The sequence below is a fragment of the Rhinoderma darwinii genome, chromosome 6, assembly GCF_050947455.1.
Source record: "Rhinoderma darwinii isolate aRhiDar2 chromosome 6, aRhiDar2.hap1, whole genome shotgun sequence".
NCBI classification, from domain to species: domain Eukaryota; kingdom Metazoa; phylum Chordata; class Amphibia; order Anura; family Rhinodermatidae; genus Rhinoderma; species Rhinoderma darwinii.
This window is the reverse complement of record NC_134692.1, coordinates 119575800-119647888: the sequence shown is the minus strand read 5'-3', so window position 1 is coordinate 119647888 and position 72089 is coordinate 119575800. Positions and strand designations below refer to the sequence as shown.

Here is a 72089-nt window from a genome sequence, read left to right as displayed (position 1 = left end):
GCTTGGTTAGAAACACTGAATATCTATAGAGCAGGTCAACAAAACTTAATGAAAAGATGTAGAGAGGCCTGAATTTTGTCAGAGTGCCCTGTCATCGGAACGGACTCCTTCAATAACTTTACATTATCCTAGCAGGTGTAGCCTTGTTACAAAGAGAGGTTACCCTTTATTTTAAAGTATCATAATGTTAATGTGGGTTAAGGGGTTGATCACTTTGGACAATCCCTACTTGTAAGAAGGGTCCCTTGACAATAAGCTAAATACAAAGAGTCCCCCTGCTGGGACCGCCAGGTATCAGTTGTAATCGGTGGGCAAACCTGGCAGTAAGTATTCAATATCCTTGCAGCGCCACCACAGGGAAAATTAAGCATTACACAGTGCCCACTCAAATCAATAGGTTGTCTGTGTAATGCAGGGCAGGAGGGGTCCTCAAAAGAGAGAGAGAGAGACACTCTTTGTATCCACTCAACCCTCTGGCAAAAAGCTAAGGAGCCCGAATTGTGGAGCCCCCATCTATTAAGTCATAATTCCTTAATAGGGTATATAACAATGGGTTTTCTAAGTTGGACAACACCTTTACGGAAGAAAAAGGGGATATGTCTATAAAGGTCCAACTATTATACCATCTATTATGTTGATCCAGAGTAAGGGATCATATAGACGGCATGTCCAGTGCCGCAGTCATATATTAAGAGGTATACTGATGTACGGCATATGGAATTATATAGGAATGCCATATTCAAGATCTATTTGATAAAATCTCAAAGACGGTCGAGTGTATAAAATGTCCATTCACTGATATTGCACACCTGTACCTATGGTCAAATACCGCAGTGGCAAAATGGTAAAGAAAATTCCCTGTTTACACTTTAAAGGGTTTTTCTGCAACTTTTAGACATTTATAGTATATGCTGTGGATATGCCATAAATGTCTGATCGATTTGGATCCCAGCTCTAGGGCCCGCACCTATATCGATAATGGGGGTCACCCGACTCCCTAACCGACTGGTCTTGCAGGCACTGGCGGCAAAAACCAGGAGGAGTCTAGTGAAGAAAGGCTCACACGTGCGTGTGGCTCTCTCCATTCTGTTCCATGGGAGTAACGGAAACAGCCAAGCAAGCTCTTTTTGACTGTCTCCGTAACAACCATACAACAGAACGGAGAGTGCCGCACACATTCGTGACCCTCTCTCTTTTAGCCTCCGCATGAATTCTGCTGCCAGTGGTTCCCGCACCATGCGGGGTGGGGTCGGGAGTCCCCCGTTCTCGATATAGGTGCGGGTACTGTCGATTTCTTTACTAATATATTGCTATACATCTAGTCACTTACCGATTTTTAATGATGTCATATTTAAGAGTTCCATAGAAATTTTGTGTTGGGGTAGCAAAACAGTTCTTTAACACTAAGTGGAAATTAGAGGTATCTCCTTCAGTGATGTTTACACCAACGTATAGCTTGTCCTTAGTTGAGAGTATATCTCCTTCCTGGCGGGGAATTATATAAGCCGGGTCCTTATAGACTGCCATTTTTACTTTAAATAGACCTCTTCCTGCAATGTTGATTTCTATTATACTATAAGGAAGAACAGTCAGTTTAATTTGTTTCTTAAAGCACAAATATAACAGTATAGAGACCAAATTATTTAAAAGGAATGTATCATAAAAAAAATAAAATTATTTCAATCAGTTTTTTTATTATAAACATATGTGAATTTATTTTTAAACACACAGTAGGCTAACATTTCTTGTTTACTGCAGCTCATTTTTCAGCTTTGCTTTGTAGACATTGGCGGAAAGTAATCTCAATATAGTTAAATGGTGGGGATTTAATGAAAGATGACAACTCTATTGTACTAGAGGCCTGAATGAAGGGGGCTTTACACAGGCCAATTATCGGGCAGACAACCATTCATATAATGCTCGTTCCCATAGGAAACACTCGATCATCTGCTGGTTGTATCATTTTAAAAACCTGAAATATTATTGTTGTTGGCAGCACATCTCCTTGTGTAAACAGAGAGATGCACTGACGAAATGATGATAATGTATAGGGACGAGCGATCGGAGTAACGACGCTCGTCCACATACATTGCTCCTTGACAGGAGAAAACAAGTGCCGATCAACGAGCAGACTTGTTGATCGGCGCTCGTTGCACTAGCCGAAGTTGGCCGGGGTAATAGGGCCTTAAGGCTTCCAGACTATACAGATAAGGATCTGTATGCACCTCCCCTGTCACTCTCTGGTATTTGGAGGATGGGCTATTCTCCATCGCTTCTTAGAGACTGTATTAGTCAATTGACACTTTTCTGACTATTAACTCCAACTCATTGTAGCTGCCATAAAGTACACTCAACTTGCTGCATGTCTATACAGAAAATCCAAGAAGAAAGTGTGTGCCTTCAACATACCTGGCCACGCAAAGGGAAGTTTAAAAAAATCAAACAATAATAAATATTTACAAATGTAAAAAAATAATGAACTTGTTATTTCTCTGATCATTGTGGACCTAGTGATTATTGCCCAAAGTACTTATTTGGATAGTTGGTGGACCTTGCTGTTATTGTATTGCGCTATCTGGCCAGCTTATTCTTTATCATTGTTTCTTTTTATCGCAATTTTTATCCCTTATTTTGTCCACCCTTATTGAGCGAGGAAACGGCATTATAGGGAAATTGTGTAGGTATACCAGGATTAGAGGACGGGGTCTCCTCCTTTCGGGACAGGTGCTCTGTGTAAGTTTAGGATACACAGGGATAGGTAAGAGACTATTTAGTCAATAATGTCCTGAATTTGCCTGTCCTCTTATCAGAAAATATCCCTGAAGTTCTACTCAATAATCACCATATTGATTGTTCGTGTGGAGCTAGGTTGATGATTTTGTTAATATATAGTTGTTTTTTTTAGCGCATATTGATTAAAAGTAAAATTTTAGCGACTTTTCTGTGTTATGTGACTTTCTTATTTATCAAAATATCTAATGATCAGTAATGCTCTTATTTAATTATTAGCACTAATACTTATAATAATAATTACTATTAAAACATTATTAATGTTAAATATTCATCATAAAAAAATAATAGCAAACATCTTTGGGGCATTCTATTGTCTTGAGAGATGTGGACAAATATGTAACACAAGAAATGCTCTTATTACAAACAAAAATTTATAATTATAATATCGCCATAAAGGCTATGTAAACCTTTGAATGGCATTTTTTTTTTTATATAAAAAGGTCAGTCAGTATGATTGGTGCAACTTTATAATTACATTTTATTAAAAATTATTTTTACTATTTTAGATACAGCTGCTTTGTATTCTATATACATAGCAGCTGTATCATTCGCTATGACCTGAATCTGTCAGTCCCACCTGAATCCGTCAGTCCCATGGAACTGACGGGTTCAGTGTCAGCGGGTCCTGCGTGTCTCTGACATGCGGGATCCACCTGTAATCTATCACATCTAAGTTATGAACTTAGATATGATAGATTACAGGTGGATCCTGCTTGTCAGAGACACGCAGCACCTGCTTTAACTGAATCCGTTAGTACCGCGGATCTGGACGGGAGGAGGATTTAGCCAACGATACAGCTGCTCTGTATACAGGATACAGAGCAGCTGTATCTCAAAAAATAAATTGTTCTTCTATAGCATTAAATGTGAAAAGAAATGAAATAGAACCTCATGATTGGATTTAAAACCGTCCCCAGAGAAACATCCATATCCAGAGGGTAGATACAAGAAAAATTCACTCTATATTCTTCTCTATAAATTATTGCCAATGGATCTGGCTTCAAGAAAATATTATTTTTGTATACTGCATGCGTGTCATTTACCTGTAAGAGAATAATAGTTTGAACAATGTAACATACCGCAATATTACATTTAAACATAGTGAAAGTGTTTTAGAATATTCATTATAATATTTCCTGTAACATATATGGAATAATCTACTCTCTTTTGTAAATTATAGGAATATTATAAATTTACTATGACATGTGTTATAACATAATGTAAAATAATGTCTTAGGCTCTGTTCGCGTCTGCATTTTGCTTTTCTGTCAGCGAGTCCGCCCGCCTTTCCGTCACTTCCGTCAGCACTATTCTGGCAGTTAGAATGAAACTCTGATTGGCCCTATTACAAGTCAATGGGGTCCATCAAGCACTGTTTGAATCCGCTATGTGACGGATCCAGCACAGCAATTTGGCTTTACGTACATGTGAACAGAGATTAAGCACATCATATCATTCAGCTAACAGCCCCAATTGTCCCAATATTACGCTAGTGTATAAATATATAAATGTAACTTAATAATATATAATGCATGAACACTATAAGTGGATAATAGTAATGCATGTAATATACTATGTCATTTGTATATACATGAATCTTACAGAGGCTCTGTCACCAGTTTATAAGTGCCCTATCTCCTATCTAATCTGATAGACGCTGTAAATGTAGATAACAACAGTACTCGCTGCACAGCGTGATATCGCGAGATCACGCTGTGCCGTCATTTACTCCCACAGTAACTTCACCGGAGTGTCGGGAGAATGACCAGATGTCGGCTCCAGCCAGGCAGTTGGGCATTTAGAACAAATTAGCATAAAACTAACAATCGTCATAACTCGGTCAAAAATATAGGGCACTTATAAACTGGTGACAGAGCCTCTTTGACAGAAGGACTCCTTCGTTTGCACACTCTAGTGTAGTAACAACTAAGAAAGATGCCAAAAAAGAAAGTAAAACAGTGATATTTGAAAAACTATGGGGGTTCACCTAGCTGTAAGTCTTTTGGAAGTGTTACTAGCCCCCTCGACACGTGTATCTCAATGGTATTCCTCAGAAGGTACGTGGGGGCCCTGTAGACTTTGCATTGGGGCCTCACACCTCATGCACGAGTCCCGTCAGTGATCCGAGGAATGTTAGGACATGTTCTATCTTTCCTCGAATTGGAGACTCTGACCATTTTTCACAGACCCGATTCACCCCTTAAAGTGAATGGGTCCGTGAAGACTATCGGGTGCAACTCGGATGCCGTCAAAAATTGCACAAGTGACACAATGATCATGTGCATGAGGCATTAAATTTAAAGTTACTCCTCTGATGATCAGTGGAAGTCTGACTGGTGAATGCGCTGAGCTGGAGTAATCCACATTTGTATGGATACCGCTGTGCCTGGATAAATAATAGACAATCTAGCCCTTTTTTTCTGCTGATTGGTAGGGGTCTTAGGGGTCATAACCCCACTGATTTTATGTTGTTGGCCTATGCTGGATAAGTCATCTCTTAAAAGCACAATAAATCCCTCCAACCCCTTGGCGACAGGCACTGTATATTTACAACGCTGGCGCTATGTTGTTTTTGCCATGTGCGGAATGGGGATGTTGCGGGCACAGAAGCTTACAAATTATATTACAGCTGACACTCTTCTGCAATGACCAGGATTGGAGATAAATCCCAACTCGTTTAACCCCTCAGATGCAATGGTCAATAGCGACGACGGCATCTAAGTGGTAAGACAGAGGGTGGTTGCGGGGTGACGATGGTTTCCATGGCAGCCAGGGAACTAAATAAGGCCCCCAGGTCTGCCATCTGTGTTTGCCTATTAGGGCTTAATAGGATATATGTAATTTTTATACTGACAGGCATAATACACTACAATACCGACGTTTTATTCCTATTATGAGTCTTGACCGACACTCTGTTTCAATGACTCCAATTCCGGCCATTTGACCTTTCAGATACCATGGTGAGTAGCAGCTATGACATCTAAGGGGTTTGACAGAGGGAGAAGACTCCATCAGCACCCCAACGGGATCGCAGGGTTACGATGGGTTTCCATAGCAGCCGGGTGTCTACAGGGGCAGGGCCTAATAGGATGCTTGTCAGTTTTAGGCTGGGTTCACACACACTATTTACGGACGTAATTCGGGCGTTTTAGCCCCGAATTACATCCGAAAATGCGGCTCAAATGCGGCTCAAAAGCGGCTCAAAAGCAAACATCTGCCCATTCATTTGACTTAAAAATATAATAGCTATGGCTCTCAGAATGTAAAGACATAAAGACAAACTTTTTTAATAAAAGTCAGGGTTTTATTGTGGAAAAAAGTAAAAAATAAAATAAAACCTATAAACTTGATATCACCGTAATTTGAAATCGTAAAGATATTATGTCATTTATAGCGCACGGTGACCACCATAAATACAAAACTTAAACAACTATGGCGGAATTGCTAATTTTTTTCATTCCTCCCCAAAAATGAATAAAAGTTTTTAAATACATTATACCATTAAAAAATAACAATTTATCCTGCAAAACACCTTCCCTCATATGACTACATTGATAGACAAATTTTAAAGTAATGGCAGTGACTGAAAAACTAAAAAATTGTTGTGCCCTAAAGTCCTAAAATTGCTGCGACTGTAAGTGGTTTAATCTAATATCTATTGCCAACTTTTAAGAAAAAATATCTACTGTAAATAGGTTTATTTCTGTGAAACCTTTAATAAAAGAAAAATATCTGTTGGCTTCTGAATGGAAGGAAGATAAAACATATTAGGGCAGATTTCTACTGTGTCTGGGTCTGGAAAGTATCAAACAATGCTACAAATTTTGGCGCAAATTGGTGCAGCCTGGTGCAATTTTGATGTTTGCATTTCACTAGACACTTTTTAAAAGTGTTCCAGGAAAGTGTCATGGCTTGCCAGAAAGCACCAAAAATGCTCCAAAAAACTGTCACAAAATGTTGCCGCAAAATAAGCTGAATCAAAAGTATGAAACAAGTCATGCAAGATGGGCCAATATTATCATACAGCATGCGCCGATCTGATAAATTCAGCGGATTTTGTGCCTGCCTGGTCTAAGGGCATGTTCAGACGTGGCAGAATTTTTCCGCTAAAAATGATGCTCTAGATTCGTTGCGAATTTGCAGCAACATTTTCAAACTTGACAGATAATTCAGACATTGCGGATATCACTGCGGACTTGCCACAGATTTCAGGCTTTGCATTGCAAATGGCTGGCGGCCATGCATGCTGCGGAATGAAAATTCTGCACCGCAGCCTAAATTCCGCACTGCTATTTTCCGCAACGTCTGAACTAAGTTACCTAAAAAGGCATAGAAAACAATGGAAAAAAGGCTGCGGCTGCAGATTTCCACTGCGGACTGTCCGCAGTGGAATTCAGCAACAATTCCGCCACGTCTGAACATGCCCTAACTTTATGCTGTCTAACTATTAGGGTATGTTCACAGACAAAATAAAAAACGTCTCAAAATACGGAGCTGTTTTCAAGGGAAAACAGTTCCTGATTTTCGGAAGTTTTTTAATCATACTCGCATTTTTCGCTGTGTTTTTTACGGCCGTTCTTGGAGCTGTTTTTCTATAGAGTCAATGAAAAACAGCTCCAAAAACGGCTCAAGAAGTTTTTCCCATTTAAAGCAATGGCCAGATGTTTGGAGGCGTTCTGCTTCCAATTTTTCAGCCGGCCCGAAAAACGGCCGAAAATAGTCCGTGTGAACATACCCTTAGACACCGTTAGTAAATGTGGGCCATTGGGCTAACATAATACCAGTATTTTGCATCTTCCTTATCATTTTCTGTTTGACATATCAACTACGCCTTGAGATTGGAGGGGCAGCCTTTTCAAATGTCTCTACAATGAAAATCACAATTCTATAGTATATCACGTCATGCATTCTGATCCAAAGTGTTTATAAAGTAATACTTACAATGACAATGGTCCCGCACTCTCCTACTTTAGTAGGACTCTGTATGTATATAGTTTCATTTTTTGCAAAACCCTTACACGTAGGGTCAATGAGATGGATATTTGCGAGATCCACTTTAATTTTAGTTAGGTCCTTTTTTAGGAATGTAATCGTCATATTGATGGAGCCGCATGAAAGCACAGGGCAAATCTCCATTGGTAGCACTGTATATTGGACTACACTGCCTTATAAAAAGAAAAGAAAAAATATTAGATTACGAATTGTAACAAACTATAAGTATACGATACACCAGTGTTTTTCAAATTGCGAGGAGGACCCTACGTTTTTGATGAAACCTACAGAAGCTGGAAGGGCGGTTTTGACAGGAGCAGTGATACGCTTCTTAGACTTTCCCCTGCTGTAGCAATCTCTGAATTACCAATATAAGGGACCCACTTTTTGCTTGTTTTAGTGTAAAACTGTGGTCAGGAGTCAAATGGAAGAGTTGAGCAATATTTTTACAATTTTCATTGACCTAGGCCATTGGTGACCAAGAGTCACCATGTTCTGGCTGGTGGTGCCCTAATAGAAAAAGCTTAAGTCATGTTCTAGACATATTCTTTTGTTTTGTTTTTTATTTTTTATTTTCTTTTAAAAAGGGCATGGATGCCAGCAGAGGGCAGGATAGTGAATCTATCTGGGAGTGGAGCAATGTTTCATTCAAAAATCCTTCTTGAAAGTATAAAAATTCCAAGAAAGTCTATCTGCTAAATAGATACAGTATATATATATATATATATATATATATATATATATATATATATATATATAGATAGATAGATAGATAGATATATATATCTATATATATACATATATATATATATAGATATATATATCTATATATATACATATATATATATATAGATATATATATCTATATATATATACATATATATATATATCTATATATATATATATATACATCTATATCTATCTATCTATCTATCTATCTATCTCTCTCTCTCTATCTATCTATCTATCTATCTCTCTCTCTCTATCTATCTATCTATCTATCTATCTATTGATATATCTATATATATATATATATATATATATATATATATATATATATATTTAAAAATAAAAACTGAATTTGACATTCGTTATTTTATGTATTAGAAAGGCATTTCAGTGAATAAACTTTTCTATATCAAGTATTTCTATTAGACTTATCACTCTGTCTCTTTGGATGCCCCAAAAAAATTTTTTGTTGAAAAAATTTGAAGAGGATTTCTGCGGTAGATACAAGCGCAACTTTACTAATTTTCTCCCTGAAGATGTAAATGTGGACTTATAATGAATTGACCCATATTTATTGAAATGAAGATATTTTATTTTAAAACTTTCAAAAATATTTATATTTTTTTAATTAAGCCTTAATTATCGGAAAAAAAAGACCCAAATAAAAAGAAATAAACAATCAAGAGTTTTTCTAAAGCAAAAAAAAACAAACATCTTATTGTCACCAAAAACTAGTTTCAACTTTTTATGAAATATTGGAATATTTTGCTTCTCAAACAGAGAAAAGAAAATGAAAAATAAATATAGACTTTCGCTTTAGCAAAAAATAAAACAAAAATGTTCCTACGTATTATACTACGATAGTACTGCACATCAGTTACCTCATTATCGATTTCTGTGTTATTTTACTCAATATTGTACAAAATTATTAATTAACATACCTTCTTCAGCAGCCACGAGAGCAAGCTGGAATCCAAAGAATAGTAGAAAGGTAACTTGCGAAAGAGACATTTTTGTTTCCATCGTAGAACTTTTTGAAAAAAATGGCTGCATGTTCAACTTGTGAGTGATCTGCTCTGTAGTCAAGTTAAAAAGTTTACTGTACAAATCTGCACAAAGGTTTTTATAGTGACACTAAAATGATAAAACCAATGTCTTACAAGGTCTTAACCATTCAAGGTGGCTGTGAGTTCTAAGGATTGTCTCTTCTATGGCACATTGCCTCCAATATATAGAGGTGGTTCTTTCCTTATTATCCTGTTAACCTGGATACCATATTATGAGCATCAATAAATGCATCAAGGCCAAAATATGTACTTAACAAAAACATGTATAATTGGATTGGATAGCAAACAATATATACTGGAAATAGCAATATCTGAAGGACAAACAACACACCCTTTTCTTAACCGTTTAACGCCCGGCGTATAGTCTTTTTACGTCAGCCGTTCGGGGTAGTTCTGAAGTGACGTCTTTTCATGTCGGCACTTCAGAAGAAGTATTCCTGCATCTGGAGCGGTGCTCCTGAAGCCGAGGCTGTTGCTAACAGCATCGGGCTTCAGGACATGGATCGAAGACCACTAGCAGTGGTCTCCAATCATGTTTAAGCCCTCTGATGCAGCGGTCAATAGCGATCATCGCATCTGAGTGGTTTTAGATGGAGGAGGCTCTCTCCCTCACCCCACCAGCAGCTCGTGATGTGATCGCGGGGTGCTGATGGTTTCTATGGCAGCCGGGGGCCTAACAAAGGCCCTAAAGTCTGCCTTTAGTAAATGCCTGTTAGGCCATGCGAGAGGCATGGTCTAACAGTTGCCTGTCAGTTTTAGGGTATGTTCACACGCTTAGCAAAAAATGGCTGAAAATACGGAGCTGTTTTCAAGGGAAAACAGCCTCTGAATTTCAGCCATTTTTTAAGCTAGTAGCGTTTTTTGCGGCATTTTTTACGGCCGTTTTTGGAGCTGTTTCTCTTTTGTTAATGACAAACGGCTCCAAAAACATCTCAAGAAATGACATGCACTTCTTTTTACGGAGCGTCTTTTTACATGTTGTTATTTGAAAATGAGGTGTAAAATACTGCCCCATCGGAACAGAACTGCTTCCGATTTTTCAGCTGTTTTTCGGGATGTTTACGGCCCGAAAAATGTCTGAAAATAGCCTGTGTGAACTAACACTTACACTTACAGGCATAATACATTGTAATACAGTGGTATTGCTGTGTATTATAAAAGCGAACAAAAGATCGCACAGTAAAGTGGCCTAGTGAGACAAAAAAAGTGAATATTTTTTAATAAAGTTTGTAATAAATAAATAAATGTCCCAAATAAAAAAAAAAATAAAAACCCACTTTTTCCCCTTACAAAATACTTTATTATGAAAAAAGTTACACATATTTAGTATCGCCGCATCCGTAACGACCCCAACTATAAAATGATTGCATTATTTAACCCGCACAGTGAATGCCGTAAAAGATAAAATAAAATACAATGACAGAATTGCTGTTTTCTGTTCATCCTGCCTTCAAAAAAATTTGATAAAAAGTGATCAAACAGTTGCATGTACTCCAAAATGGTACCAATAAAAACTACTAGTCGTTCTGCAAAAAAAAGCTCTCCTACAGCAAAAAAAAGAGTTATGGCTGTTAAAATATGGCGACACAAAAACAATTAATTTAGAAAAAAAACTGTTTTCACTGTGTAGTAGTAAAACAAAAAAAACTAGATCAATTTGGTATTGCCGTAATCATACCGACCTGTTGAATAATTTTTTTATGTTATTTATACCACAGAGTAAAAGACACAAAAAAGAGTGGCGAAATTTCAGTTTAATTCCTATTACCCCACCAAAAAAGTTTATAAAACTTAATTAATAAAATATAAGTACCCCAAAATGGTGCTATTAAAAAATACAACTTGTTCCACAAATACAAGTGCTCTTAGAGCTATGTAGACGGAAAAATAAAAAATAGCTCTTTGAATGCGACGATGGAAAAACTTACAAAATTGCTTGGTCATTAAGGTCTAAAATACCTTCAGTATTAAGGGGTTAAATATAGAACAGATTAAGGGCTTATTCAGACGAACGTGATTTTACCGTGCGTCGCACGGACCTATGTTAGTCTATGGGGCCGTTCAGACTGTCAGTGATTTTCACGCAGCCTATGGCCGCTGCGTAAAACTCACGACATGTCCTATATTTGGCCATTTTTCGTGCATCACGCACCCATTGAAGTCAATGGGAGCGTGAAAATCACAGGCAGCACACGGAAGCACTTCCGTGTGACGCGCGTGATTCGCGCAACAGCAGTAAAAACTAGGAATGAAAACAGAAAAGCACCACGTGCTTTTCTGTTTAGAAACATACAGAATGTCATAATGATGACGGCTGTGCGAAAATCACGCAGCCGCGCATCATACAGGGCTGACACACGGAGCTGTTATGGACAGTTTTGCGCGGGCAAAACGTCACACGCTCGTGTGAATCTGGCCTAAAGTGGAGCTTTTTTCTATTGTGAAATGGCCAAAGGAATAACTTGTTCCATAGCAGTGAATATCTGACAGAAACATTTATAAATGATTGGAATAGTATTTCATGTATAAATATAAATATTGAGACCTTTTTTTTTCTTTTTTAACAAAAAAGCCTTGTGTTAAATTTTCCATAGTCCTAATTCATTGAAGCGTACCTTAACCTTGTGAGGAAGGGGAACTGACAACCACTTTGAGCACATTTCTGGCTGATAAAAAAAAAGTTGGCCCATTTGAACCTTGTAGACCGTTCTCTAGATAGAAAGTAAGGGCCAACCTATTCTTCGGAACTAAAAATTATTCCAAAGTCTCTTATCAGTCTTCATCAGTTCAGTAATGTTGTTTTTTTTAGAATCCCTAAAAATCAGTTTTTTTAATCATTTAGGAAAATAGGTGACTCCATTCTAAATGAGCTCTACAGTGTGACAATCCCGCTAAACTACTCATAGTTCAGCTTCCTTGACCCCTATGGGCATGTTCAAACGTGGCAGAATTGCTGTGGAATTCCACTGCGGACTGTATGTCCATTGGTTTCCACACCTTTTTAGGTATCTTCGTGCAGACGTTGCGGACAACTCCGCTGCGGACCATAGGCTGTGGTGCGGAATTTGGTGTCCGCAGTATACACTGGCTGTTGCGGACTTGATGCGTACTTGTGGCGGAATTTCTCCATTGACTTCAATGGAGTTGCAAAATGACGCAGTGAAATCCGCAGATCTTATGTGTGTTGCGTTGCGGATTGCTTTCACGAACAGGATATTTCATCATTCTGGCTGGACCTATGTGTTTCGAGGTCTATAGCCAGACTGAGATGGAATGTTTTAAAAGCCTGCAGGATGTACTCTTCACCTGAATCCGCAACGACTAATCCGCAGCACTTCACTTTTTAGGCAAAGGCGCAACGGAATCTGCAACGCAGATTATGTGCGCCATTGATGCGGACAGTGTCTGCAGAATTCTGCCATGTCTGAACATGCCCTATTAGTTACATCAGGCCAGTGGTAGAAAACTAGGGCTAGACTTGGTTCAAACTTGCAGAACATTTTAATTCTGCAACTGATCTAAACTGATTAAAAAACTGAAGACAGATTCTTTTACTCCTATAGGACTTAAAATGACGGAAAAGTACATTAGTCGTGATCAGTTTTTTACAGTATCCGTCATGATCTGTTGGATATGTCCTTAAGGTCAATGAGAGATGGATTAAAGAAAACTGATGCAAAAACCGGTCTGGTGGATAAATGCCAGAAAATTGGTGACACCACAGTTTAAGATTTTTGAAAAACTTCCCCCCTTCCAAAAAAAAAAATTTATTGTGGTCATTTAACCTGTTCCGGCACATCACCAGTGGGATCCCATTAGATTTTTCTGGAGAACGGGGGCCATTTGCAAAAAGGGGCAGCCATATGGTCGTGCATCCCTCAATGCTAGTGCACTCTGTCCGACCTTCACGCTCATTGCTTCAGGGCTGGTACATGACATCACAACTAGTTCTGTAAGTTGAATAGTAGAGTTTCAGTGTAGTCATCAAAAATTGGATTTCGTGTAGGGCGGCAACATACTTTTGCTTTCCTGGAACGCAGCATCCCGTCTATTAGCCAATTATAGACTTCTATTAGACAAAACCTTGCAGAAACCTTGTCAGGTCAGAAGGGAGAACTGCCATGAGCTTCACGCAGCTTTGACCTCTAAAGTTGTTTTACACCTTTGCCGTCTCTTTCTTTTTAAATAAAATCTTTCCCAAGATAATTATGATTTACGTGTGCAAGTCTAACATTCATATGTGGCTGCTGTATTCTCTGTCTAAATATTTTCATGCTTGGCTGACTCAAATTATTTTAGGCTTGTCACACTAAACCCAATAGACCCTTAAAGGCTACGTACACTTTTTTTTTTATTATTAACTAATTGTATTTTGAGTTTTTAAACAACTTTCCAATTCACTTTTATTAAAAATAGTTATGAACTTAGATGTGATTGATATTAGGTGGATCCTTTGTGTCAGAGACGCTCTCAGCCGAGACTCAGTTAAGCAGAATTAAAGGAATTGGCTGGGTTAGGATGATACAGCGTCTATGTATACAGGATGCATAGCTGTATCTCAAAAACTAAAGAAATAAAATAATAGTGAATTGGAAAGTTGCTTAAACACAAAGATTACATTATTTGAATAATAAAAAAATTGTTCACAAAGGTGTACATAGCCTTTAATGAGGTTCTGTTGGACTATTTGTGTTGATTGCAGTTTGTCGTGAGCTCCAACAGCTTGAATTGGGAAGTTCATATATATAAAAAATATTAACATTAATGCCTGGCAGATAGAATAAGACTATTATCCCATATCATTTCAACACATAAAAACTATAATCTCATATTTATTTTAAAATATACATTAGAAAATTTTACTTATTGCTATCAGGAATTAAAGCAGATTTATCACATCTCCTATGATGACATATTTGAGGGCAGCATATATTTGGGAGGAGATGACAGATAGATAGATAGATAGATAGATAGATAGATAGATAGATAGATAGATAGATAGATAGATAGCATCAGAGCGGGGGCTCAACCGGATTCTCTGGTAATCTGGTGGGCCAGTCTGACCTTGTCTCTATATATCATAAAAAGCTCATTAAAAAATTGTTATTGAAGCAAAATCAAAGTGCCCAGGAATGTACAGAAGCCATTCCACACCATGAACAGTCAGGGTCGGACTGGCCTACTAGGGTACCAGAAGATCCCGCTGGGTGCCCAGGCTCTGACACAATAATGGGCCCCAATGATCCAGCAGAATAAAACCCCATATGCAGGTGACTTTGGAGCCAATCACTTTCCCCTAGGGTCTATTTTCTTACGGGATGACTCAATAATAACCCGTTAGACCTTATTGATGACATGTCCTGTGTGTGCAATGATAACAACAAAAATTACACTACAATTTAAAGTGGACATGTTCTGTATAGATATCGGGTGGATCCCAACAATCATCTCCTCTGGTGGGTCCAATGAACCCGAATCCGATATGGTGTACAGTACTTGACTTTGACCCAGATAAGGTGACTTTTATTGAATATTTAAAATAAGTAAGAGGACAAGAAAAGTTCAAATCCCACGACATTGCTGTATACGTGACTACATGGTATGACAGACATCATGCCTATGGGTCAGAATAAAAGTAACCAAAACTAAAGTAGTTCAATTTGAATTACAGGAATCAGACGGTACTTTCCCTTTTGCTAAAAATAGAAGAACTTCTGTAGTTGTAGCCATAAACATTTTTACTTCCTCATTATCTTTGTTTGTAGTTAGGCCCTTTCAACGCTTATAAAACTCTAAATAAAATACAGCAGCCCAAGGGGAATATACTTACATATATTTGAGTATATATATTGATTTCCACCATGGCTGCTGCAGTCTTCCTAGACAGTGGTGGTTGGACAGAGGATCTGTGACTAATAGCAAAGGAACAGCACAAACCCCTTATTACGTATATGGACTAAACTGCTGCTCATTAGTCAACAGGGAGTTAAAAAACACATGGAAAATGACTGAACCTTGAAATAGTGGGAGAAAATGAGAGATGAAAAAAAAACACAGAAAAACAATCTAAACACAAATAAACTGCTTTACTCTGTTGAATCTTGCTTGCCATGGGGAGCCGGTGGCTCAGAGCAGGGTCAGACTGGCCCACCAGAGAACTAGAGGATCCTCAGGTGGGCCTAGGCTCTAACACAATAATGGACCTTAAAGGTCCAGCAGAAGACAATCCCATTTGGAGCCAATCACTTTCCACTAGGATCTATTTTTTATGAGATGATTCCCAAATTACCTATTAGAACTTATTGATGATATATCCTGTGTGTACAATGATAACAACAAGGATTATGATGAAATTAAAAGTGGACATGTTCTATATAGATGGAGGGTGGGCTCTCAGAATCATCTCCTCTAGTGGGCCCAAGTTATAGATAATATTTCATATTCATATCTATCTATCTATCTATCTATCTACAAACTCATACACAGGAAGATGTTGATTACTCATCATCAGTGGCGTAACTACCGCCGTAGCAGCCGTAGCGGCTGCTACGGTGCCCGCGGCATGTGGAGGCCCGTGTCGCCCGCCGGCACGGGCCCCCACCATGGTCGGAGGCACAGCTAGCAGCCGCTACGGCTGCTACAGTGCGACGCCACTAAACACTACGGCAGAGCAGGGAGGTATTTCCCCGCTCTGCCATTAAACAAAAGACATGTATCCCCTATCCACAGAATAGGGGATACATGTGTGATCGCTGGCAGCGATAGGGAGAATGGGGGACTGAAAGTCCCCTGAAGTTCTCCATCACAAACCACGGACTTCCGGGGTCTGTGTCGGCAGCTCCGTAGAAATGAATGGAGCACCGGTCGTGCTTGTGCGCATGCGTGACCAGTGCTCCTTTTCATTTTTATTGAGCTGCGCAGACGCCGGAAGTCAGAAGTTAGTCATGGAGAACTTCAGGGGACTTTCGGTCCCCTGTTCTCCCTATCGTTGCCAGCGATCACACATGTATCCCCTACCCCAGACCATCACATTACCTCCACCATGCTTGACAGATGGCATCAGGCACTCTTCCAGCATCTTTTCAGTTGTTCTGCATCTCACAAATGTTCTTCTGTGTGATCCAAACGCCTCAAACTTCGATTCGTCTGTCCATAACACTTTTTTCCAATCTTCCTCTGTCCAATGTCTGTGTGCTTTTGCCCATATTAATATTTTCCTTTTATTAGCCAGTCTCAGATATGGCTTTTTCTTTGCCACTCTGCCCTGAAGGCCAGCATCCCGGAGTCGCCTCTTCACTGTAGACGTTGACACTGGCGTTTTGCGGGTACTATTTAATGAAGCTGCCAGTTGAGGACCTGTGAGGCGTCTATTTCTCAGACTCTAATGTACTTGTCTTGTTGCTCAGTTGTGCATTGGGGCCTCCCACTTCTCTTTCTACTCTGGTTAGAGCCTGCTTGTGCTGTCCTCTGAAGGGAGTAGTACACACCGTTGTAGGAAATCTTCAGTTTCTTGGCAATTTCTCGCATGGAATAGCCTTAATTTCTAAGAACAAGAATAGACTGTCGAGTTTCACATGATAGCTCTCTTTTTCTAGCCATTTTGAGAGTTTAACCGAACCCACAAATGTAATGCTCCAGATTCTCAACTAGCTCAAAGGAAGGTCAGTTTTATAGCTCCTCTAAACAGCACAACTGTTTACAGCGGTGCTAACATAATTGCACAAGGGTTTTCAAGTGTTTTCTAATCATCCATTAGCCTTCTAACACAGTTAGCAAACACAATGTACCATTAGAACACTGGAGTGATGGTTGCTGGAAATGGGCCTCTATATACCTATGTAGATATTGCATTAAAAACCAGACGTTTGCACCTAGAATAGTCATTTACCACATTAACAATGTATATAGTGTATTTCTGATTAATTTAATGTTATCTTCATTGAAAAAACTGTGCTTTTCTTTCAAAAATAAGGAAATTTCTAAGTGACCCTAAACTTTTGAACGGTAGTGTATATGTAATTTTGCTAATTGCCCCCTCCTCCCAAATATATGCTGCCCTCAAATATGGCATCATAGGATATGTGATAAATCTGCTTTAATTACTTATAGCAATAAGTACAATTTTATAATGTATATTTTAAAGTAAATATGAGATTATAGTTTTTATGTGTTGAAATGATATGGGATAATAGTCTTATTCTATCTGCCAGGCACTAATGTTAATATTTTTGTTATATATGAACTTCCCAATTCAAGCTGTTGGAGCTCACGACAAACTGCAATCAACACAGATAGTCCAACGGAACCTCATTAACCACTTAATACCAAAGGTATTTTAAACCTTAATGACCAAGCAATTTTTAAAGTTTTTCCATCGTCGTATTCAAAGAGCTATTTTTTCATTGACATTGCTGTATAAGGACTTGTTTTTGCGGGACAAGTTGTATTTTTTTAATAGCACAATTTCGGGGTACATATAATTTATTGATTAACTTTTATTATTTTTTTTAGTGGGGAATCCTGAAATTTCGCCACCCTTTTCTGTGTTTCAAATTTACGCCATAAATAACATAATAATTGTATTCATGGGTCATTACGACTGCGGTGATACCAAATGTATCTATTTTTTTATGTTTCACTACTTTTACACAGTAAAAACACTTTTTTTTCTAAATTATTTGTTTTTGTGCCGCCATGTTTTAAGAGCCATAACTTTCTTATTTTTCTGCTGCCATAGCTGGATAAGAGCTTTTTTTGGCGTAACGACTTGTCGTTTTCATTAGAACAATTTTGGAGTACATGCGACTTTTTGATCATTTTTTATCAAATTTTTTTTAGGGCAGGATGAACGGAAAACAGCATTTTGTCCCATAGGACTTAAGTTTTTTTAATAATTTTAGATCAGTTGCAGAATAAAAATGTTTCACATATTTTAACCCAGTCTAGCCCTAGTTTTCTAGCAGTGGCCTGATGTAATACTTATTTTTCTGCATTTTCCTCAAAATATAAATTAATATAAATTAGATACGGAAATGGTACCCAAATAACATACAACTGGTCGTGCGAAAAACGTCTCATAGAACTGCATCAATCTAAAAAAAAAAAAGTTGTGACAGTAAGGGTATGTGCACACACACTAATTACGTCCGTAATTGACGGACGTATTTCGGCCGCAAGTACCGGACCGAACTCAGTGCAGGGAGCCGGGCTCCTAGCATCATACTTATGTACGACGCTAGGAGTCCCTGCCTCGCTGCCGGACAACTGTCCCGTACTGTAATCATGTTTTCAGTACAGGACAGTAGTTCCACCGAGAGGCAGGGACTCCTAGCGTCGTACATAAGTATGACGCTAGGAGCCCGGCTCCCTACACTGTGTTCGGTCCGGTACTTGTGGCCGAAATACGTCCGTCAATTACGGACGTAATTAGTGTGTGTGCACATACCCTAATGCCGAGAGGCAAAAACAAAAGAGTTATTTTAATCTTTGAAGATCTATTTGTATTGTTGAATTTCTCATCAATTAAAAATGTTAAAATTTGAACAAACATCTTAAAATATTGTCACATGTTTATTAGTATCGAGTAAAGTGCTAAATGTAACGATTTGTGAGTGCAAACCACAATGTAGTGTATGATTTATCTCTAATATAGTAAAATATTATAGACTGTTATTTTCCCAATGAATATTCATAAAAATTGCACTTTACTGATCTAATCCTTAAGATCTAACTATGTCATTAGAAATCTATGTAAAAATACACAAACAAATTAGGAGTAAATGGAGAAAAACTAAAGTAGAAAACAATGAAAATAAATAACTTTAGCGCTAAAATGATATGCATTAGGCTCGATTCACACACAGCATTTTGTTGCGTTTTGGTTTATTTTGGTGGCGTTTTTAATGTCGTTTTTTGCTGCATTGTTTAGTGAGGTCAGATGTTACATTAAAGTGAAATATCAAATGCCCTACACACAACTGCATTTTGTTTTGTGGCTTTTTTTTTTTAAACAATTTTGTGGTCAGGGGTATTTTTTCCCATACGCAGCATTCTCTGGGTGTGGCGCTATTTTCACTTGGCTTCTATATAGGACTTCAAAAACGCCAGAAACAAAGCATGTACAAAATGACACCACAGGGAAAAACACCACAAGTAAAGGCACTAAAAACATCCTAAAAACGCATGGTTCACCTTAATAACGCCAGCGTTTTTAGAAGCATTTTATACAGTTTAAAATGGTAGAAAAATTCTATGTGTGAAGGAGGCCTTACAATGCTGCAGGCTTTATGCAGGGATCTTCCAGCGCAAGACACAGAATTTTTGATGGGCACTGCAGCGGTTAGTGAGAGAGCCCCTGACGGGTTAGCTTCTTTGATTTCTCCCGGTCCAGCCTCAGTACCCCTGAGGATATATTAAGATGGTAGTGGATCAGGGGCTATTTGCCAATGAGGAGTAACCATCTCCCCTTTTCACTCCCCTCCAAATAAAAGGCCCACCTTTTTCCGGGGGCTTTCTCTTACCCCTGTTTCAGTTGTCTGTTTCCTTTATTTTACATGGGACCATGATCGGTTGGGCACAGGCTTAGGGTCCTCTTGCACGGCCCGAAATGGGGCCTTGTAAACGAGCGCCTATCAACAGGACAGCTTGTTGATCGGTGCTCATTTGCTCCTTCCACAAGGAGCTATGTATGGGGACTAGATCTCGTTACTACCATTGCTTTTCCATATACATTTCCATTATATCAGCAGCACAACTCCCTGCTGCATAAACTGTACGATCAGCCAATGAACAAGTGTTTTCTCATTCATTGGCTGATCGTTGCCCTGTTTACCCAGATCAATAATTGGGAACGAGCTTTTACTTAAAAGCTTACTGTACATGCACAGTTGTTATTAAATAATATTATATACTATTTTTCAGCTATGCTAAACTCTTGGGCCTCCAATTTGGGCAGTAAGTGCGGTGTGAACATGGTGATGACCGCCATACATGTCATGTCCCCACCCAGCAATATGAATGTGACTATATGTGAACATGACTGTATACGGGGAATTCATGTATGTAGGAAGTAATATGTGGAGGACCACCTATCACACAATGCTGTGAGCAACAGATCACATTGGTGTACACCACCCATAAAGCTATGTGTATGAGGAAGGGGAAAGAGGGAAAGAGTTATGTGATCTATTTTAACTTTTATTGTTATGCATAAAATAAAATGCATAACAATAAAAGTTAAATATTATTAGATCACATAACTCTTTCCCTCTTTCCCCTTCCTCATAAACATGTATGTAGGAAGCATTCAGTCTACGCAGAACTGGGCAAAGATGGAAAGCAAATCAATTTCCTTTCAATTAAATGTATTTTAATGGCATAACTATATTCTCACAATAACACTTACTAACAATAAAACATAAACTATAAACTATGTACTGATACATATTGCCCCCATGTTTAACTATCCGTATTCTGTAACACCAGGACCGCCCTTCCCTAATGTTTTGCCTAAACCGAATTTACAGCACCGTAGACCATAAGCGTATCTATAGGGGATGCCAGAGGCGTCGCTAGAAGCGGGCCTCTGGAGCCAAGCCCCGGGCGACTGCCGCTACAGGGGTCGCAGTGGTCGCAATTGCTATGAAAATTTACTACAGTAACTGGGGCCTATGTCATAAAATTCACCGGCCCCTGTTACTATAGTAATAGCACTATACTTACCCTCCTTCCCGAGCACAGCAGAAATCCTGACGTCTTCTCGCATCATGACGTCACAGCACTGTGCACCGCGCATGATGTCACGAAGCTGGATGGTGTCGGGATATCCACTGCACCCAGCGCCGAAGTGGAGGATAAGTGTTACAGTGTGACATTACTGCTGGGGTCCTGTATCTAAGCCTGCCTTGTGGTAGGCTTAGATACAGGGTATGACAGACAGTATCACACATGGACTCTATAGTAACTGGGGCTATATTAACCCTATAACCCTATAGTATGGACCCTATAGTAACTAAATATTATGAAAGCTACTTCTATCTTCTCTTCAGAGTCCCCGGCAGTCAATGACTGATCGCCCGGGCAGCAAGCTAAAACCCATGCTGTAGATTTACTATGGTGTGGGTTTTAATGACCTTGACCGCCAGCCGTATAAAGGCCGTATGAGGTGAGGTTAGTATGCTTTTCTTTATTTTTTGGGAAGGGGGAATTGTCCCCCAGTAATAAACCTAGCTTTTTTTGGGGGGATTGATCTATCAAAAAGTAACAAGAATGACCAACAATATTGTAAAGCATCCTATCAGTTGTATAAACGAGTGTGTATGTATATATAGAGGAGTGGGCAAAGAGGAGTGGGCCAAAATACCATCTAACATATGTGCAAACCTCATCATCAACTACAAAAAACGTCCGACTGCTGTGCTTACAACAAGGGTTTTGCCACCAAGTATTAAGTCTTGTTTGCCAAACGGGATCAAATACTTATTTCTCTGTGCACAATGCAAATAAATAAATATAATTTTGACAATGTGATTTTCAGTTTTTTTTTAAATATAATCTATCTCTCACTGGTAAAATTAACCTAGCCTAAAAATTATAGACTGTCCATGTCTTTGACAGTGGGCAAATGTACAAAATCAGCAAGGGATCAAGTACTTATTTCCTTCACTGTGTATATATATATATATATATTTTATATATTGTATACTGTATATATTGTATACTGTATATATTCGTCAAAATACGTACAGCCAGGGTGCAAGGTCTCGTTTGGACATATGACCAATGTCCCAAATACCAAGTAAATCCTTTCAAAATACGAGACAGCACACCTTGATAGTGAAAAAAGTGTTTTTTTCTCATGCTTGAGAAAGGCCCCATGGAGTAGGGCTGAAACGTCGCATGTGGTGAATAAATCCACTTTTTTCACTATCAAGTTGTGCTGTCTCGTATTTTGAAAGGATTTACTATATATATGTATATGTATGTATATATATATATATATATATATATATATATATATATATACATATATATATCGTGGCTACATATGACAATGACTTCTGTGAAATCACGCCTAAGCTGACGACAACTAAATCCATCGTTCTGCACTTGTGATTTTAGATGCTCAAACATGAGACTTATAAAAATAACACAGCAATAAACTGATTATGAGAAACCATGAGGAAGAACTTTAGTAACACAAAAATGAACATAAAAATTACGACTCTACCATCAAGGCTAATTTCACATCTCGTTTTGTGCACACGTTTAAGGACTACAACGACGTATACGTTTTTAAAGTTACAAAAACATATGCATTTGTAACACACGCTTACGTTTTTTGTAGTATACGTCGTATACGTTTGTGTCCGTTCTTACTTCTTAAAACGTATACTTTTTTTTTGTTCTTTAGCTAAATCAAACTTTGTAAAGTCAGGATTTCCCAAATATGGTGACAAAAACCTATATATATATACATATACAAACGTAGAGTTTAAAATTGCTTACGTAGACTACGCTTTTCAGGACACAGAAAAAAAAGGCTAGAACGTAAGCAAACAAAACGTTTGCACAAACTACACCATTAGGTCCTGACCATAGAAATCAATGTACACGCTGTGGAACACGTTTTGACGCTGCTTTTTCAAGTCAAAACATGCACATCAGACGTACAGTAAAAACGAGATGTAAACTTAGCCTTACTTTGTTAGGCCTCCTTCTATATATCCAGCCGTCTAGTCTTTTTTTCCTTCGGCGTACAAAAACTGACGACACAACTGATCCCACAGTTTTGCTGCCGGATGTCTTCCTGAGCTAGACAAGAAAACATTGCGTGTAGCGCTTTTTGTACTGCTTATGGACACTGATGACAAAGTTGTAAACCCCTCCAGTGTCTGGCTAAGACAAGAAATAATTGTCAAATACGCTATTGCTTCCGGCAAAACGATGGATCCGGTGCACAACAGAGACAAACGGAAACAATGGGCACCGGATCCATCACCATTGAAATGACTGTTCAGGGTCCCGTTCTGATGGAAAGCTCCGACGGAACGTCAGAACGGGACCCCAACGCAGATGTGAACAGAGCCTTTGGGTATTCATGTGTTAAGGGTGAGAGGGCCTAAAAGATTTTTTTTTTTTAAATCTTCTAGTTGAATTCTATTGTATAAATATATAAATATCTATGTATATATATAACAATCCACAGTCCAGCAGCACCGGCAATAAGGAAGAGTGCACACCCCAGGAACTTGACCATCGCCCCTTCTAGATACAGTAACAGGCAGCACTCCAAACTTCAAGTGAAAAAATAGCTGGATTATTTAGCCTATGTTTACAATCTGGTGTGAAGGATGGTTTATTTGCTTATATTCTCTGTATGAAATTACATTGTGAATTATCAAGCAGGATGCCGAATTACTAAGATATGTATTATGTGAAAGTGATTATGATAATGTTTAAATGATTTAGTTTCGTGCAGCAGCCATCTTGTCTGGAGTTCCCATCTTGGTTCTTTTGTAGTGAATAGGAAAGTCATTGTTCCTTTAATACAAGTAATGTTGATTTCGTATGTTTTATCTTTGACCTTGGTTCCCTTGCGTAGCTTGTAGAGAAGGAACAGGGAGTGAGAAGGGAGGGCCAAAATATGTGTGTGAAGAGAGTCTGCACGGGAACATTCTGCCCAAAAGAGATAAGGCCACCTGCAAAAATAATGTGTGAAGAATTATAATGATGTATCTTATTGTATGCTTTTTACTGAATAACAAATATTGTCACATTGTCTCTGATTGGTTAACCTCAAGCCTACACCCCTTCTGAATTTCAGTATTATAGTTTGAGCTTGGAAATAAACCTTCAGAGGAGTATTTTGAGCATATCAGCAGCGTCTGTGTGTTTTCTTCTCCTCTCTCGATATATTTCGGTGAAATATCCTAATTGGGATACTGAATAATGGGGTCTGGCCTGAGAGTCTGTTTGGACTCGTATGAATTTCAGTCTAATATATTTTGAGCCAATGATTTCCACGACACTGGTATGAAGCTTGTAGTATTTTGATAGTCCGCTTTGGCCCTTTATGTGTTTTAAAGGGTATTCCAATTCTACTTATATAGTCTTTTGGCCCCGTTTGCTGAGTTTCTGCTTGCACAGTGTCTGTCTCCAAATTTTTTTTCATTATGTTTTTGCATGTGATCCTGATTCTCCTACTTGTAGCATGTGCTGCCATCAGACCTAGACCACCTACTCAACCCTTCAGAGTACTTCGCACCAATAATTTTCTCACTACTAACAATTAAAAGTACAAGCAGGCACTACAACTTCACTGTAGGCCAAGTAGAGGTAAAGAAAGAAAAAGGCAAGTCTTACCAAAAGTTCTGATAGAAGTTAGAGGAAACTCTTCTTAGGCAACAACTAGAAAGTGATAATGATTACAAGGTAGAAAGAGATGGGAAGGATTCTAGTTTTACACATAGTGCAACTGCTACAGGAGATGTGGTCAACGTGTAAGGTGGGGGTGGTTATGGTGTGATGGTAGAGCCCCTGCAGAAATGTCACGGAAAAAGATGAAACAAAGCAGGAAGTTAGCGTAACCACTTTACCTTTCAGCTCAATAATGTGTACAGTGTGTACCGTTGCCGATGGTGTATTCGGCCACAAATATTATATACATTCTTCCCGCTGTGGAAGCAACAGCACGTAGTTACAGCTATATACAGACGGAGCAGGCTGGCAAGATAGGTTGCTTGTTGTTCTGTGTGAGTGGCAGAGTAAGGGTCAAAGGCACCACTCCCTTGAGGCAAGTCATCGGATATAAATGCAAGTTGTACTTTGTAGCACATAGAACACTCCACGAGTAAGGACAAGTGACTTGTCCGAAACGCGTAGGCCCGCTTTTGATGCATCCACCCCTTTATGCATTGGATTTTAATACGGGTTGAATAAAGTTGGAATACTACTTCCTTTTAAAGTTAAAAATGCCTCCTTTTTTCCCGTGAAGGGGGTCGCCTGCTTAGGCCTAGTAGCTTGCAAGATAGTGACTGCTTCTGCGTGGTTCGGGCCTATCGCCCCTTTTGTGGTTGGTGGTCACTGGCTGCTAACTAAGAAGGCCCCTAAAGACTTTTTGTATGAGATCCGGCAATTACTAAGTCGTTTTTGTTTGTTTGGACACTGCAGACTCACTCTTGTCTTTGACATTCTGAATGTCTCCTTTACGTTCCTCCTCTTACTGCCTAGCTAGCTTTCTTCACTGTGTGGGCTACCTCCCAACCACTGCTAGCTCTCCAGGAGGCTGCTGCAGCTATGGGCCCTAGCACAGATGCAGCCTAGTTAATTGCTCATCATCCCAGAGTGAGAGGCCGGTTCTGATGGCTAAATATGTTCTGATGAGGAACAATTGTCACGTGGAGGTAACTTTGGAGCTGATGTCAAAATTACTTCCAGCACAATAGATAAGTCAGAGAGGGCGCGATGGATGAATAAAAGGAATTACACTTTTTTCTCCTGAAAATGGACACAGTACCAGTTAGGGACAAAGGTTTGGTGATGTACGTGTATATGGAGCAATAAAGCATACAATATGTACAAAGGGAGAGTTCATGAATGGTCATTTTTTGTAATGTTCAGATTTTTAAGGAATTTTTCCACAATTAGACATGCCCCAAATATGGGATTGGTTGGGGCCAAAGCACTGAATATGCTATAATACAATATATATATATATATATATATATCCAAAAAGAAAATTCAGCAGCACTCCAATGATCAAAGTGAAAAAAAGTGAACTTTATTGAGCCAACATGGCAATGCAACGTTTCCGTCCCACCTTGGGACCTTTCTCAAGCATAGTGATACATACAAATTGGCTCAATAAAGTTCACTTTTTTTCACTTTGATCATTGGAGTGCTGCTGAATTTTCTTTTTGGATATACGTATGGTCTTTGGATCGGGACTATCAGCTGGCACCCTTCATTTCTGGAACCTATATACTGAATTTGAGTGCTGCCGTTTTTTCTACTGGTGTATATATATATATATATATATATATATATATATATATATACATATATATATATATATACATATATATATATATATACATACATATTTATAGAATAGAATCCAACTAGAAGAATTTTTTTTATCTTTAAGGCCTCATGCAAACGACTGTAACCATGTGCACGCCCGTGATTTTCGGGCGGCCGGCCACGGAGTGTCAGCTACGAGCCGCCCGCAAATCGGGGGCTGTGCACATGGCCGCGGCCATTCTTTTCAATGAGCCCGGACCGCAGAACACGGCCGTAATAAGGCTTGCCCGTTCTTTCTGCAGTCCGGGGCCATGCACGGACCGTGAAAACCACGGTCTTGTGCATATCCCCATAGGAATGAATGGGGCCGCAATACTCCCGTGGATTTTCGGGGGAATTGCGGCCGCAAAAGCACGTTCGTGTGCATGGGGCTTTAGGCCCTCTCCCCTTTAACGCATGAATACCGTAAGCTAGATATAAACATAAAATAATTATCAGCAGATCCTGCTGCTGCCAACAAGAAACGATTTATCATTTTTTTTATTATTATCCTTAGTTTAATTATCTTTTTTTTGCTGAGAAGAGTAGCTAAGGCCGGGTTCCCATATAACAGTGTCCAGCCAGTGCAGTACAATTGATTCAGTTGTCGTTAGCTTAGATGTGATTTTACGGTAGTCATAGATAGACCCCAAAAAAGCTAAGTGTATTGCTGGGAGACTTTCAGTAACAACCAGGATATCTGCATGGAGTTTGTGGGGCAAATGAATTAAGACTGGCGTTTCATAAAATAAAGACATGCATACTCACCACTCCTTTTTTTCCCTTCAGTGACCCCTCAGGCTCTTTCAGCATGACACACGGCTCATACAAGGTCCTGACGCCGGGCAGCATCAGGGCCTTATATGTGACGCAGCACTCAATGTCATCAGTGCTACATCACATCCAACGTCCTGACGCTGCCCGGCATCAGTAGGTTGTATGAGCCGCAGCATACTGAGAAATGTTCACTTCCAGTGGATACAATTCTGTCCATGGTCATGTAAAGGCCCTTTTAAACTGGCCAATTATTGACCTGTGTAGACAGGGCAATGATCAGCCAATGAATGAGCAAACGCTCGGTCATTGGCTGATCGTATCGTTTATGCAGCAGGGAGTTGTGCTGCTGATATGATGGAAATGTATAAGGAAAAGCAATGGTAGTAATGAGATCTAGTCCTCATACATAGCTCCTTGTGGAAGGAGCATGATCACCGATCAACAAGATCTCGTCCTCATACATAGCTCCTTGTGGAAGGAGCATGATCACCGATCAACAAGCTGTCTGTCGACAGGCACTGGTTTGCACAGCCCATGTCGGGCCGTGCATGACCTGCCTAGGTAGAGTCGTGTGTTAACCTTAGACCATACTATCCCCCCCACCCCCACTTAGTAAAGACACGTGACACCGAGGTTGGATGTGAAATGGCCACAGCAGCCGTTTATTAATTTCACAGTTTTATAAAAACAATTTAAATCCGAAACATTCGGATAACTAGTTAGGAATCCACCAGAGAATTCCTCCTAATAATTCACATGACCCAACATGGGTCAGAATCATAAATAACAATTAACCGTTAACATTAACCCGAGCAGAGGAAGTCCTTGAAGCCCCTTCAGATGTTCCTTATTAAGAACACACCGAATTAGCCATCTGCAAACCACCAATTACCTCCAGCCGTAAACCAGCTCGGAAGCACCGTTCACCTCTGCAGATGGCTCCAACCACTAGAAGTCCACTTCAAGGGGATAACACCCGATGAAGCCCTCAAGTGATATACCGACCACTAGAAGTCCACTTCAAAGGGATAACACCCGATGAAGCCTTCAAGTGATATACCTTCTACCAGAAGACCACTTCAAAGGGATAACACCCGATGAAGTCTTCAACCATGTACCTTTTTTGGGGGACGCATACCCCCGATGCGACCCCCCCACCATTTTGTACTGACTGGCCTCAAGGACTCCCCCCGCCACAGCGAAACAGGCCTTGACCCCCTTAAGCCTGTGAGTTCCTCCACACCACCACCGCCCTTTCTATGCCTTCTGCTATCGCCAAGCTCCAAAGATCAATGCCAACCTCGGTCAGATGAACCCCGTCACTTCTCCAGAAATTCCCCACTCCTGACTCCAAATCCCTATGCCTTACGCAAATGCCCCCGTTCTTTGCCACAAAACGGGACACCGCCCGGTTAACCTTTATGCGAGCCTTATTGACTCTCTCCACCGATCTAGCTAACCGCCAATGCTTTCTTGGGACTATGTCCGACCACACTACCACCAACTTGGGATAAGATACCCACAAACACAACATATCATGTTTTATATCCCGCACCAACTCACGAAAAGGGCGGACTCCTAAGTCATTCCCACCCACGTGCAACACTAAAACCTCCGGAACCCTATCAAGCCGCGCATATGTCTGGAATTCCGCCAACACCCTGTTCCACGACATACCTCTAAAACCCAGCCAATGCACAACCGCATCCTGTCGCGGAATGCGCAACTGGCGACCATCCGGGCGGACGTCCGCCCTCAAAGCCCCCCAGTGCACGTACGAATGACCCATCAACCACACCAGACAAGGAGGCGAATCTGAAACGGAAAAAAAAATTAGGCACCACCAATATAACATTTGTAAAGCGTAAACAACCCCAATCATAACATATGGGGGCGGACATAGGACTTAAACCTTTTAGACTCCCAACGACCAATACGCCTCACCCCTTCATCATCCAACCCCCAGCGCCCCGCTTCCGTTGCTGCGCCAATCCTGAAGGAATGAGATGAATATGAGCCTGCCGCAACACCAACCGCCGTCAAACATTTTTTAAATACAGCTCCAAACTGAAACCTGGACAAAAACGACCCGTCCATATGACGTAACAAAGGCAAATCTGGAGACCCCCCGTTTTGCGTAAAACCCCGCATGCACTCTACAGGGCACATGACCGACCCCGGGAGAGCGAACAAAACTATCAACTTTCCCTTCCCTACTTGGTCAGTTTTTGATCGACGCAACCATACCTCTAGCCGATCTGCAAATAGGCTCACCTCCCCAGATCTCAGCCCCCCTGCCCGTTTTGTACTTGGCGACACCAACTCACCTATTCTAAATGCTCCAAAAAACGCTAACGAAAAAGCCAATCGAAACAAATGCATTTCGTCTGAAGAACGACATACCGATGCTAATGAACCGCCCAACGATTTAAGCAAAGCAAACGACACCGGCCTTCTACTATCCGCCTCCACCCTACCTCGACGCAACCCCTTCAAAGCCTGCGATACCAGAAATTCCTTCGATACATCCCGAAAACCCCGCAGCTTAAACCCAAACGCCACCGCAGATATGAACCGGTTCACCTTCGCTACTGAAAACCCCGACTCCCAGGCGTCCCCTAACCAGTACAAAAGTGCCACCAACCTGTCTCTATCCGTATTGACGTCACCCAACTCTCTTAACCACTCCTCCCACTGCCTCCAACACGCAGCATACGCACTCCACGTCGCGCGCGCCAAAGACCTTTTTAACAGCTGCTCTACGGGACCGATACCAGATCCCACAGATGCTCCGGACACGCCAACCCGAGACGTTCCGCTCCCGGTGACAATTGCCGAAACCGGTCCCACTGCGAGCGAGAAAGAGCATCAGCGATACAATTCTGAACACCCGGGACATGCACCGCCACCACCCACGCGTTCAATGACAAACACACCAACACTAAATGTCGCAACAATTGAACTACCGGAGGAGAGGACGCCGTGATGTTATTAATGGCCAGCACCACCCCCATGTTGTCGCAGTAAAAACGGACCTTCTTATCCCTGAGCTTGTCCCCCCAAATGGTAGCCGCCACCACGATGGGAAACAGCTCGAGCAGGGCCAGATTCCGCGTGAGTCCACTGGACACCCAGCTAGCCGGCCATTGACCCGCGCACCACGGACCTCCCCCATAAGCTCCAAAACCACCCACCCCAGCCGCATCCGTAAAAATATTCAAATCACTCGTATCCTGCGCAGGAGCCATCCATAGCGAGCGACCATTGTACTGGCCCAAGAAGTCATCCCAAACCTGAAGATCAGCTCGGTGCTCCTCCTTGAGCCGCACAAAATGATGCGGCGCGCGCACTCCCGCCGTTGCCGCCGCCAACCTCCTACCAAACACCCTCCCCATTGGCATAATCCGGCAGGCGAAATTCAACTTCCCCAGCAGCGACTGAAGCTCCCTCAGCGCCATTTTCTTCATTCTACAAGCCCGTCGAACCTCCAGCCTCAAAGCACCCAACTTATCCGCCGGGAGCCGACACTCCATTGCCACCGAGTCAATTTCGATTCCCAAGAAACAAATCGTCGCTACCGGGCCCTCCGTTTTTTCCGGCGCCAAAGGGATCCCAAAATCCCTCGCCACCTTCTGTAGTGCATGAAGCAAATTACCGCAAACCGGCGAACCCCCCGGGCCAACGCACAAAAAATCATCTAAGTAATGGATCAACGAATCGACCCCGGATACTCCCCTCGTTACCCACTCCACGAAGCTACTAAACGCCTCGAAGTATGCACAAGAAAGAGAACACCCCATCGGAAGGCACCGATCCACGTAAAAGGCCCCATTCCAAAAACAACCCAACAGCCGTTGGCTTTCTGGATGGACCGGCAACAACCTGAACGCCGCCTCGATGTCGGTTTTTGCTAGCAGCGCCCCCGGACCCGCAGCCCGCACTAACCCCACCGCCTTATCGAATGAGGTATAAACTACGGAACACAACTCGTGATCAATCCCGTCATTTACCGACGAACCTTTGGGATACGATAAATGTTGAATCAAACGAAACTTTCCGGGCTCGCGTTTAGGGACAATACCCAAAGGGGACACAACTAAATCTTTTACCGGCGACTCAACAAATGGCCCCGACATGCGCCCCAACGAAACTTCTTTTAACAACTTTTCCGACACGACTTCCGCATGCAAGTAAGCCGATTTTAAATTCCTCTGCGTAACCGGAACCTCATAAGGAGGCGGAGGAATAACAAAACCAACACGAAACCCTTCATAAAGCAACTTAGCTGCCGCCCTATCCGGATACTCACTTAGATAAGGGGCCATCCTTTCCACCCTCACCGGCGACACCCCCTTGACCAGCCCTGTGCTGGTTCCCTGACCTCTTTTTTCGCAGACATTTTGCCGCCCCGTGTGATGCACCATTACACTCGGAGCACACGTGCTTGAACTTGCACGTGGCCCCGAACTTGCACTGACCTTCATTGAATTGCCAGCAAAACCCCGCCTTTCCCCCGCCGCTTTGTCCACTCTGACTAGACTGGCCTCCCTGGCCACCGCTCCCGGGAAAGGGCTGCCTAACCGGAGCCGTAACCCGTAACCAGAGAGCAATATCCTTCTGGTCCCACCGAATCGCCGGCCGAACCGCCTTCCGCTGACGGAATTGCTCATCATATCGCAGCCACGCCTGACCCCCATACGCCCTATGAGCCTCCCCAATGGCATCAAAATAACAAAACAACGCCGAACAATTTTCCGGCGCCTTTTCCCCTATCACACTAGCCAATATGGCGAACGCCTGCGACCAATTAACGAACGTCTGCGGGATAAGCCTATACCGCCGCCGTTCCTCCTCGTCCTTTTTACTCTCATCCCGCTTGCTCTTATCCAAATTAAATTTAGCCAGCGGCAAGAGAGAAAAAATTTCAACATATTCGTCTTTCCAGATCCGATCACGCACCTCCTGCTTTAAATGCGCCCCCAACGGACCCTCAAAACAAACATACACCTCCCCCCGAGCACGATCGTCCATACGCACTCGATCGCCGTCCTTCTGTGCCTCGGTCTGTACCGACACCGCGACCGCCTCTCTAACCGCCACCACAGGACGCGCCTGTAACGATCCCACGTCCCTGGGGCCTTCCCAAACTACCGCAGGAGACACTTCCGTTACTACCGGCGCCGCGGCCCTATCCAGGCGCCCCACCAGCTCCCGTAAGCAACCCACTAAGTCTGCCAAACCTGCTCCGTCGCGTCCGCCCGCGCCACTACCGGCCCCCGATGCAATACTAGCCGCCCCCCCGCCGACACCCGACATAAAAATCGCTGGATAAGACAATGATGGAGTTATACACTCACCGGGCTGCACAGGCGCTGTGTTCCCGTCAGCCGGACCATCCTGACCTCGACGATACACGTCCAGTTCACCTTCCTCCAGTTCTTCTCTCGCCGACGACTGTCCCTCCCAACGACATCTTCGGAACGGGGATGAGGACGCGCTGACCGATGGGCCGGCAACCTGCCGCCCGACCGCCGGGACCCAGACTTCCGACCGGACCTGTTGCCTCGACGTCGCTGCAGATCTAGGCGTCCGTCTAGACGATCCTGACGAAGCCTGCCCCCTGGCCGGAACATCACCATGCGGGGCGGCCGTACCTTGTTCTCCAAATCTTCCATCTGATGGGGGAGGGGTGACAGGGAGCCCAGCCTGCGACTCCCTGCTTACCGCCGGACCCCGTCGCGGCCTGGGATTCCTGCCAGGACGCAGGGCCTGGGAAGGGGTGGTCCTCCCAGCTGCCTGGCCTGCAGCGTCTGGGATCGGGCTCCCTCTGCGACGCCGTGTCCGCGGGACTACCTCCGGACTGAGGCGCTCTGGAGGTCGGGACCGCCGAGAGGGACGGGTCAACCCAGCCTGCGTCGCCGTCACCCCTGGCACCGCTCTCTGCCTGCCCAGCGCAGGAGCGGTTGTTGCCGACTCCCCCCCCGCCGCCATAGCCATGCTCGTAAGGGGGCCGGGGGAGGGGAGCCTGTCCCTTTCAACAGACCCCGAACGCCGTGCCCGACGTGGCGAAACGGCGTCCGGGATCCTCGTTATTGCAGCCACGGTCTCCTCTAGCCATCCGGGACCGTGGTGCACAGCAGCGGCACGCAGCCGCTCTAACATAAGGGCTTCTGACATTTCTAAAAGCCGGGCAACGGGGAGCTTACTTGCTTCTATGTTACTCCTCCCGCTGCTTCCGGCTCAATGCCGAGAAACAGCGGGAAGCGCAGTAACGGCCCCCCGTCCCCCTTAACTCCTCCCCGTCCCTCCTTCAGCTCCTTCCAACTCTCCCTCAACTCATTAACCCTTTCCCTACCAGGACGGTCATGTCGGCTTCCCTTCACCCTGCGGCCGCGTCCAGCCTCTTCTAGAGGACCCTAAGCCTGTGCCCAACCGATCATGGTCCCATGTAAAATAAAGGAAATAGACAACTGAAACAGGGGCAAGAGGAAGCCCCCGGAAAAAGGTGGGCCTTTTATTTGGAGGGGAGTGAAAAGGGGAGATGGTTACTCCTCATTGGCAAATAGCCCCTGATCCACAACCATCTTAACATATCCTCAGAGGTACTGAGGCTGGACCGGGAGCAATCAATGGGCTGTTGTTTGGAGGCGTTCTGCATCTGATTTATCAGCCGTTTGTGGCCTTAAAAACAGACGAAAATAAGCCGTGTGAACATACCCTTACTGATAGTCGTTTGTGTCAATTGTATCCAGTGTTGATAATCTCATATTCCTGTTTGCTGAAGAAGGTTTTCAGCAAACAGGGATCTTAAAAATTGTGAGGAATTGAAACATAAAGTATATTGTTTAGAAATTTTATTTATGTAAAACCGAAAAACTCCTTTAATCTGTCTCACAAATTGTGTATGGCTTCTAAAATTATTAGCACCATCAATGGAAAACTCTTTTTTCTTTTTTTATTTTCTACTATTTTCTGCAGGAAGCTCTGAGTTTATTATCTGCTCCAGAGGATAAGTGCAGGCCACATTGATGTTACGTAATTCTCGAACGATAATCGCAACTGGATCAGGTGGTAGAAAGATGGTGTTCTTATATGTTGCATGTGTCTCTGTCATCTGTAATAAGAAAAAGGAAAATCTATGTAATTCTAATTGATATTTGTAAATCTGGACATTGTTAATAATTTAGAATGGGGAAATGAATATAAGTACAATATTGTAATATACACAACACAAACATTATATTACGTTATGCAATTATTATACATCAATTTTACTGCAGTCTGAGAGCCATTATCCATATGCAGAGTGCCATATATTGGGCAGTCTGTAGTCAGTGGGGGATGGGCAGCCATAGAAATTTTAAAATGCTACATCTACATGGCCAGTTCAATAAGGCTCCTTATTACGTTACATTTATGGGTTGTGTCAAATAAATAAGACCCCTTGTACATCATGTATGGGAGATCTGTTTTCCCGTACAACTTTTTAGATCTAAAGTAGATTTGAAGTGTGGCTCAAGCGAGAGGAGCAAATTCCCTAAGGAAATATTAATGAATGCTTCCCCTGTCTCTTGAGCCACACTTCGATCCTCCTATTCAATCTAAAAATAACGAATCTTCCATATATGATATAAAAGGGGCCCAAATTTGTATACAATTTTATTTTTATCCAAATATACACTGTTTACCACAGGATAGTTGTTGTTTTTTGCCTACTACTGTATACAACACCACAAAAAAGTGCATAAGCTACAGCATGCAAGACATATGTAACGTGTTGGTATACAGTTCTGTTCATTTATTAGTTTCCGGTAAAAAAAAATAAATAAAAAAAAAAAAACCACAATTGTATCCCCATTAACATAGTGTAAGAAGGAGCCTCAGAATGATTACAGAGCATTGAGAATAATAAATGTATGTCATGTACATTAATGGTACCTATAACGTTTATATGTGGAAAACCATGTATCTATGTCACCAGAAAAGGTCCAAAATTCTGTACTGATTTATTTCATACTTTATCTACAGTATATATAGTAGGGGTTGACTTTCCTGCTTCAGAGCTCAAAATCTCTGAACTCACAACTAAAAATGTTGTACACGTCTCTATAAAATCTGTTGTGAACAAAAAGCTAAAAATAAAAAAAAAACTGAAAATATGCAGGACGGTTGCTGGAAAGTGAGGTCGTGCTGGGAGAGAACCAAACCAGTCACCTGACATGTGGTCAGGTGACTGGTCTGGTCCAGTCCTGTGCCGTCGCTGTCGCCGACCCCAGTAAAGTGATCCTCCGCTTCGCCGCATGACCACCTCCTCCTACTCGTGACGGTGAGTGGTGTCAGGCAGAGTGGAGAGTGGTAGCGCTATGTTCACACTGAGTTTTTTGCAAGCAGAAATTCTGCCTCAAAATTCCATCTAGATTTTGATCTGCCTGCACGCCGTTTGCCGTGTTTTTTTTTGCGTCATTTTTCGCTGTGAAATACGCTTTCTCTGCCTCCTATTGATGTCAATGGGAGGTCAGAGATGTAAATGCCCGAAGATAGGGCATGTCGCTTCTTTTTCCCGCCAGACGGTTTTTCCGTTCTCGGGAAAAAACGCCTCCGCCCTCCCGTTAAAATCAATGGGAGGCATTTTTGGCGCGCTTTCCGACAAATTTTCCGCATAAAAAAACTCAGTGTGAACTGGCCCTGCATTTTCGGCCATTTCTTTGGCGCGTTTTCCGACGCGTTTTCCGCGTCAAAAAAACTCTGTGTGAACTGGCCCTACCGCTCTCCACTCTGTTTGCAGTAATCCAATTATATAAACTCCTAGAGCATTATAGTAACGGGCTAGGCAATGATCCTAAAGAGGCATCCTCCCTCTTTCAATGCAAAGGCAACTCCTTAATAGACATTTTTTACAGAGAAGAAAACGGAGTATAAAGCCATGTATATATATATATATATATATATATATATATATATAAAAATATAAAAATCTTTATTAATCACAGAAATGAGACAAATCCTCTTCAATACATGGAAAGTCTGACCTCATTCTATAATCTGTAACTTTTTTAGAGTCGTCTCATTAATCATGTACTTCTTTTAAATGTTTGTCCCATTTCTATGAATAATAAAGATTTTGATATTTTTATATATATATATATATATATATATATATATATATATACACACACATGGCTTTATACTCCGTTTTCTTCTCTGTTGGCACTAAGTACAAGAGAAGAGGGGGTTCTGTGTGTGGCTATCTACATAGGGGGAGCTGTGTGGCTATCTACAAGGGGGGCTGTGTGGCTATCTACAAGGGTGGAGCTGTGTGGCTATCTACAAGGGTGGGGCTATCTACAAGGGGGAGCTGTGTGGCTATCTACAAGGATGAGGCTGTGTGGCTATCTACAAGGGAGGTGATGTGTGTGGCTATCTACAAGGGGGGAGCTGTGTGTGGCTATCTACAAGAGGGAGCTGTGTGGCTATCTGCAAGGGGGTGCAGTGTGGCTATCTACAAGGGGGGGAGCTGTGTGTGGCTATCTACAAGGGTTACTGAGGGGCACTTTTATTGTGTTGAGCACTGAGAGATTATTATTATTGTCTGGGGCACTGTGGATTAAGAGTTTGTTTAGAGGATGGGGTATACTGTAGGTGTGGTGGGTGCTGGTAAAGCGAGAAACCAACATGTCTGTGTGTCACATTCTGCAGAGACGAGTCGTGGCTGGAATAAGTCGTCACAGCGGTCTGAGCCGGATGGAGGAAAAAAAGGAAAGTGAGCGACTAATCAGAGCAAACATCACCTAAGTTAGCGGGGAAAGCTACAAGCGGAGCTGTGATTGGTGAGTCACTCCTAGCACCCTGCACAGGCAACGATTTTGTAATGTCTCCGTAAAAATTTTGGTCTGTCCATGAATTTTAGCTCAGTTGTCCAGAAATTTCGGAAGTGTAGCTGGCAACCCTGTATATGGTATGTCCCTCAATCACGCCACAGGGATTACCTGTGATGCGATCCAAGTGGCACCCCCTTCTCATTTTCCCCTTGAATCCTGTGGTCAGCTTTGAGGGAATAGCGGCGGAGATGAGGGGTTTCTCTGATCTCAGCCATTAGAGCGGAGCGGCGGCTGTGTAATACAGCCATTGCCCCACTCCTGACAACAAGTGTGCTCGCGCAGTCAGCATGAGGTGATGCGGCCATCGCTGCACTAATGAGTGACGGCGCCGTCTCTGAAGATAGAAAGAACATGGGTGTGTTTTCCAGTTCGGCCGCCATGTTCTCTGTCTTCAGTGCCAGAACTCATAAGTCTAGGGCCAGCCACATCACATCATCCTGACCGCACGCACACACTTGTTGCCAGGAGCGGGGCAATGGCTGTATTACACAGCCGCAGCCCGGCTCTGACCACAATACTAAGTTGACGGTTTTGAACCATTTCAGGGTGCACGGAATCTAAATAGTATATTTTGATGCATCGTGCAACCATAATATATATATACCTCTATATATCTATATCTCTCAATTATAAATATATGTAAATATAAATAAATAAATATATATATATATATATATATATATATATATATATATATATATATATATATATATATATATATATATATATATATATATGTAGTTTTTACACAATTTGTCACTGGTCAATTATCAACTTTTCTATGATAACAAATTCACCAATATTTTAAAGTGTATCGTCACTTTTACCAGGTGAACCTTGTAGAGTATAAGGTTATTAATCACATTCATTTTAATATAGTTTAAATCAACACCAAAAATAAGCAACAAACACTCCACGAGTGAACATTTTATAACATTATAGGACGCACCATGAAACAATAAACTAACAATATACAACGCTCTATTGCTTTGCTTTTCATATGCTTTTATATGGACTTTCACTCAAGATCCAAGCGGAGTGTCTGCTTTACCATATATACAGTGGATGTCCTGTTAGTACAGACTGAACATATGAGCAGTATATATGTATACCTATGCAGAGTTATAGATTACTTACAGTAAGCAGAGTCCCGCATACTCCTTCTTTGCGAGTCATAGTTATGGATAAGATGCCATCAACATTCAGAAATCCCCGACAACGTCTGTCTAACAGATGGATGTTCTCTATGTCCACATTCGCAGACTGAAGCTCAATTACCGGTAGAGTTACCTTCATTTCCAAGGTCCCACATTCAATTTTTGGGCAGAAACCTTTTAGACATTGAATTAAAAAGATACATCAATTTAGGTTATGTCACTATTATACATGTGTGTATACAAATGTAGTAATGTTAAAGAATGCAAATCAATGCATAATATAAATGATATATGGTATATATGGTAGCCCTGTTACAGATTTTGCATTGGGGCCGAAGAGCTTGAAGTTCCACCTCCGGCTATATCAGAATATTTCTACTCAATGAGAAGCTCAGCCATCTGGAACTATATATATATAAACACAAAATACATGTATGCAATCAGGCTTTGTATCGTCATATGCCTGGTTGATAAATGGGCCCCAAAGTTCCCACAAGCTTTAGTAAATTGGGTAACCCTATGACACCTTACCTACTCGATCACACTGTGCACCATCTTCAGATAGCAGGATCTCATCAGTGCTCACTGTAGAAAGATAAGTTTCGTTTTCATGATTTTTTATGAAGTTTAATCCACGGCGTGATCCAGTGACGTCATTGTGTCAGAATGTGCAGGGATTCTGTCCCTGCGCCTTATAGGCTGCAAGCCTAACGTGGCCTGGTGCCTAGTGAATGGCAGAGCAGGGAGCTAGCTCCCTCCACCGCCATAATATTCAATTGTATGTGCGTCCTAAGGAAACAGTTACAATATACAGTTACAATGTGGCAGTTGCCCAGGGCCCCGAATGCCTGGTGCTAGCGACGCCACCGGGCATAAGGGGGGAGTGCCGCCCAGCCCTGCACATAAATGTTATGCGTCGGGCCGGGCAGCAAAGGCCCAATCATGCTGCTGCCCCTGTACCTAATATAGCGGTGGTTCTGCCTTCTGGTGTTGCACTTTATTTAGGTGCCTTTTTTTGATGCATACATGGCATTTGCAGAAAGAAAATAAATTTCACCACCACCACCATTTAATTTTTTTTTATGCTGGACACCGATCATCATAATTGATGTTATACATTTACTGTACAGGTTTTTACAGTTGTGGGGATACCAAATATATGTGTATTAAATTGTGTCATTATGACATACAGAGTCAAAATGAAAAACAATCAGTAAGGACTCATGCACACGACCGTAATGGTTTTTACTGCTGCAAATACAAATCCGACGGCTACAGATACACATCCATAGCCGTCCGCAATTGCAGAAGTGCCAAGAATAGGACATGTACTATAATTTGCGGATCATTTCTACGGCCCGGACGCACATCTATAAATATACGGAAAGGTGTCTGTGGCCAATAGAAATGAATAGATCCGCAATTTCATCCATAATTACAGATTCCGTAATTACGGATGAAAATCACGGTCGTGTGCATGGGGCCTTATACATAAGAACTAAAGAGCATCCTATATGAAAAACATGAATCCTATACGAAATGCAGAAATAACTGATCCAGATAAATTGTGCACAAAGACAAGGAAAAAACTATAACAAATAGAAAAACAGAAATAAAAAGATGATATGAAAAAATAAAATGGAAAAAATAATAAACTAAAAATGTTAACAATGCATAGACCCGGAAGAATAATATAAATGATCAGGAAAATAAGGCCACGTGCGTATTGCTACAGATTCCAGTTTACTCAAAAACGTGGCCATTTTGTACAGATATAGCAGTACTGCAGTGTCAGTGTAACACACTGGTCTGCAACTTGTGGCTCTCCGGCTGTTGGGAAATGACAACTTCCAGAATTCACTAACAGCCACAGCCTATCTGGGCATGCTGGGTGTTATAGTTCCACAACAGTTAGAGAGCCATATGTTGCAGACTACTGATATAACAGAACAGAGTTTGTCACTTTGCCCAACTCATCATAATTGAACAATGTGTAAAAATGGTTTACATAGGACTGCAGGCAAACAATAACACACTGCATAAACGCATTGAAACCCGAAAAATGCAGCCTTAATGAGATCAATGACAAATTCAACTTTGCTACATCTGTTAGGGCATGGCCAGACGTGGAGGAATTGCTCTGGAATTCCGCTGCGGATAGTCCGCTGCGGATTACCACAGCGGACATATTCTCCATTGCTTTCCACTGCTTTTTAGTTAGGTTCGTGCACACGTTGCGGAAAACTCCGCTGCGGGCCATAGGCTGCGATGCGGAATTTGGTGTCCGCAGCATACACTGGCTGTTGCGGACGTGTAGCGGACTTGTTGCGGACTCATTGCGGAATTTCTCCATTGACTTCAATGGAGATTCAAAATTCCACAATGAAATCCGCAGATGTTATGTGTGTTGTGTAGCGTATTTGTTTTACGAACATGACATTTCTTCATTCTGGCTGGACCTATGTATTTCTAGGTCTATAGCCAGACTGAGGCCCCATGCACACTAACGTAAAAACGCCCGTAATCATGGGCCGTTATTACGGCACGGGCAGGCCCATAGAAGTCAATGGGGCTCCCGTAATTATGGGTGACTACGTGTGTGCACCCGTAATTACGGGAGCGTTGCTAGGCAACGTCAGGAGATAGTGCTGAAAGAGTGCTGAAAGAGTTAAACGATCATCAGTAACTGTTTCTGCACCCTGGACAGTGACTTACGATTACAATATAGATCAACCTGTAAAAAAAATAGAAGTTCCTACTTACCGAGAACTCCCTGCTTCTGTCTCCAGTCCGGCCTCCTGGGATGACGTTTCAGTCCATGTGACTGCTGCAGCCAATCACAGGCCAATCACAGGCTGCAGCGTCATGCAGGGAGGTCGGAATGGATGTCGAAAGAGGGACGCGTCACCAAGGCAACGGCCGGGTAAGTATGAATTTCTTTTACTTTTACTAGGGCCGTCCCTTCTCTCTATCCTGCACTGATAGAGAGAAGGGAAGTACTCTTCACCTGAATACGCAACGGCTAATCTGCATCCATTTACTGCACATTTTAGGCAAAGCCGCAACAGAATCTGCAACGCAGATTATGTGCGGCATTGATGCGGACAGTGGCGGAAGAAATATACGCCACGTCTGGTCATACCCTAAGTCATTTACTCACCACTGACTGCCAAATTGGTGGTTTCATGTGATGCCAGAAAGGTGATAAGGAGAAGGTACAAATTTAGACGCATTATGAAGTTCTTCCTGCAAGAAACGCATTTGGTTATGGGGACAGTAATAACATGCCGATAGTAAAACTACTAATTACATGAAGCAAAAAAATAAAAAATTACTCTCTTCTGCGCCAATATTACCTTCTGTGGACACCTCTGAACAAAATATTGTGTGTGGGGGGGTCATATTCACCATTTTAGTGGAAGGAAAGGATAAAGCAAAAAATTAAAAACAGGCTACAGATAATTGGTGCAAATTGTACAGCTAAAATAAGTTATTACAACCAATAGCACATCATAGCTATAACCAGATGATGCCCATACAAAATGACTATACAGTGCCCAAATAATACCACTACATTATACCACAATATATTGCCCAAATGACAATTCTACATGGTACCCATATAATAGTGTTCCTCTCCCTGGCTCCCATATCAATGCTGATGTAGTAAGGACTTACTGTTATCCTCGGCCCCTGCTGAAAGTTATCCTGGGTAGATGGTGGAGGGCCGCTACCCAACCATAAGTCTTCCCTCTACTATTGGGAATTTTCTCACGAGGAATATATTTGGAGGATATATATATATTTAGAGAAACATAGTGCCTGTTTCTCTCTTGGTGATCTATGAGTACTATGATATATACTATACTATGATATATAAAGTGTGTCTTCTGCACAAACAGCTTGAGGGTTGGTTTACAATCTTGTTTCCACAACACGATGCTGCACATTATTGCCTATCATTAACATTATTGTCTGCTACTGCAGCAAACACGTCCTGTTACTAGACGAAAAGTCAGTCAATTTAAGAAATGTAAATTGGAAATACCGCCAGTCCTCATAAAGTATAAAAAAAAACTTGGAAATAGAAGTCCCTGATTTGTCTTTTTTTATGAAGTCTTTAGGCCTCATGCACGTGGATATTTTGTGGATCCGTATGACGCACAGATCCAGAATATGGCACCAATAGCATTTCTATGGGCTCATACTGTGCCTCCGTGCACCTTTGATTTTTCATCATGACAACTGCTGCCCCGGACCTGAGCATATTATAGGAGCGGCCTGCAAGAAAACAGGGACCATGTGGATGAGACTTTGGGTAGGGTGGGCTCCTAGCAGGGAAGTAAAAATTACAGCATCCTTAGCTCCCTAATATAACATATATACCCAATCAATAGTAGTGTACCTAGTAAATGTAATTTGCCCAGTCATTGGTGTTTCTACAGTATTTACTGTCATTATATAGACCCATCAAATATACCGTAATATGTTCATAGTGACCCAGTGATTAACCTACAATTTTTGAATACCCAATGCAGCTGGTGTGTATTATGCCAAGTCCCTAGCACCTGGCAGGCACTTTCCTATTCCATTTGTCTCGAGGCTGCTATCAACATCTCCATGTCTACTAGAATGCCAACAGCATTTGTGCATTAACCCTAGTTTTCAGGACCCTCAGAAGGTGGTGTAATGTCCACCATGCATGTGTGATCTGGTAGAGTTTGTAACGCTGCTAGAAGAAAGAAAAGACATGGCGTCACACAGTGCGGTAATCTCAGTGGTAAGATCACGGAGAGGTTATACAGGTAATATGCTCACCTGAACAATTTGTGCTAAGGCTGGCACAATTCTGGAAAAGGTATATGCTCCGGGGACACCTCTGCTAGACGAATATACTTTTTGTCCAAAAAGGGGAAGATTTTTCAGTGCTGCTGACAGTCAGGAGTCAAGTCAGATATATTCAACTTCACTTAATTATAAAATCCTATGAAGACGCCGGCATTGAAACGCGTCACCGTAACAAAGTGGAGTTGATTGTCCCTGAGTCAGTAGCACTGTAAAATCTTCCTGTTTTTGTACAAAAAGTATACTGGTAGAGTTTGGGCATAAGTGGGCATTGATTGTATTTGGATGTGGCAAGTGTTTTTATAATCGATATACAGAAAAAAAAATATTGTCAGATGGTAAATACGGAATCTAAGATCAAAAATACTATCTTGTTCCTATGCCCCTCCTCCAATGTACCTTTATACATGAAGAATTCTATTTTACTAATGACCAATTGTTGAGTCTACATGAAAGACCCCAAATTTTCACAAGAAGGATTGAATGTCTATATTTTCTTCTCGTTTCTGCAGCTTTGCTATGTGCTACGTGTATATACCACCAATAGTGCAAACGTATTTAATGCACATTTCTGTACTCAATGCAGCAAAGTACCCAGAGAGTTGGATTTTAATGCCACCTTTTGAACAGAAATGAAATTGCAGGTTTTACCTTAAAAGGATACTCAATAACCTGTATATAATTTTTTGGATTATGCTTTGTTTACCTCTGGAAGGGAGTCTCCAGTGGAACTATCCCAAACCTTTCTTCACAGCTGTAGAGACATGTTTTACAGTGGAGTCAATGAAGTTTGGAACTGGAGCCGGGAAGTGACATCACCAGCATTCCCCAGAAAACCCCACCCCCTCACTCTACTCTATCTGCTATTTACACTCTTCATTTTAACTGCATATACTTTCCAATCCGTTATTAACCCCTCTCAACTAGTGATATTGAAGTTATAATATTCTATTTTACTGTAGGCTGTAAAACAAGATGCTTTTTCTGGACCAGTCTGTAGTGCACCCTACTTAGCCTCTAGGTGTCAGCACATGTGTAGGTAGCCATGGCCTTATCCATGACCAGGGCTAATCATAGATTCAAGTTCCAGACTGGTAAATGTGCATCACACGACTCTGGATATTTGTTTATTTTGATGAATTTCTATAGAGAGTATGCAGCAAAACTTCTCAATGCATATGGAACAGATATAAGAAATCCATGAATCTTGATTCTCATACATAACAGTTTTCATTTAGTCTGATTAACATGTTTTACATAGTATAATTGTTATTGTCAAGCAAAACATGCAATATACATAAAGGTGTATTATCTATATGTTCAAGACAGCTAAAGTCTATTAAACAACAAGATGTATAAGCCAGAGGAAAATGAGTGGTGTCAGAAGAGGCCATGAAGTATGTCTTCCTGGAAAAGATAAAATAAAGGCAAATTACTACAGCTTCAGTCAACACTATTTACCATACCTTCCAACATTTGAATCCCCGTTTGCGGGGTATTTTAGGCTTTGAGGTCCGCCAACAATACTGTACCTTCAGAAATGTCTATTTTAATGCACATTTGATTAAACCCCATCCCCTTTTAGGTAAAAAAAAACAAATCTCACTGTTTACATGACACTAGATATGGAGCATAATATGTAATAATTAGTAAAGCCAAAATATAAACTTACTGAGAGCAAGTGAAAATTGGAAAAAATCTGCAAAAGAAAAAAACACATAAAAAGAAATTACACATAGAGTACATAATGAGAAAATAAAATATAAGTATACTGAGGACTGACACCACTACCTTTACATAATGTTCACATTAGCGGCTCTAACAGGAGTTTAGTCAGGGTTTCCATTACTTTGATGGCAAGAATAGCGCAGCACGCCAAGCTAGACTTGCCCTCAAAACCATGGAAACCTTAACGTAGTCCCGACAGACCCTATTATAAATCAATGGAGTCAGTCTTGTGCACTGGATCTTATGACGGATCCAGCACATTGCTATGACTTACATTATGAACAGAAGATATAGCACAGATATTAATAGTGCCTTACCGATATTGAGCAAAAGGCTAGAACCGAGAGGAAAAAAACATGACAAAAACAAAGATATGTAAAAGATTAGTAAGTAAGCAAAAGTGCTCATACATCCTATCCTGATACTGTAGCCAAAACAAAATAATTGTCATGATATTGAATGATGTACATATATCCATCTTGTCTGTTAAGCGTTACAGCGTGGTACAGGTGAAGAATATGATCAACTATTGGCCTGCGATGAATCCTACAACCATGTTGCTATCAGCCAATTCTTTTAATGGTCAATTCTCCTTTGAGCTAGTGTCATGATGGGTATGTGGACCCACTGGGCCGTACTGCCTGACGGTATGGCAGCTGCCCAAAAGGACACAGGTCACAGTTTATAGTTCGTATAGTGTAACTGCGATAGCTCAGACAGTAGCAAAACAGGTTCGGCTGGGACTAGGCAGCAGGCAGGTGCCAGGCGTGGTGTAGCAGGACAGGCGTGGAACACAGCACAGCACGACTTCAGCTCAACACGGCTCTTGACCAAGATAGCACGGGATACAGATTACAGGTAGCAGGAACGGGGAATACTGGGAACTGGAAAACACTTAGGAGACCATTTGCATAGACATACTAGGATAACGACAACAAGGCTAAGGCAAGGCAGGAAGGGGCAGAGCCCTTCTTATAGTCCAGGGTGCTCTGGGAGCAATCAGCTCAATCTCACACCTATGTGCGCTCTGGCTCCAAGGCTGGACTGAGCTCACGAGCGCACCCTGGTGGTCACTGTGGAAAAGGACGGCCGCATGTGCAGACATCTCTGGAGAGAAGGGCGTCGACCAGATGGAAGGAGTTCGTGGTCAGTGATCACAGACATTACAGCTAGCTATCTGAATGTACCCATGTTTTTCCATGTCAAAGTAAACCTTTGAAGGACATTTTTTTTTAAATAAACATGTCAGTCAGGGTGTTTGGTGTAACTTTATAATTAGTTTTCACTAAAAATGTGTTTCACTTTTTTAGATACAGCTGCTTTGTATTCCCTATACAGAGCAGCTGTATGTAGCGCTAAATCCTGTTCCCGTCAGGTCTGCGGGACTGACAGGTTCAGTAAAAGCGGGTCCTGCATGTCTATGACACGCGAGATCCACCTGTAATCTATAGCATCTAAGTTCATAATTTAGACATGATAGATTACAGGTGGAACCGCTGACACCGAACCCGTCAAGTCCGCGGGACTGACAGATTCAGTTCATAGCGAAAGATACAGCTGCTCTGTATAGAGAATACAGAGCAGCTGTATTTTAAAATAGTAAAACAAATTCTTAATAAAAACTAATTATAAAGTTTCACCAAACACACTCACTGACCTGTTTATTTAAAAAAAATGCCCTTCAAAGTTGTACATAGCCTTTAAAGGAAGAGGAATAGTAGATAAGGTCTGTATTTTTCTCTGTTCTCCTAATATATACATGTATATCCACAAAAAAACCTAACCCAGTTATGCAGTTAGATTTGCATAAATTTACCATTGCAAACTATAGGCCCGAATTCCAGAATAAAAATTCTGTCGTCATTTAGAGCTCTTCGAGACTGCGGACCAGAACAGGACTGTAAAAGGAAACATAAAAGATTTGGAAATTCATTTTAAGTAACAAGTCTAGATAAAAATATCTATATTTAAAGGATATACATGTTTTTGAGAAACATAAAGACACATTAAAGGGGTTATTTCACCATGACAGACACTTTTTACCGTATATTCAAGACGTTCCACAAACAGCTGTTATCATCAAGGGACGCACCAGTTGGCCATACAATTTCCCTGCAGTGGCCGCTGAATGGACAATGTAATATTACATTCCAGCCAGTCAAAAGAATAACCAACCATATAATATATTATTGGGATTGGTCTGCCAGGACAAGAGACGCTGTTTGCAGATGCTCTCCACTCTAGCTAATAGAGGGGGGTCCCAAACAACAGACCCCCGCTATGATGTTCATAAGCCTGAATAGGTCACATGGGTAGGGGTTATCTTGATGAGACAACCCATTTAAATTTATTTATTAAATATGAATTAAGGAAACCTGCTTATATTCAGTCTTTTTCAATATGTCGTTTTACCACTAAGACCTAGTAAAAAGTGCAAGGTTACAGATTGAATGCCCAAAAAATTCTGGCCAGAGTTCTGCCCAATTCACAGTTCTTCAATAATTTAATTTACAACAGAACAGTTCACGGTTAAGATGAGCAAATTGATTAACTGGTTTCATGGTTCAGAGTTCATTGCATACTTCACTTTAACATTTATTGACTTTTCACTATTGTCTGTTCTTTAACAATCTTTAAAAATGTGAAAATCCATATTTGAACTATGAGTCTTGAACCCTGCAAACTAGACCAGGATAAAGGGTAGGCAAATTAGCGGTCTAGGACAAAATTGAGGGATGAGGGAGGCACAATTCATGAATTAAAAACAAGAATGCTAGAGATTGGTGGCGATAGGGGGAAGGGTGGGCCACAGGGGGCAATTAAATGAATGATAGATTGTCCATATGTTGGCTATTATGTTGAACCAATGGTGGTAGAGCACATTCTGGAAACCCCGACTTTGGTTCCAAGAGCGTGCTGGCATATAAAAGCCCTCATTTCTAACCTTTGGGTTCAAAAAATGTATGATTAAGTAACAAGAAAATATCACAACTTGAAAGTTGCCAATTACATCTAGATTTTGTGGCATGTTATATGGTAGAGTAAAATCAGATCATTTTTCAATCTGAAACCTTGCAAGGATCTGTCTGAACATAAAATCACCAACTCAACCTTTCATGCAATACAGTGGAGATGGAATCACATAAATTCTCACAAAATTGGAACCCTTGGAGTTCCACCACATTTCATCATATAACTGCCTAGAGGAAAACATTCGTCTTTCACACCTATAGATGAGACTCACTGGTTTGCACATTTGTCTCTTGGAGTCACAGAGGTTGATTTCACAATGTAAGTACACTAGGTTGTGCTCTCCAACAAATTTAAACATCTTCAGAGAAAAACGTCCTCGTGGGGAGACTCCGTTTTCCAGCACCTTGATGGTAGCATCTTCTTTATTAGGACATCTATTAAAAGAAATATAATTTTTTGAGAAGTATTTGTATCAGGCCTTTTCTTCAAATAAATCATAATCTGTATCAGTTTGTTGGCTATGCCCATGGAAATGTGGATATGTATATATGAATACAGTCAGAGGCGGAAAGAGATGGAGATGGGTAACAATGATATCATAGATGACCTGAAATTCTTCATCTGTGCTATAGTGGTTCTAGAGACATAAGTGACCACAGGGGCATAAGATAATAAGTAACATGTCTATAGCTACTATGCTTGCATGAAGAATAATCTCATTGCTATTTTGATGTGATGGTCATAAGTCATGGAAATATCCACTGCTATCTGCATTTTTAATTTCCTGAATTTCTGCAGAAATTTGGCCTAAAAATTTGTTGGGATGTTTATAAAACAATTTCAAGTAACAAAAAATAATCTGCGAGCAAGAAATCTGATATTGACAAGGGTAACAGCTGAAGATCTGTAGACCTCTCCTGCTCTGACTAATGTCATATTTATGTGTCAACCATCATGGAAACACATCGAAGGATAGAAAGCACGGAGTCTAAGAAGAACATTGCTGCTTATTTATGGTTGCTGAAAAAAAACAACTTTTAATGAGCGAGGAAACTACTGGAAGAATATCCCGTGGACAAATAAATAAAAAAATCAGCTTTTTAAAGGAGACACATCATTATTTCAAGAACTTAAAGAGGCTCTGTCACCAGATTATAAGTGCCCTACCTCCTACATAATCTGATCGGCACTGTTATGTAGATAACAACAGTGTTTTTTATTTTGAAAGACGATCATTTTTTAGCAAGTTATGAGCAATTTTAGATGTATGCTAATTAGTTTCTTTAAGACTAACTGGGCAATTTTTTACTTTTTACCAAGTGGGCGTTGTAAAGAGAAGTGTATGATGCTGATTAATCAGCAGAAAAAGCATGGTTGAACAGAAGCACACGTCTCCCAAATTTCAATTAATATATTCTTTTATTGGTCAAACACCCAGCTTCAAATATTTTATTTTTGGGATTTTGCTGATTAATCAGCGTCATACACTTCTCTTTATTCATGCCCAGCTTCTTTCACTGCACAGCGTGATCTCGCGAGATCACGCTGTGACGGGACTTCCTCCCACAGGTTCTTCATCGGAGCCATGGAAGACTGAACAGACATCGCCTCCAGCCGCTGCAGATTCGGATAAACGTCCTGGCACGGCTGGTGGTGATATCTGTTGACTCTTCCATTGCTCCGGTAAAGGACCTGTGGGAGGAAGTCTCATCACAGCGTGATCTCGCGAGATCGGGCTGTGCAGGGAAACAACCTGGGCTGGAATGAAGAGAAGTTTTATGATGCTGATTGGTCAGCATCATACGCTTCTCTTTACAACGCCTCTGACATAGAAATTAGCACAGTCTCCTCTATGAAACAAGCAAGATGGGAGATGTGGACGTAACTCACCCACTTACCCCAGTCTCGCGCTTCATGGAGTAAGAGAAGAGCTGGGTCATAGACAATGGGTGCTTTATTAAATACTTTTTTTTTTTATGAACCCCAGAGAATTTATAGTTATTTGGGAGCCCAAAATGACTTAGAGGTCACTGTAATGCTGGATAATTTGATCAATAAAGGAACTAAAGCATATATTTTTGGGTGTTATTTGATTTATTTGGTTCTCTAAATACATATGTGATTACCTTTTAGGTTAAATTTATCCAATATATCCTGGAACGATTTTCAAAATTAATTAAAAAATAAACACCAAAAAGTAATAAAAAATATACACCAAAAATTTATAAAAATTACACAATGAGTACAATGTTGGTAAATTATATAATAATTACTACCAAAACTTGAAATAAAAATAAAAACCTTGCTAATGTATGACCAGACATATATGAATGTCTTAATTTGTGAACATTGTTGATCTGCTGGAGGCTAGGGTAAATTTTTAGAAAAACAACGGATGAACTATCAACAAAAGAAGGTAATTTAATAATTGGAAAGAAGTCACCATTTAAGGATGATTTTTTTTTTAAATTACAGAATAAAAATATTGATTGCGAACATGAGTTACCGAGATTCCTAGAGCTCATTTCTTCCATTGAGCTATTAATTCCTCACCTTTCCTTGATAATATAATATTTTATAGGATCATTTACATGTCTTCCCGGAGTAGCATAACAAGTCTTCATCACTGTGACGAAATTAGATGATTTTAGTCCTTCTAGAAAGACTTCCACATACAGGGTTGATGATGTTGATAGTACCACCTCCTTTTCCTCATATGTGGACAGATAACTTTGGTCCTTATACACTGCCATGTGTGCCTTGAACTCCCCTGCACCGTCAATGTGAAAAGACATGGAACTGTAAAGAAATCACATGCAATTACTACAAATATATCCACATGTTGTAGCTCATACCATAGAACAGAAGAAATGGCAGCACAAAAGTGTTACAAGTCTATGTTCACACAGGGCAGATACGTTGCGTAAAAGTACACAGCATATCCATCCTGAAACCCGTAGGGAATTCCACCTGAAAAACTTGTGGTGCAGTTTTTCAGGTGGAATCTCTGATGCGGAAAGCAGTGGTTGAAAAAAAAAAAAAAGCTGTACTTACCCCGTTGTCCATTGTCATTGCAACACGTCCATCTTGTCTCCGTACAGCCCGGCCTCCTGGGGTGACCCTGCAGCCCATGTGACCACTGCAGCCTGTGATTGGATGCAGGAGTCACATGGGATAAAACGTCATCCCAGGAGGCCGGCCTGGATGGAGAACAGAAGAACGCATCGCTATAACAATGCCCAGGGGGGTAAGTATAGCTTTTTTATTAATTTAAAACCAAAAAAAGTTGCTGTTTTTTTTTATCTGCGACTATTTTGGGGGAAACACAGCTTTTTCTCTGCCAAAAAGGCAACATTTGCTTTTTGTTGCGGGTCTTACCTCCCCATTGAATTTAATATGGAAAACCCACAACAGGAGGGAAGCGATTCCAAAGAATAAATCGACATGCTGCGGATAAAAAAAACGCACCGCAGGTCAGTTTATGAACGGTTTCTCGGCTGATTTTTTTTTCGCAGAGTGTGGATGAGATTTATTCAAATCTTATCCACTCTGCTGCTACAGTATTAGGCCTCATTTACACGAGCGTAATATACGCACGTGCGACGCGCGTGCTTTTCACGCGTGTCGTACGCACCTATATTACTCTATGGGGCAGTGCAGACGATGCGTGAATTTTGTGCAGCGCGAGTGCGTTGCGTAAAACTCACGACATGTTCTATAATCGTGCGTTTTTCGCGCATCACGCACCCATTGAAGTCAATGGGTGTGTGAAAACCACGAAGGTCGCACGGAAGCACTTCCGTGCGAACTGCGTGATTCGCGCAAGAGCTGTCAAACTGAATGTAAACAGAAAAGCACCACGTGCTTTTCTGTTTACAAACATCCAAACGGAGTGTCTTAGACATGAGCGAAACTAACTTTACCGGGTTCGGCCGAACTCGTTTTGACCGAACCCGGCAGGAGACAGTCACTGTGCAGGGTGCTGAAAGAGTTAAACTGGTTCAGCACCCTGGACAGTGACTTCCGATTCCAATATACGTGAACGTGTCAAAAAAAAAGAAGTTCTGACTTACCGATAACTCCCGGCTTCTTCCTCCAGTCTGACCTCCCGGGATGACAATTCAGTCCAAGTGACAGCTTCAGCCAATCACAAGCCAAGCACAGGCTGCAGCGGTGACATGGACTGCCGCGTCATCCAGGGAGGTGGGGCCAGATGTCAAGAGAGGCGCGTCACCAAGGACGCGTCACCAAGGACGCGTCACCAAGGCAACGGCCGGGAAGTTCTCGGTAAGTACGAACCTCTTTTTTTTTAAACAGGTTACTCGATATGGTGATCGGAATGCACTGTCGAGGGTGCTGAAAGAGTTACTGCCGATCAGTTAACTCTTTCAGCACCATGGACAGTGACTGACGTCGACTAGCCTCATCTCTATGATGGCGGCTGTGCGAAAATCACGCAGCCACGCATCATACACGGATGACACACGGAGCTGTCAAGTGCCTTTTGCGCACGCAAAACGCTGCGTTTTTTGCGCGCGCAAAACGCACACGCTCGTGTAAATAAGGCCTAACGCTGCAGATTTTCCACAATGATATCCATTGCGGAAAATCCCCATTCCCTGTACTCCCTACTCTCCATGTTTCGATCGTTTCGTCTTTGAGTGGAACTAATGTAGCTGAAAATATATTAGGGTATTGCACTTAAAGGGGGTGTCTCATAAAGACAAGCCCTGTCCAAATGTCGTATTAGGGACCAGTCGAGACCCCTTCCATGAGCCAGAACAGAAAGTCGTTCTGGAAAACTCCATGTACTACGTGTATGACCATACATCTGAATGGCCACCATGTATTACTACATTTTCCCTGCAGTGACCGTTGCAGGGGAATGCCTGGCTGGCTGTGGCTTCTCTGGAAAATCAGCTGTTTGCCGGGGGTGTCGGTCCCGGATCTGCGGCAATCAGCTGATTTCTGTGTCATCTCCATTAATAAGACAACCCCTTTAATTAAACGAGTTTTCCAGCTTATTCATTGCATAATGAATTTTTAACAAGCTGTGTAGCTGGGTGACCATCACCTAAGGGTGCCCGTACACGTAGCGTGCCTGAAAGTGGCGGTTTTGAGGGTACGCAGCAAAAACACACATGCTTTATCTGTACAAGCTGTGCAAACGAAAACAACACTACCGATGCACAGACGCTACATGCATGGGCATCCTTACCAGGACAGATCTTCATTCTCTGCAAGCAAACAAATTAAGGTTCCTATTTAATGACTGCAAGAAGAGATCTTGAAAACAGCGAGGAATTGATACACAAAGTATATTAGAAAAGTGCATCATTTTACATTATACCATGAGTAACTTTTATTTCCAGTTTACTGTAATTTTGCTGATATAGCTGTCGTATAACACAACGTGCATTCTCAAAGTTGCCATATTACCTTTGGATGGGTCTGACAGATGTCATTATAGAAAGATCCAGCGCATATGAGCAAGAAAAATTTAGTTGTAGTTCAGAGTTCCTCACGATTATTTTTTGTGGTTCCAGCTGCACATACATGGTGTTCCAGTAGATAGCATGTGTCCCATTGGTCTGTAATATGTAAGGTTCTTGTATTAGTGTCTTAGCAAAACTTTTCAGGAAATTATTTCAATGAAGTAAATAGGAGACGCCAAGTTAAAACCTTGGTAGGATCCACCAAAGTGAACGAACCTTCAGTTTTAGTAATATTTTTTAGAGATGAATTGGCCGGGAGTGAGTACAGACATGACAATCTATTCCCTGTAACTACTAGTTATAGGAGAGAAAACACATCTGACAGTTTGGGGGTCCACAACGAGTACAATGTTGGTATCAAATTTATAATAATTCCCACCAAAACTTGAAAGAAAAAAAAAACCTTGTTAATGTATGACCACACAAAAATTTATATTTCAGCATTAAAGGGGTTATGTGGGGACGGAAAAGTATTAGCAGTGTATTGACTGCAGTATGTGAGTACACGACTAATATACATTCCGGCCCCCCATCGTGCTGATTATGATATTTTGATAGATTTTTATAATGCGGGCGGGGGACCGGAAGTCTAGTTGTACAGTCTTCGTTCATGACAACACGACTCTTCGTCATGCGATCGGCCCCGCTGTGCTCTATGTACAAGCAGTAGTAATAGTACAGCGATTTCACAGAGTATAGCGGGGCAGGTCACATGACAAAGAGTCGTGTCATCATCACGGAAGACTGTGAAACTAGACTTCTGGTACCCCGCCAGTGCTATAAAAATCTATTAAAATCTCTTAATCAGTGCAGCGGGGGACCAGAATGTATATTAGCGAGTGTATCACATACTGTAGTGAGTACACTGCTAATACTTTTCGGTCCCACATAACCCCTTTAAGATTTGATTCTTAAAGTGACTGTTGACCACCGCTCTATTAAAGTGCTGTCGTGCTATGAGGAGTAATACATAACTTGGGAACCCCATTCTAGTGATCAGTGGGGGCCCCAATAGTAGAACCCACAACGATCATACATTTATCACCTATGCTATGAATAGGTGATAAATGTCCTTTATAGGAAAACTCCTTTAATGTATAAACAATATGCAGTAAGCTCCTAAGACACCTTTAGTGGTTGATATAGGCAGCCAGAATGTATGTCTATGGTGATTTGGAGCTTTGTGTCAGAACAGGAGAGCTCTGACCATTATAAAGATATATTGTGAGATTAAACAGAACAGGATTTTGGACTATTTAGATTTAAAAAAAAATAGTGTTCAAGGGTTGAGATTCACTTTAAGGTCATATAATTAATTTATTAATGCAATTACTGAAAGAAAGACAGAGAAATAGATAGATAGATAGATAGATAGATAGATAGATAGATAGATAGATAGATAGATAGATAGATAGATAGATAGATAGATAGATAGATAGATAGATAGATAGATAGATAGATAGATAGATAGATAGATAGATAGATTTTTCATACGTGCTTACATATAGGCGAGCTCTACACTTTGCTTCCTGGAGAGGAGATGTTATGGAAATCATACTAGTATTATGTTGGTCTTTGATTCCTATGCAATGATCATCTGAGAAGTAAATATTCTTGGCATGTAAACTTTTCAGTTGACATGTTCTAAATGACATTTCTATATCGTGGGTGTTGCATTGTAACTTAAAATCCAAGTCTTCTAAACCTAGAAAGATATGACAAAATAAGAAATACATTTTACCAAAAGAAGAATGGCTTTTTCTGAGAAAAGTGACATAGGTATCCTGTATATTTTCATTATATCCTATGACATTGGTTGAGGTCCAGGATCTGGACCTTCTATACTCATCTGTTAGAAGGGATTTTAGGACTCTGAACCTCGGTGACTCTTTCAGTTTTGAAAATGTAAAGTTGGATTTATATGATGTAATGATCATAGTAAGCTGAACACACAGATTTTGGCGGGAAAAGCCACCAATCTAATGTGTATGGAGGCCTCTTGACAGTCCCCTGATGGCAAATGTAGGGAAAAGAAGAATCAGGAAGATTGGATTTCATTGTGCGCAATGCTTTTTTGCCGTGGAATATTAGCCGCTGCCGGAAGACCGCCCCCATTAAAATAAACATGTGTAGTCTGCCGAGCCAAGCGTGCATGTTAATAGTGGAGTCGAGGGAGAGAGCTATGTAAGATGTATGACCACCCTAACAGTTATCTCCACACTCCATGACAATTGCTTGATGGGGTTTATGTGTTACAGTTATTCCAATCTATGGGAATGGCTCAATCAAATCCGAAGAGATCTAGCCTTCTACCAATAGTCAAGAGCGTCTCTTTCAGAACATTGGATCTCTATAGTTAGGTTATTTTACTTACGTTGAACATCCTGGCCATCTTTGCAGTAGCATCCTTCAACTCCATCCACTTTTTTGCATTCCTCGTCCTTTGCACAGGAGCATGGATTATTTCCAGAGGTTGGATCTAATTTCAAATAAATAGAAGATAGAGCTTATCTTACTGTTTGGATTCTTTCAGGGACTTCCTACTTGTTGAAGTAGATAATGAGGACAAGATAAATGTTTTATTATTCATTTGAAAACCATTGCATTCTAATATTAACCTTGGAAAAGTGTGTGCTACTTTAGAATAAAGCTAAATGCATGGGGCAGAGCTGTGGGCACAAAGCCTATACAGTGGCACACAAAGGCCCTACTGTGCAATCGTATGCAGCCATTGGCACTCCATGTGCCTCTAAACATCACCATATTACAGAGATATTCTCACCTAGACAAATGCGTAGAATTAGCTGTGTCCTTAAAGGGTTAAGCCTCTAACAGGGCCGGTTTAAGGTGTTGGCAAATTAAGCAATTGGCCATAGCCATTGTTTCCTAGGGAGCCCCAAAGGCCTAATCTCCAAGAGCAACATGAGACTGCAACACGTAAACATTCACTGGGCTGGACCACCAGAGACCTTACCATTACCCTTTCCCTGCCTTAGAGAACCAGGGACTTTACAAGTAACCCCTTCACTATTTAGTGATTGTATGGTGGTATTATTTGGACACTAAATGGAAGCTTTATTTGGGCACTGGTTAACAGTATTGCGTCTAAAATAAAAATGAAGCCCCTATGCAAATAGTCTTCATTACAAAAATATCAATACCAATTTGTGTTTACAGCTCTTATGTAGACCTACAGTATATGTCTTAATGAAAGCAGAGTACAGACTAACCCTATGTAGTCTGATCTTGTGGTCATACTTCCTTGTGTCTGTCATCTACTTCTTACTAACCTACCGAATGTATGTTGGCAAGAAGACGACAGATGTTGCAAAGATGGACATCCTCCATTAGGCCTCATGCACACATCCGTGTTAGGTCCGTGATATACGGTCCGCATGTCGGCCGCATTTCCTGGACCGAACACACTTCAGAGAGCCGGATTTCTTAGCATCATCGTTATGTATGATGCTAGGAGTCCCTATCTCCCCGCAGAAATATTGTCCCATACTGAAAACATGATTACAGTCCGGGACAGTATTTCCACGGAGAGGCAGTGACACCTAGCGTCTTAGATAACTATGATACTAGGAGCCCAGCTCCCTGAAGTGAGTTCAGTCTGGGAAATGCGTCCGACATACGGCACGTATATCACGGACAAAACATGGATGTGTGCATGAGGCCTAAGTAATATGGTAACTCATTACCTGTGCAATAAGCTGCTGGACATGTAGGTGTTCCATTTAATTTGTATACATGATATCCATCAAGACAAGCTTTGACTTGCACAGTGCTTGACAATAAGCAGCAGTTCCCATCCCGCTGGGCACAAGCAGTAAAGGTTACAATTCCTTCATTTGGTGACGGGTGAGATCCATTTATCCACAATGATGCCTTGGTGCCACATTTGTTGTCGTGCACGCAGCTTTCTGGAATTCGAATTCCTCCACTCCCGGTGAATCTGTACCATCCATTTGTTTTGCTATCACAGTTGTCACCATGTGATGTGGAGGTGCTTCTCCAGGGCTCATTGAGGGTGGTATAGCTTGAACATGGATCAGAACATCTATAGGATCCTTTTTTATTTAGACATTCCAGACCTTGGTCACATAGACTTGTTGCACATTCTTCATTCTTACACTTGAACCCATCTCCAGTGACATTGGACTTACATGAACAAGAAGAATTATCCTCGTTGTTTGAGCAATTAGCCAGAGATTGGCAACGGTAGAGTTTAGGGTCGGAACATTCATCAATATCGACACATTTGTTATCCATATTCTTGGTGTATCCTTTTTGGCACTGGCACATGTATGAACCAACAGAGTTTAGACAGATATCAGGACAGTTATTAGACCAAGGATAGGCACATTCGTCAATGTCAGAACATGCAAAGCCATCACCTATGAACCCTTCATTGCATGAACATTCTTTGATGCCAAAATTTTCTTCACATGTAGCATTAGAATGACATTCAGAACAGTGCTCTGTGGCTGGACAAAAACAAAAACGTTAAAATTATGAAATAAATGTATAATAATAGAATTTAAAAAACGAATGTATACATAATTCTTCTACAAAAAAAGTTTCTAGAATGAGGGGTTGTTGCTTTAAGAGCATATCTTATATTATTTTATGGTTAAACCCTAACCTGTGTAGCCGTAATCATATAATGTGTATTACAGCATCCGATCATTGATATAATTTACACGGGTCAGCACCTATAAAATGGCGGCAGCTTCAGGGAAGGACTGCATTCTATGGAAACCCCTATTGTTAGCTAAGGAGTTCATTGTTGGGTGAGGGCACCTATGAATTGAAAGAAAGAAATAGTATAGTGTAGTATATATTACAGTCCCAAGGATACAGGGTAATTCAGTGCCTAAATAATATTACCATACTGTCCCAAATTCTAGTACCATACATAATACTGGAATAAGATACCTACATAATAATATCATGTTGCAAATAAATAGTGCCGTACATTGCCAAAATAGTAATGTTATATGGTGCCTACATCATACCTTTAAAGAACTGCTTAAAGTGGTTGTTCAGGGTTCATGTGAATACCAGACACTGCCAATTGGCAAGAGAGGCGCTGTTTATGAAGAAATACTACACCCTTTTTTTATCCTACACAGCCACTTTATCTTAAACTACAATCAAACCATAAGTTAAGTTCGCAATGCACTGCCGGTAAAGGCCCTTTTACATGGGCCAAGATCGGGCAAATGAGTGTTCATATGACATACGCTCGTTCTTCAGGTGATCGTATTGTTTATGCAACAATAAATATTATCAATGTCGGCAGCACATCTCCTTGTGTAAACAGTGACATATACTGCCGACATGATTGAAACGCGTGGAGACAAGCGATCGTAGTAACAATTGCTCGTCCCCATACATTACTGATCATAGCTTCTTGTGAAAGGAGCAAACGAGCGCCGATCAACAAGCTGTCTCATTGATAGGCGCTCGTTTTTAAGGCCCATATTGACCGGTGTAAAAGGACCCTAAGCAGTCCATGCACTGTATAATAATTAAGTAAAATACAGATAATAGTAGTTTAGAGCAGCCTGTTGTCTGTAAATTTACTTTTATAAAGTAGCATTTATCCAATGATGGGTATGTAGGTTAACTGCAGGGAATATTTTTTTATATCGCAGTGGATCATTTTTACAATGCACAGCAGCATTAGTAAAATAAATAGCTTTTTAGATGGACGTTTATCTGAATTCATAAATTTGTAGTAGAAGGATATTAAAATAGAGACAATAACTTGAACGTTACAATGTAGAACAGGCTCTTTATAACCGCAAATGCTATATACACGGGCTAGAGGTGATAATGACTTCTACTCCCCTTACTCAACTCGTTGCATCATTTTCGGGCCTGTTCCCAGCGGCTCCCACCCCGCTTGGCATATTAGATATGGGCAGGCCTCAGCGGCTCCCGCCGCTCTTGGTGTATTGGCTATCTCTAGGCCCTGACAGCTTCCCCTCTATCTGGCAATTTTGGCTCTGCACCCCCACCTTCTGACTAAAACCTGGGTGGCCACCTGTAGCGATCACTCTACTCGTGCGTTCAGGAGAATAGGCCGCAGACGGCTTTTAAGAGAAGAACATGCGTCTTTGCTGCTCACCGGTATGTACGCCCAACCAACTTGGCGCCAATACACACCCCTTTTATCATGTCTCATGAGATTCTACCCCTTTAACTTGCGATGCTGGACTATGGCATTACACTTGCGTTTCTAAGAGGCCTTAGAATCAGGGACTATGTACCTCCCCAAAATGGCACTGATCTTATCTAAATCTGGGGCCCAAACACACCATATGCCACACAACCCTAGTAGCATAGGTGGCCCTATTCCCAATGTGGTGACAGTCAATTCCGATAACCCTGTCTAACACACCAACCAGTCACTATAAAATGTTCCTGGTTAACTACAATAAAGGTATTAACCCAAAGTACTCCTACCAGTGGCGGATTAAGAAGACCATGGGCCCTGGGCTGTTACTCAAACTTGGGCCCCCCTTCTCCACCGCCACCCTGCCGCGCCGTAACTATTGCTAACACTACCTTTTTGCACAAGCATTAACAAATGGGTGTTATGATTCCCCTTTCACAGGGATGCGTCCCTACATACTGACAGTATCACACTGTGCAGGGACACAGCGCCAACCCCCCATGTAGACAGCGCCACACACACACTCCCTGTAGATAAAGCCACACACACACCCCCCTGTAGATAGAGCCACACACACCCCCCTGTAGATAAAGCCACACACACACCCCCCTGTAGATAAAGCCACACACCCCTGTAGATAGCGCCACACACACCCCCCTGTAGATAAAGCCACACACACACACCCCCCTGTAGATAGAGCCACACACACCCCCTGTAGATAAAGCCACACACACACCCCCCTGTAGATAAAGCCACACACACACCCCCCTGTAGATAAAGCCACACACACACCCCCTGTAGATAAAGCCACACACACACCCCCCTGTAGATAAAGCCACACACACACCCCTGTAGATAGCGCCACACACACACACCCCCCTGTAGAGAGCGTCACACAGCCCCCTATAGATAGCATCACACAGCCCCCTATAGATAGCATCACACAGCCCCCTATAGATAGAGCCACACAGCACTCCCCCTTGTATATAGTGCCACACAGCGCTTCCCCCCCTTGTATATAGTGGCACACAGTGCTCCCCCCCTTGTATATAGTGCCACACAGCGCTCCCCCCTTGTATATAGTGCCACACAGCGCTCCCCCCTTGTATATAGTGCCACACAGCGCTCCCCCCCCTTGTATATAGTGACACACAGCGCTCCCCCCCCTTGTATATAGTGCTACACAGCGTCGCTGCAGCCTTGGGATGACATTTTGTCCCATATGACTGCAGCAGCCTGTGATTGGCTGCCGCGGCCACATGGGGTCAAACTTCATCCCAGGAGGCCGACCCGGACCAAGAAACAGAATTCTGGGCAAGTATAAGATTTTTATTTTCTTAAATTGCGTTTTTACATAACATCTGCGTATTTCTCATGCTGCAGCATGTCAATTACTGCTGCGGAAAGTGACTGAATTGCTGCGTTTTTTCAGAGGAGACATCACCATCCCCCAACATTGAGAAAAACGCCGCAAAATACGCACCATTTTCTGCAGCAAAAATGCAGGAAATGGTGATTTTTTTTCTGTAGCGGAATTGCTGCTGAAATATATATAATATATATATATATACACATACACACACTATACATATGTATGTATATATACACTCTATCTCTATCTCTATCACAGACACACAAAGTACGCACATTATGCACAAAGTAGGCACATTATGCACAAAGTAGGCACATTATGCACAAAGTACGCACATTATGCACAAAGTACGCACATTACGCACAAAGTAGGCACATTATACACAAAGTACGCACATTATACACAAAGTACGCACATTATACACAAAGTACGCACATTATATACAAAGTACGCACATTATGCACAAAGTACACAAAGTATGCACATTATACACAAAGTACGCACATTATACACAAAGTACACAAAGTATGCACATTATACACAAAGTATGCACATTATACATAAAGTACACAAAGTATGCAAATTATACAAAGTACACAAAGTATGCATATTATACACAAAGTACACACGAGTATGCACATTATACACAAAGTACACATGAGTATGCACATTATACACAAAGTACACACGAGTATGCACATTATACACAAAGTACACACGAGTATGCACATTATACAAAGTACACACGAGTATGCACATTATACACAAAGTACATACGAGTATGCGCATTATACACAAAGTACACATGAATATGCACATTATACACAAAGTACACACGAGTATGCACATTATACACAAAGTACACACGAGTATACACATTATACACAAAGTACACACGAGTATGCACATTATACACAAAGTACACACGAGTATGCACATTAAACACACATGAATATGCACATTAAACACATTGTAAACACACATGCACTTACCTTTTATGTAGGAGATTTGTGAGTCTTCACTGCAGCTCTTCTCCTGCTCACAGCACGACACAGAGCCCGCCGACAGTCTCCCCTCCCCCATGTCCCGACAGCTAGCAGCAGGAGAGGTGTGTAGAGCAGGGAAGGGGGGCTGGAGGGGGAGCTTCTAAAGCAGCAGAGACCACAGCTGCTAAGTAGCAGCGAAGCTCCCCTCACCTGACAGGTGCGTTCCTGGCACCGGGGCTCCCTCCGGTGCTAGCGACGCCACTGGGCATGAGGGGGTTTGGGCGTCATGGGCCCCCTGGGAGCCTTGGGCCCCGGGCGGCCGCCCGAACCGCCCTAATGATAATCCGCCACTGACTCCTACATCCAGTAGAAGTCATCATCCCCCGCATCTTTGCAAAAAATACACATAAATAGTTGGATTCTAACCATAGCATGTTGTATTTTCTCATCTAGATACATCCCTACAATTTTCCTGTACACAGAAGGTGGTCTTCAGTGAAGATGGGCTCCATATATATATATATATATATATATCCGTGAACATACATTTGTGATAGCACTGGACCATCAGAGGAAGTCAAGGCGCTATCAATATTGGTATTCAGGCTGGTGACTTACATGATATATTTTTCACTAAAAGAAAAAAAAAGGAAAAACAATAAGTTACCGGTAATATAAAATCATTTAAAGTTAAATGCCCTCTTTTAGTAAAAACTTGTAGTGTACCTTTAAATCCTTCTACACGTATAGAATAATTCCCGTCTCCACTAACATGAAGCTCCCAAGAGCCTATTACAGGATTCTCAACGAGGTACATGGATCCCCAGGGTTCAGATATCATTGTTTTAGGATTTGCTCCAGAGCCTATAATAGATAGTAGTTTATCCATCATTACTTTTTTAGATAAATCATTAATACATGTGAATACTTTGTAATACTTCTTATAGAGGGCAGGTAGCATCTTCCTCACCTACCAACAGCCGGTAGATTTTTTTTATTTGCCTGTGGGCTCTCTGTTCAGGAACCTCCTCAGTTCCCCTAAAAACCTGTTTAGTGTAAAACAGTAATTCAAAGATAGAGAGGAGGGGTAGGAGGGGGATGTAGCTGCAGTAAATCGACCTCAGCGAGAATGAGTTCTGTGAGAGGTTAGGTGGAATAGCAAGATGGAGACTTATGATTGGTCCATGGCACAGGGCGCACAGCACAGCTCAGGAAGTGCCTGCTCTCTCAGCAGACATAGAGAGGGAAAATGAGAACTAACAGAAACCAGAAGAGGGAAGTAGAAAGCCCCAAATTATGCATATAAAACACATTTCTGTCTGCACTACATCTAATATACATTAATAGCTACCTAAGGCATGCCTCCCAACTATCCTAGGTGTCAGCGGGACAGTCCTGGATTCCAGGCGGTGTCCCGCTGTCCCGGGTGGCCGCGTGTATGTCCTGCTATAAAATGTATCTGTAGGACGCAGATACAGTTGAACCCAATTCTGCAGCAGGGAACCTTCAGCTCCCTGCTTCAGAATTAGTTCAGAGCGGAGGAGCAGAGGGAGCTCCTCCACTCGCCTTAGGACTCCCCGAGCACAGCGCTATTTTAAGCCTGTGCACGGGAAAGCCCTTGACATTACTGTCCATATATGGACAGTGTCGTCAGTGGCTACTCCTTGAGCGAAATCCCCATTGCCTATGATCTGGAGGAAACCCGAGGTCAGCTTCAATATATGGACATTGGCGTCAGGGGCTCCTCCTGGAGCAGAATCCCTGGCCAGAGTCGGCAATGGGGATTTCGCTCAAGGAGTAGCCACTGATGTCACTGTCCATATATGGACAGTGACACCAGGGCTTCCCTCTAGAATCCCCAGCCTATGATCCGGCTGGGGATTCCGCTCCTAGAGGGAGTCCCAATGGTGCTATCTACAGGGGGGTCTCTGTGGCACTACCAGGGAGGGAGGCTGTGTGGCTCTACCTGGGAGGGGGGCTGTGTGGCACGACCTGGGAGGGGAGCTGTGTGGTACTGTCTACAGAGGGCTCTATCTTTAAGGGGAGTGTGGCACTATCTACAGAGGACACTGTGGCGCTATGTACATGGGCACTATCTACATGGGCACTGTGTCATTATCTTCAAGGGCACTGGCACTAGGGACAGCTATGGGGGCATTATGCTGTATGGGGGAATTTATTTGGGCATTATACTGCATGGGGGCATCTGTGTTGGCTTTATACTGTATCGTGGCAGCTAGAGGGCGTTATACTGTGTAGGGGCAGCTATTTGGTATTATACTGTATGGGAGGCACTATGGGAGCATGATACTGTTAACTCCAACCATGAAACCCCTAAGATGGTGTGGTCAATGGCGATCGCGGCATCTAAATAGATAAATAAAGGGTGGGTGTTCCCTCATTCAGTCCATTGGCGCCCTGCAACACGATCGCAGGGCAACGATGAGTGGCCATGGCAGCAGGGGGCCTAAAAAAAGGCTTCCATGTCTGTGATGGACATAAACCTATTAAGCCCCTGACACTAGAGGGAGATTAGGCGCTAATTGCATGTAAACAATACATTGAACTCAATAGACGCTATTCAGTAAGCTCATATGCTCCACCTAGTGGTAGCTGCATGACATTATGTTTTAAAACTGTGTCTTTGCAGCTGCTTTCAGGCTCTGCATCAGTAAAACAAGGAAAATAATTATTAAGAAATCATAGAATTTTAGACCTAAAAACAACATAATAATAATAATAATAATAATAATAATAATAATAATAATAATAATAATAATAATAAAAAAAGATGGCAATTCACTTAATTACAGACCCGGTGCACCAGCAAGACCAAAGAGGATTTAGAAGTGAGGTGTAGAGTATGGTAACATCATCTGCAGGCACAGCCAATGTTTTAGAACACATTTAGTATCCAGCATTAGTATCATCACACACTCATGCACTTACTATGTGGGTCAGTCACTAGCAATGAGCGGATCATCCCATCTGTGGTCAATATCAATGCAGTATAGTTATCTGCCACTGAGAAGATGACAGAATGATTTTTTGCATTGTAGTCCCCAGAGAATAGTCGGATTGAGCTGTTAACGGGTCTTGACAAAGTGAAGTCCAAATAGTAGAAAACCTTTTACCAAAAAGTAATTGTAAATTAATACAACTATAGCTCATAACATTGATGTGTATATTTACATACGTGAAAGATTTATCTCCATTTTTCATCTGGTCATTTTGATTTTTTTCACTGACATTGTCGTATGACTAATTGTTTTTTGCAGGATGAGTTGTAGTTTTTAACGGCAACACTTAATGTACAATATAATGCACTGGGAAAGTGAAAAAAGATTCTCTGTTGGGTGGAATGGGAAAAAAACTGAGATTCCTCTATAGTTTTTTGGGTTTTGTTTTTACAGCATTTACTGTGCAGTAAAAAACGACATGTTAACTTTATTCTGCGGGTAATATCAAATTTATATAGTTGGTTTTTTTTTAAAACATCTTTCTATTAAGACTTTACAACATTTTAAAAACATAAAACACAAGACACCCTGATAAGAGCAGTCGTAAATCGCAGTTTACAGAAGAAGTAACCATGTAAACATAATACACTTCAGAAGAAATATTGCACAAGCCTTTATTTTTCGGCTTTCTGTAACCTTTCATGGTGTCTAAATGTGAAACAAACCCTCCCAAACCACCCATCTCACTCGAATGCCGTCATAGGTCAGAGATTTCAGAAATCAGACCAGTCAGCAGCCAAACTGTTGGTCAATAACCCGAATTAGGGAATGCAAAGTCTTCCCAAGTATCCTCCTATATAGGAAGTGATGTACCACGAAGTACATCTAAAAGGTGTCATTATCCGTACTATTTCTGCCTGTGAACACTCGGAAGATATAAACAGACCCCATGTTTTTTTTTTAAATTGCTTAGTCCTAGTCTCTTTATGCTTAACTGTGACCAATCTGTCCAACCCTAAAAAGCGTTGCAATATCTCAGCAACCTGTGGTGGTGGTGATGGTTGAAGCCAGTTATTAACCCTAACCCTCCGTGAGTAGTTAGAAGCAACAATTTCATAAGAGATATCCGTGAGCTCTTTCCCATGCAGATATTTTTCCAAAGAAAAAAACATTAGTCAAAAAACAATGTTTGTGTCGCAATATTCTGAGAGCCATAACTTTTTTATTTTTCCGTCAAGCGGTGTGATGGCTTGCTTTTTTGCTGGGTGAGCTGTACTGGTTTTGGCATCATTTTTGGGTACATGTGACATTTTGATCACTTTTTATTCCATTGTTTTGAGGGTTGACCAAAAAACAGCCATTCTGGCATTTTTTTTATTTTAATTTTTTTACAGCGTTCACCATGTTGGTTAAATAATGTTATATTAGAACAGTTTGGAGTTTTACGAACGTGATCATACCAAAAGGTAATTTTTTTTATTACTTTAGGGGAGAAATAGGAAAAGTTTCTTTTTACGTTTAGTATTTTTTAAAAATTAAAATAAACTTTATTTAAAGAGGCTCTGTCACCACATTATAAGTGCCCTATCTCCTACATAAGGAGATCAGCGCTATAATGTAGGTGACAGTAATGCTTTTTTATTTAAAAAAAACAATCTATTTTCACCACTTTATGAGCGATTTTAGATTTATGCTAATGAGTTGCTTAATGCCCAAGTGGGCGTATTTTTACTTTAGACCAAGTGGGCGTTGTACAGGGGAGTGTATGACGCTGACCAATCAGCACCATGCACTCCTCTCCATTCATTTACTCAGCGCATAGGGATCCTGCTAGATCCTTATGTGCTGTCTTATACTAACACATTAACAATACTGAAGTGTTTAGACAGTGAATATGTGTGCTGGGTTAGCAGAAAAAGGAGTCACCGCGGGCGCTGCTGCACTTCAATGGAACCAAAATGCTTTGAAGGTTCAGATCGTTGGTAATAATGTACGGAAGAGTGTAAGAATAAATGGAATTTATTGATAATATGACTACGCGTTTCAATGCCGTACCGACATCTTCATCAGGTCATGATCGCTAATAAAGTGGTAAAAATAGATTGTTTTTTTAAATAAAAAGCATTACTCTCACCTACATTACAGCGCCGATCTCCTTATATAGGAGATAGGGCACTTATAATGTGGTGACAGAGCCTCTTTAACAGTTTTTTTTACTAGTGCCCCTATGGGGCTTGAACAAGCAATCGTTGAATTACTTACACAATATACTGCAATACTAATGTACAGACTCCTATTAAGCCCGTTGGTAGGGCTTAATAGGAGTACAAAGATGGCAGAGTTGGGCGCCTTCATTAGACCCAAAGTTACCATGACAACCATCGATGGACTGTCGGTTGGGCCGCCCCCTCTTTCTAACAGTTTAGATGCCGCAGTTGCTATTGGCAGCGGTATCTAATTGGTGAAATGGCCAGGATGGGAGTTATCGCTGATCCCAGACGTTTTAGTGACCTTACTGTATGTTACAGCCAACACCCGCTGAGAAAGGACCGGGTCCAGCCTGTGAGCCCATTTCATACTCCCCTTGATAACTGTCATGTATAGCTACGTCACATGTCGCCAAGGTGTTAAAGGGGTTGCCTAAGAGTATCTACACATTAGTGAAGTAATGACAATGTGCGGGAGATTTAACAAGTATACAGGGAATAAAACTGGCGTCTTTGCGTGTTTGCATACTTCAGTGTGTTTATGGCGGATTAATAGTGTCATTAATTTCCAAGGATAACCCTGGCCACGGAAATGCCATTTTATTATTACTTTTGGGTCCATTGATGCATGACCCATTTATCCATACGTCAGCAGTCGCTAAAAGTACATGTATTTATATCAATTTTCAATTAATGCATCAGCCTGATGTATCATAATCTGTACTTACTTTGTTCAGTTCTGAGAGGCTGATATCAAATACATGTCCAAAACTCAAGGAGGCAATATCTCTGTAAATTAGGAATTTGGGGTCTGTTCTACCAGCACATAAACCAGTTATCAGAAAAAAGATCTGTAGAAAATAATTAAGCTTGGATTAATAATTCATAATCTGTTCATTGATAATACGTTTAAACAAATAAGCATTTATCATCAAACTGTACATTTTTGCATCATTTTGGAATTATATAATACATTTGCACTCACTCAAATTTCCTGAACAACTACAAAAAGACATTAAATGGAAAGAAAAAAATCAATTCATTTAATACAAACATGAGTTTAGTTCACAAATAGTGACAGATGGGTGACCCTTAGCTGTGTGGCTCTCCATAGCAGCCCTGAGTTATGACCATATCCACTGGCTACAATATGAAATTCACATTGACAAATTGGCAAAGATATCCTAACCCTCAAACTGTGCCAATTTGGATGGTAGTATGCCAGTTTGTTAAATTTTACACTGAAATTTTTAGCTGCAAGTGTTTTTGTAATTTCTCGATTTCTTATTTTGCCCCTTATTTACCATGCCTTTCGCCATTTTCCTGACCTTCACTAAAAGTTGAATGTGGTTCACACAGTACAAAAGTTGTGGGCCTCTGGTTTAGGGTAAAACCCCTCAGTTGGAGGCAGAAACACTAAGGATATGTTCATATGCAGTGTTTTCAGCCATTCTTCAGGTGTAAACGCCTCGAAAAATGCCTGAAAAATGGAAGCTCAACGCCTTCAAACATCTGCCCATCGATTTTAATGGGAAAAATTGTATTTCGTTCAGACGGGGCGTTTTTTAGGTGTAAAAAAAATGCCCAGTAAAAAGAAATGCACGCTACATTTTGAGCCGTTTTTGGAGCCGTTTTTCATTGTGTCAATAGAAAAACAGCTCCAAAAACGGCTCAAAAAACGCATCAAAAAAGGTTTGATGCTTTAACTGCTGAAAATCAGAGGATGTTTTCCCTTGAAAACAGCTCCATCTTTTACAACCGTTTTTACTTTATCTATGAGAGGATTTTCTCTGCCTAAAAACTGTAAGGGTATGTTCACACGACAGCGTCCGTAACGGCTGAAATTACGGGGATGTTTTCAGGAAGAAACATCCCCGTAATTTCAGCCGTAACGGCATGTGCAGGCGCTTGAACGCCGCGTCTATTACGGACGTAATTGGCGCTGCTTTTCATTGGAGTCAATGAATAACGGCTCCAATTATGCCCCAAGAAGTGACAGGTCACTTCTTTGATGCGGGCGTCTATTTACGTGCCGTCTTTTGACAGCGGCGCGTAAATATACGCCTCGTGTGAACAGACAAACGTCAGCCCATTGCTTTCAATGGGCAGATGTTTGTCAACGCTATTGAGGCGCATTTTTCGGACGTAATTCGGGGCAAAAACGCCCGAATTACGTCCGTATTTAGTGTGTGTGAACATACCCTAATAGTATTCTTCTTCACAGGCATAGTGAAGATAGATGTGGGTCCCACCTCAGGGACCTGCACCTATCTCTAGAACGGGGGCCTCTAAACCCCGTTCTACCTCTGTGTGTGTCGGCTGATTTCCGACCATGAAGGTGAAAACAGCGAAGCTCGCTGAGCTACACTGTTTTCGTAAGCCCCATAGAACTGAATGGCAGTTACGGAAACAGCGTAGCTCGCATGCTACGCTGCTCATGTAACTGCTATTCACTACTATGGGAACAACTACACTGTTTAGTAACTCCAGACCATAGAGTCTGCAATAGCAGACAAATGTAGAACAGGGTTTAGGGGGCCCCGTTCTAGAGATAGGTGTGGGTCCCAGAGGTGGGACCCACATCTATCTGACTTATCTATCCTGTGGATATGTCAAAAACGTCGTGGGAAACCCCCTTTAAGAAGAGTTCCAGAAATAAACACGGGACATTGTGCTGTCTAAGTAGTGTAAGATCCGGGAAATAGAAAACTTTTGCAAATTTGTCCGCTCTGCCACTTCAACCAGTCATGTGAGATTGCGAGATTGCCGGTTTCACACACGTGCATGAAAACATATGGTACACTATTACATCACAGTGAATGCGTAGAGATGCCCACTTAATCATCTGTGGTAACGCTGATTTAATATATAGTTGCAACTGCCACGATCACACAATTTTGATGAGTGCCATAATAGCGATATGATCGTTGACCTCACTATAGAGACAGCAAAGACCTGACAAAGGTCCCCATGGCTGTAAAAACAAAACATAAAGGACATAAATGTCTTGGTTGTAAAAGAGTTTGTACATATACTTATAAGACAAAGAGTCATACATTTTACAGGATTGATAATTACAAATCGTTAAATGCAGAACAACTTTGAATAGTTACACCGTTAAAAATGCCTTCACCCTCTTATACTTAGGATAGTAGGTAGAGTAAAACACTTATATTTACTACATTAGCATTATCACTTTGAATTGTCCACTTACTTTTGATTGCTTTGTATTTATCAGAGAATAGACATGTTTTTTCAAGTCTTCATCTTTATAATCTTTGGCAGATGCATCAGTCAAGACCAGAATAAATGAGTTATTTGGGGACTCCTCCAACGCAACCTTTAGGCCTGTAATGACCATCTCAGGGCAGTCCCCACCACCTCGTACTGTGAGATTATTGAAGAAATCGTCAAATTTACTTATGGAATATGTCGTCAGTATTGGTCCTATTACTGCAAAAAAAGAAGGTAAGTGATATTCTAATTATTCCTAACTATACCAAACCAAGCTCTAATTCCTTGCCTCTTACTACAACTACAACTCCTTTCGGCATTGATATTATGAGCAGCTTATCAACAGAGGTTGCATGTAACATTCTGGGCAATAGGATGTCTGTGCGATAGGAACAAGTTATTATTGATCACTCTTGGAGTGTGAGACTAAGGCCCCATGCACACGGCCGTAAAAATTGTCTGTAATTGCGGACTGTAACACAATCCGCAATTACGGACCCATTCAGTTCTATTGGCCCCGGACACCTTTCCGTATCGCCACGGATGGGTGTTCATGGTGTAGAAATGTTCCGAAAATTATGGAACATGTCCGTTCTTTTGCATTGTACGGGCGGGTGGCGATGGGGCCTTAGTGCTGGGACGAACGTCATATTTGCTAAAATGCTCCCCTTACTGTCTCGAAAGGGTGTCAATTGAAGCAAAGCGCTAACCTCGACACATGAACGGTGCATCTCTAAGGCTGGGTTCACACGAGCACATTAACGTCCGTAATGGACGGACGTATTTCGGCCGCAAGTCCCGGACCGAACTCAGTGCAGGGAGCCGGGCTCCTAGCATCGTAGTTATGTACGACGCTAGGAGTCCCTGCCTCTCTGTGGAACTACTGTCCCGTACTGAAAACATGATTACAGTACGGGACAGTTGTCCTGCAGAGAGGCAGGGACTCCTAGCATCGTACATAACTATGATGCTAGGAGCCCGGCTCCCTGCAGTGTGTTCGGTCCGGGACTTCCGGCCGAAATACGTCCGTCCATTACGGACGTTAATGTGCTCGTGTGAACCCAGCCTTAGTGTCGGGTTTCCTATTCACATCTCAGCAGACCATAAATTATTCTATACTGCCGCCACTGTTTGCCTCCTTCTGATCAATCACATTCAGTTTCTAGATAGTTATAGCCTACAAAAAATATTTTCATACTTGGATCATTGTACTCCACCATTGTATATTTCCGTTCTCCACAAGGGAATCGTGCTGACACTTGATCTAGAAGCCAGCCATTGACCAACTTCAGCTGCTGAATATCATTATGCATTGAGCCAGTTGTGTCCACCAGGTATGTCAGAGAAGACGACTCTGCCAAATAAGGAGAACTGGTCATTATATATTAGGAAAAAACGTAATGGTTACAAGGTGGTTTTTATTTAAAAAAAACATTAAAAAAAACATTACTCATTTTAACATGTACTGTGCTGCCAAAGTTTGGGCAGCTCGGTTGGTGGTACATTTTTCTGTCAGCTGCTTACATAGAGGAGAGATTGGCAACTGGCGCTGATGCATGGATTGCTCTTTTTTATTTTATTAATACTGCAATTAGTTTTTTTTACATGGCCAAGTAGCAGAATAGAACTCAAATCATTCCTAGCCCAT

At 41.5% G+C, this 72089-nt stretch overlaps 1 protein-coding gene and 1 long non-coding RNA gene across 2 annotated transcripts; both read right to left on the bottom strand.

Annotated features, from left to right (window-relative positions):
* Window positions 1-34347: 34347 nt before the first annotated feature.
* On the bottom strand, window positions 34348-39206 carry LOC142655707 (uncharacterized). Its single transcript, XR_012849537.1, has 3 exons — window positions 38986-39206; window positions 38435-38628; window positions 34348-34533 (listed from the first exon to the last, which is right to left on the bottom strand). It is a non-coding gene; the product is annotated as an uncharacterized LOC142655707 (long non-coding RNA).
* Window positions 39207-44421: 5215 nt separating this feature from the next.
* On the bottom strand, window positions 44422-71769 carry LOC142656634 (uromodulin-like). Its single transcript, XM_075831559.1, has 15 exons — window positions 71640-71769; window positions 70422-70660; window positions 67936-68058; window positions 64990-65167; window positions 62767-62904; window positions 62659-62673; window positions 57200-57985; window positions 55870-55974; window positions 54998-55200; window positions 53440-53591; window positions 50554-50799; window positions 48272-48434; window positions 46844-46925; window positions 44972-44998; window positions 44422-44706 (listed from the first exon to the last, which is right to left on the bottom strand). The coding sequence occupies exons 1-15, from the start codon at window positions 71752-71754 to the stop codon at window positions 44639-44641; spliced, it is 2640 nt and encodes an 879-aa protein (XP_075687674.1). The 5' UTR covers window positions 71755-71769; the 3' UTR covers window positions 44422-44638.
* Between the last annotated feature and the right edge of the window lie 320 nt (window positions 71770-72089).

Excerpts from the sequence above, each read along its gene's own strand:
- LOC142656634 (XM_075831559.1), bottom strand. The coding sequence starts at position 71,754 with ATGCATAATGATATTCAGCAGCTGAAGTTGGTCAATGGCTGGCTTCTA. Across the intron at positions 70,661-71,639 it reads GGTGGAGTACAATGATCCAA|TAATAGGACCAATACTGACG; the intron begins GTATGAAAATAT and ends CTTTTTTTGCAG. Across the intron at positions 55,201-55,869 it reads AGATGGCCAGGATGTTCAAC|GTTTAGAAGACTTGGATTTT; the intron begins GTAAGTAAAATA and ends ATATCTTTCTAG.